Source organism: Mytilus galloprovincialis, chromosome 7, assembly GCF_965363235.1.
Source record: "Mytilus galloprovincialis chromosome 7, xbMytGall1.hap1.1, whole genome shotgun sequence".
Taxonomy (NCBI): Eukaryota; Metazoa; Mollusca; class Bivalvia; order Mytilida; family Mytilidae; genus Mytilus; species Mytilus galloprovincialis.
In genome coordinates, this window is record NC_134844.1 from 61,476,198 (window position 1) to 61,548,286 (window position 72,089).

At 32.7% G+C, this 72,089-nt stretch overlaps 2 protein-coding genes and 1 long non-coding RNA gene across 3 annotated transcripts in view; all 3 read left to right on the forward strand.

The window, feature by feature from the left end:
- The first annotated feature begins 24,569 nt into the window (after positions 1-24,569).
- On the forward strand, positions 24,570-54,545 carry LOC143084237 (uncharacterized). Its single transcript, XM_076260645.1, has 12 exons — positions 24,570-24,722; positions 28,948-29,149; positions 30,543-30,597; positions 34,048-34,272; positions 34,773-34,888; positions 37,602-37,721; positions 40,472-40,540; positions 42,355-42,443; positions 45,979-46,102; positions 48,387-48,492; positions 49,586-49,626; positions 54,372-54,545. Exons 1-12 carry the CDS (start codon positions 24,607-24,609, stop codon positions 54,543-54,545), a joined length of 1,437 nt encoding a protein of 478 aa, XP_076116760.1. The 5' UTR covers positions 24,570-24,606.
- Positions 49,926-51,030, forward strand: LOC143083422 (uncharacterized). The gene is made up of 2 exons (XR_012980700.1): positions 49,926-50,325; positions 50,682-51,030. It is a non-coding gene; the product is annotated as an uncharacterized LOC143083422 (long non-coding RNA).
- Positions 54,546-58,638: 4,093 nt separating the features above from the next.
- LOC143084238 (uncharacterized) overlaps positions 58,639-72,089 on the forward strand; it is a 20,520-nt gene continuing 7,069 nt past the window's right edge. Inside the window, exons 1-9 of the mRNA XM_076260646.1 lie at positions 58,639-58,743; positions 59,519-61,240; positions 62,431-62,487; positions 63,234-63,314; positions 63,707-63,834; positions 64,456-64,528; positions 66,406-66,479; positions 70,799-70,880; positions 71,742-71,831. Of these exons, the coding sequence (XP_076116761.1) occupies positions 58,725-58,743; positions 59,519-61,240; positions 62,431-62,487; positions 63,234-63,314; positions 63,707-63,834; positions 64,456-64,528; positions 66,406-66,479; positions 70,799-70,880; positions 71,742-71,831 (2,326 nt within the window). The 5' untranslated portion in view covers positions 58,639-58,724. The remainder of the gene's footprint in view (positions 58,744-59,518; positions 61,241-62,430; positions 62,488-63,233; positions 63,315-63,706; positions 63,835-64,455; positions 64,529-66,405; positions 66,480-70,798; positions 70,881-71,741; positions 71,832-72,089) is intronic.

Genomic DNA, 72,089 nt, shown 5'->3' on the forward strand with positions numbered 1-72,089 from the left:
GTCACAAGTATAACAAACATGAACAATTCAACATATGTCATAAGTAAAACAAACATGAACAATTCAACATATGTCATAAGTATAACAAACATGAACAATTCAACATATGTCACAAGTATAACAAACATGAACAATTCAACATATGTCATAAGTAAAACAAACATGAACAATTCAACATATGTCATAAGTATAACAAACATGAACAATGAACAATTCAACATATGTCATAAGTAAAACAAACATGAACAATTCAACATATGTCATAAGTATAACAAACATGAACAATTCAACATATGTCATAAGTAAAACAAACATGAACAATTCAACATATGTCATAAGTATAACAAACATCAGGTTGTTGATTTTAAGGGTGTTTATCATATACTATAGTTAATCTATCATATTATCATGATTATTGTTCAAAATTCAGGCCATACTGGTAATTTAGAACTTGTTTTTTACAGTGAAAGCTATTGAGAAAGCCAGAACAAGCAAACAATCTATCAAAGATAAGAAAGAAAATGAAGCGCTATATAGTGATGTAGTCAAAAAGAATTTAACTAGCAGACCAACAACAGGTAAAAAATGATTGAGAAAATTTAAATAAATGGGCTTAAATAGGTTATATTTGAATATGCCTAGTCATATTCACTCTGCTAGTTCAAGATAAAGGACCAGTAATGACCCATCAAATTGTGCAATCAAAAAGGCATCAAAATTTTCATAGGGAAGAGTGAAAAAAGGACATATATTACATGATATAGATATGTTTGAAAATTACAAAGTTATGTAAAATATATAGAAAAAAGACTTGATTAACTCACATTACTTTTGGACAATTTTTTCATTTTTTATAAGCCTTAGAAAACCATTCTCAGTCATATTGGTACCGTTTAGTTATTGTTATTTTCAATAAGTTGCTTCTAAATAAACTGAAGTTATTGATCTTAAATGAAAATATATCTTTTTGATTCCTATTGTCTTAATTTTTTTTAAAGAATCATAGAAATATATACATGTAGAAAGCAAATGTTAATAGGCAAAATGATCAAAAAGTCAAGATCTAAAACAAATAAGTGAACGTTCCCAAAATTGTCAGTTAGCCCTTTATTGAAGTTATTGTCCTAAATGACTTTTTTATTATCAGCTTTTTGCATTTTTGCCTATTATTTTGAAAATAGTTGTATCAGTGAAGACATTTGTGTGTCAACAAACTCTTGTTTTACAGTGAAATCTATTGGGAAAGCCAGCCCTAGCCAACCATCATTCAAGAATAAGAAAGGAGGAAATAAAGTATTATATTGTGATAAATTTAAAAAGAATTTAACAAGTCGACCAATAGCAGGTAACAACTATTTGAGAAAAATGTGTTTTTAAAGGATTAGAAAATTCTGCTTGGGATGAATATAGCTATACAGTCAAACCTGCACTAATGATCACCTTGTTTCAACAGTCAATTGCAACCAATGGTGGCTTTCAAATCTTTCCTTTTTTTTACTCTATATTATTTTACGTATAGAAAGATAGAAAGCAAATTTAAATAGACAAAAGATCAAAGAGTCAAGATCTAAAGCAAATGAGTCAACATGGCAAAAATCGTCAGTTGACCCCTTATTGAATTGATTGCCCTTAAATGACTATTTTATTTTCAGCTGTTTACATATTTCCTATTTTATTTTGAAAACATTATATTTATGATCAGCATCTGCAAAATAAGATCTACAAATAGACCATCATGGATGAATTATTTAGTCTACTAATATTGGAACTTTTTCCCTTTAAAGATTTAGCTCATGACATCTTCCCTTTAAAAGTGCACCAGTGTCCGTCAAATATCTAAATGGGCTGTAATCAAGCTTTTATTATCACTTTGCATCTGTCATATACTTGTAAATAAACTTTTATCAAAATCTTTTCCTCTAAAACTACTGAGACAAAATTAAGCTGACGTGGTTACAATCATCATTAAGGTATCTTGGAAAAAAAATGTGTTAGATGATCCCGCCTGCCAATCAAGATGACAGACATGGCTAAAAAAAGGACAGTGGAATAAAATGCATCTTTTTGTAAACAGTTCTGAAACTAAAGCACTTAGAGCAAATCTGACATGGGATAGAAATGGTCATCAGATTAAGATCAATTAGTCTTGAAAACTAATCAGACAACCGGTTGTTGGATAACTGTCCCAGAATTTGTAATTTTAAGGAAATTTAGCAGTTTTTTGTTTATAATCTAATGTATTATTATAGACAAAGATATTAATGTATATAAGATATAAAAACAAGTTGATATGACAAAGATATTCAATTGACCCCTTAACTTGATATTGCCTTTTAAAGTGATTTTTTTTGTAAATTTCTCCAGTTAATCTACGGGGCCAATTAGAATAAAACTAAGCCACAATGCCATCCAACTAACATGGCAATCATGTCTGAATAAAGTACATAGGGATTTACTATTGAAGTGTAAGGGAAAATTGTTAAAAAACCCAAAACAATTTCAAATAGTCATAACTTGAAAACTAATTTAAATAATGATAAGGGGTCTTCAGTAAGTATTGTCTAAGTCAAGATACTTGTGGGATAACCTTTTTAAATTTAATTATTAGGGTATCTTATCAGGGGTCGAATTTAAGCTTTTTTGTGTACTAGCCAGCCGGACCAGTGGACTGAAAACTCTACTGGTCCGGCTCCAAATCTACTGGTCCTGCAAAAATGACATTAATTTGACAAACACTAATATATATGACAGATGTTTAATTTTATTTTGATGCTTTTGTTTACATAAGTTAGACAGTAACAAAGGAATTTCCACATTTTGTATTGTTGTGAAGGACGCTCACCCGAGATATTAATTAACTTGATCAATTGTAATACCCCCCAGTATCGTGTAATTGATTTCACAGGTAAATTGTTTTGTAAACAAACGGAGATTGCCATGCAATCAGTGATTTTTATCGACAAATTTCTACTGGTCCGCCGGACCACCAGATGACAAAATCTACTGGTCCGACGCAAATTTTACTAGTCCCGGACTACCGGACTAGCGCTAATTTCGACCCCTGTATCTTATACTATTTATTATGATTTAAACCTTATTTTACATGATTTTCAAAACCACAGAAGATTCATTTAAGCGACACAGGCTCATGAGAGCTAGCCTCTAGTTTTAAACAAAAATTGCTATTGTTGAAGATGCAGGTGAGCAAGCCCAGCTTGTTAGAGACTCTAATTCCCCTGCTTCATACTTATGTGTTTGAATTTAAGATAAGAAATCAACTAAATATTTAATCTCCATGTACAACAGAGGTACCACAAGCACCTGCAAATTTGAAGGTGAAGATGAGGACCAATGACAAGTTGACTTTGGAATGGACAAGGCCAAAGGCAATTGGCGATTCAAAGGTTACTGGGTACAATATTTCCCTGAAAATGGTTGATTCTGATGACTGGAAAAAGATTGGACGAGGCAGATCATTTGTCACCTCCTATACCATTAAGAATCTGAAGCTGGACAAACATTATGTATGTAGTGTCAGTGCTGAAAACAAAGTTGGTAAAGGACCAGCAGCCGAGGTAGAGTCTCCTGTTGTTCAACATCAAAAGCCAGGTAAATTGAAGTTATGTCTGAGTTCATTCAAAATTAAAGGCTGGATTAGATTTTTTTAGTTCCTGAGTGGTTAAGTTAAATTTGAATTATCTGTAACTTTTAAAAGACATGATCAGAAAAGTGCAATTAACGTAAACACCAAATTAATCCAGTGTTCTTATCATTTTCTTACACTATGTTGATACCAGTTATTACTCACATGACTTGATCAAAACAAAAAAATCTCCATTGAAAATATGGGAAAACAATATTATATTATGTTCTAACTTTCTCATTCAAAGTTTAGGAATTTTGTTTTTAGCTCACCTGGCTCAAAGGGCCAAGTGAGCTTTTCTCATCACTTGGCGTTCGTCATTGTCGGCGTAACTTTTCACATTTTGAACATCTTCTAGAGAACCACTGAATGAAATGGAACCAAACATAGCATGAATGATCCTTATGAGGTGTTGACCAAGTGTTGTTACTTTGTAGCTGATCCATTATCCAAGATGGCTGCCAGCAGGGGACTAAGTTTAACATAGGACCCTATGGGAAATACATACAAATGTCTTCTTTTAGTGAACCACTGATAGGAATGAAACCGAACAGCATGAATGTTCCTTATGAGATGCTTACTAAAAATTAAGTGTTGTTACTTTGTAGCAGTTCCATCATCTATTAGATGGCTGCCAGCAGAGGACTTAGTTAAACTTAGTACCCTATGGGAAATACTTACAAATGTCTTCTTTTAGAGAACCACTAAATGGAATGAAACCAAACATAGCATGAATGTTCCTTATGAGGTGTTGACCAAGTGTTAACGCTCAGGCCTCTACAATAACTTTTTTTTCAACTTGTCCTGTAGGACAAGCACATACCAAAATTTACTTGTCCGAATGAAATTGTTACTTGTCCAAAAATTTATTAAAAATAACCTTTTTTACATTTTTAGTTGATTAAAGGAACAAAACGAATTTAAACAATATAACAGAATTTGATGTATTTTAAAAAAAATACTTTTCAAAAATATGAGTCAAGTACAACTGCGAAACTAGTCATATCACAGGAATTAGGTTCTAGTTTCCATCAATGCTAGTCTCATCAGATTCTTAATCATGAGGCACCATCTGATAGGCCTGTACACTCATTGGATTTGTATTCTGTTTATTTTTTTTTAAGTTAAAAAAAAAGTTTATTCAAATGCAATCAATAAAAAGAAGATAAGCCATCATAAGGTCTGATTGCCAATGAGACAACTCTCTGCAAAAGACCAAATGACACAGAAATTAACAACTATAGGTCACCATATTGCAAGTAATGTTTTTTTCTACTTATGATCAAATATGATTTTGTGAATTTTATGATAAATAAAAAAAAAAATTTTTGTGAAAAAATTACCGGTATGGTATTTATTATGAGGAACATAATAAGGTAGCAAAATGAGGTACAGATTTGTCTTGGTCCCAAAATGTCTCCTGCCTTGTCAAACTATACAGAAATACTATCTTTCTGTCTTTACATAATTATTTCTGTATATACGTAATTCGATTTCTATGTAAACGAAATTAATTTTGTATATACGTTAATTATTCTATTTTTGTATATACGGAATTATTTCTGTATATACATAATTGGATTAACGTATATACGTAATTTTTTTTGTATATACGTAAATCGAATTATGTATATACACAAAGAAGTATTTTTGACCCTGATTCCGCACCATATCTATAGGACATACGTACAAATGTACTAAATAGAATGAAATCAAACATGGCATGAATTTTCCTTATGAGGTGCTGACCAAGTGTTGTTATTTTGTAGCTTTTCCATTATCCAAGATGGCCACCAGGGGGGGACCTAGTTTAATATAGGACCCTATGGGAAATACATACAAATGTTTTATTTTAAAGAACCACTGAATAGAATGAAACAAAATTTATCATGAATGTTCCTTATGAGGTACTAAACAATGTGTTGTTATTTTGTAGCCGTTCCATTATTCAAGATTGCCGCCATTGGGGGACTTATTTTAACATGGGATCCTATGGGAATTACATACAAATGTCTTCTTTAAGAGAACTACTGATCAAACTTAACAATATTAAATCAAATTTGGCCTAAAACATCATTATAAGTATCTGTTACAATTTTTTATTTACATTTTTAATATTATTTCAAAATTCCAAGTATAGAATCAGGTGAGCCACACAGGATCTTGAGATTCTCTAGTTTATATATGGTTCAAAAAATTTTTGGATTGATTTTGGAAGTTATGGTCCAAACTCTAGTCCACGTTGTTGTTAGCATCGGTGTAAGTATAAATATAATCTTTCTGAAACTGCTTATTTAAATTTTTCAGCTATTTTTTTATGTGAGTTCCTACTACTGTCCCACTATAACATTGTCTTTTAAGTGTACTTTTTTGTGTTGAATACTTTTATTCCCAACCTACGTTCGTCCCTGTCCTGCTTCAGGTTAAAGTTTTTTGTCAAGGTAGTTTTTGATGAAGCTGAAGTCCAATCAACGTAAAACTTAGTACACTTGTTGCTTATGATATGATCTTTCTAATTTTAAAGCCAAATTAGACTTTTGACCCCAATTTCACGGTCCACTGAACATAGAAAATGATAGTGGGAGTGGGGCATCCGTGTACTATGGACACATTCTTGTTTTGTGTGAGTTCCTACTACTGTCCCACTATAACATAGTCTTTTAAGTGTACTTTTTGTGTTGAATACTTTTATTCCCAACCTACGTTTGTCCCTGTCCTGCTTCAGGTTAAAGTTTTTTGTCAAGGTAGTTTTTGATGAAGCTAATGTCCAATCAACTTGAAACTTAGTACACCAAGTAAAACAAACATGAACAATTCAACAAATGTCACAAGTATAACAAACATGAACAATTCAACATATGTCATAAGTAAAACAAACATGAACAATTCAACATATGTCACAAGTAAAACAAACATGAACAATTCAACATATGTCACAAGTATAACAAACATGAACAATTCAACATATGTCATAAGTAAAACAAACATGAACAATTCAACATATGTCATAAGTATAACAAACATGAACAATTCAACATTTGTCACAAGTATAACAAACATGAACAATTCAACATATGTCATAAGTAAAACAAACATGAACAATTCAACATATGTCATAAGTATAACAAACATGAACAATTCAACATATGTCATAAGTATAACAAACATGAACAATTCAACATATGTCATAAGTATAACAAACATCAGGTTGTTGATTTTAAGGGTGTTTATCATATACTATAGTTAATCTATCATATTATCATGATTATTGTTCAAAATTCAGGCCATACTGGTAATTTAGAACTTGTTTTTTACAGTGAAAGCTATTGAGAAAGCCAGAACAAGCAAACAATCTATCAAAGATAAGAAAGAAAATGAAGCGCTATATAGTGATGTAGTCAAAAAGAATTTAACTAGCAGACCAACAACAGGTAAAAAATGATTGAGAAATTTTTAAATAAATGGGCTTAAATAAGTTATATTTTGAATATGCCTAGTCATATTCACTCTGCTAGTTCAAGATAAAGGACCAGTAATGACCCATCAAATTGTGCAATCAAAAAGACATCAAAATTTTCATAGGGAAGAGTGAAAAAAGGACATATGTTACATGATATAGATATGTTTGAAAATTATAAAGTTATGTAAAAAATATAGAAAAAAGACTTGATTAACTCACATTACTGTTGGACAATTTTTCTCATTTTTTATAAGCCTTAGAAAACCATTCTCAGTCAAATTGGTACCGTTTAATTATTGTTATTTTCAATAAGTCGCTTCTAAATAAACTGAAGTTATTGATCTTAAATGAAAATATATCTTTTTTATTTCTTTTGTCTTATGTTTTTGTTTTAAGAATCATAGAAATATATACATGTAGAAAGCAAATGTTAATAGGCAAAATGATCAAAAAGTCAAGATCTGAAACAAATAAGTGAACATTCCCAAAATTGTCAGTTGGCCCTTTATTGAAGTTATTGTCCTAAATGACTTTTTTATTATCAGCTTTTTGCATTTTTGCCTTTTATTTTGAAAATAGTTGTATCAGTGAAGACATTTGTGTGTCAACAAACTCTTGTTTTACAGTGAAATCTATTGGGAAAGCTAGCCCTAACCAACCATCATTCAAGAATAAGAAAGGAGGAAATAAAGTATTATATTGTGATAAATTTAAAAGGAATTTAACAAGTCGACCAATAGCAGGTAACAATTATTTGAGTAAAATGTGTTTTTAAAGGATTAGAAAATTCTGCTTGGGATAAATGTAGCTATACAGTCAAACCTGCACTAATGGTCACCTTGTTTCAACAGTCAATTGCAACCAATGGTGGCTTTCAAATCTTTCCTTTTTTTTACTCTATATTATTTTACGTATAGAAAGATAGAAAGCAAATTTGTGCATTAGGGTCTATTAAGGGGTGTTTTGGGGGGGCCGAAAGAAGGGAGGGGTTTACTATAGAACCCTATGGGATTTTATTTCCGAAAATTTTCAGATGAAAATAACTTGTAAACTTTAAGTGATAAACACACACAGTCTTCAGAAATGATCATAGGACAATAAAACAAATCACATGAAATAAAGGGGGAATCCCTGGGGGTCATTCCCACCCCCTTAATATTTGAGAATATGCTATTATCTTGTAAACAGTCCAAATCCCCACCCCTAAACCATATATATTCTTGAATGGGACGATAAAACAAATTTAATGAAATAAAAGGGAAGTCCCTGGGGGTCACCCCACCAGGGCTTCCAAAACGGTCATATATTCCGGTCATTTGTATAATGTCCGGTAAAAGTCTGGCTGGGCAAAGTATGAAACGGTCATATACTTTTTAGTTTTCAAGGCTTTTTTCGGTCATTTTTACATAATTCACGATCTTTTTGACCCAACCTTTTGCCTTTAACATCAACATGATCAACACATTTCCGGTCATAAATGTGACATGATGATTAATTACTATCAAAACAACACCTACTTCAATACTTTTTAATTTTTATCAAGGCTAATTAGTAGTTGGACAGCTGAAATCTACCTGTTCAGGTGACAGGTGAACTATGTTCAGTACCGGACATCATATAAATTGATCGGTTTATTCACAATTCTTTCTTACTTTTCAGCAGTTTGTTTCTAATTGATTTAGTCCAAAAGATTAAAATTATTAAAAATTAGTTTATCAACATGATTTGATGAAAAATTTAAAAAGGTTTTAAATGAAAAATCGTCGGAACTACGTCGTATGAACTAGAACATGTGTGTGCATGTGCGCAGGTAGGAAATTTAATTGTGCATCCTACATTTCTTCAAAAATGCTAAAATTATCATTGATACCTGTATCTTGCGTTCATTTCAAGTATTTTGTTGAAGAAATAACGTGGAAAGAGCTTCTTCACTCAGTCATGCTTTGTAGACGTACACGGATTTTACGTATCCATTTATGGTCCATGTTTTACCATTGTCAAGTCAACATCCGGTTAGAACAATGTGAAAACGAAATTAAAGTTTTTGACAATGTCATTTTGCACAAATAAAAAGTCTAAGTCAGATATGAGCACGCTGATGTGCACACTTTGAATGATGCCCTGCCAATTTAACAATTACATCCGAACATGAAATTCATATCATATCACTTGTAAACGGTCCATATCCCCAACCCTAAACCATATATATTCTTGTATGGAACAATAAAACACATCAAATGAAATATAAGGAGAGTCCATGGGGGTTACCCCCACCCTGTTCAATTTGAGAATGTGCTATTATCTTGTAAACCGTCCAGATCCCCACCCCTAAACCATATATATTCTTGTAGGGGACAATACAACAAATCAAATGAAATTGAAGGGAAGTCCCTGGGGTCACCCCCACCCCATTCAATTTGAGAATGTTCTATTATCTTGAAAACGGTTCAGATCCCCACCCCTAAACCATATATATTCTTGTAGGGGACAATAAAACAAATGAAATGAAACAAAAGGGAAGTCCCTAGGGGGTCAGCCCACCCTCTCTTGTTTGAAAACTTGTAAACGGTTAAGATCTCCACCCGTAAATTTGTTTGGGAGACTTCATAACAGCATCCTGTTACAATTACTTCTTGTTCCTATTTTATTTTGAAAACCTTATATTTATGATCAGCATCTGCAAAATAAGATCTACAAATAGACCATCATGGAAGAAATATTTAGTCTACTGATATTGGAGCTTTTTCCCTTTAAAGATTTAGCTCATGACATCTTCCCTTTAAAAGTGCACCAGTGTCCGTCACATATCTAAATGGGCTGTAATCAAGCTTTTCTCATCACTTTGCATCTGTCATATACTTATAAATAAACTTTTATCAAAATATTTTCCTCTAAAACTACTGAGACAAAATTAAGCTGACATGGTTACAATCATCATTTAGGTATCTTTGTAAAAAAATGTGTTAGATGATCCAGCCTGCCAACCAAGATGACAGACATGGCTAAAAAATGGACATAGGAGTAAAATGCATTTTTTTGTAAACAATTCTGAAACTAAAGCACTTAGAGCAAATCGGACATGGGATAGAAATGATCATCAGATTAAGATCCATTAACCCTGAAAACTTAAGACTAATCAGACAACCCATTGTTTTGAATTTTGAATTTTTGAAATACTAAGGCTTTTCTACCTCAGGCATAGATTGCCTTAGCTGTATTTGGCAAAACTTTTGGGAATTTTGGTTCTCAATGCTCTTCAACTTCGTACTTTATTTGGCCTTTTTAACTTTTTTGGATTAGAGCGTCACTGATGAGTCTTTTGTAGAGGAAACCTGTGTCTGGCGTATATACAAAATTTAGTCCTGGTATCTATGATGAGTTTATTTTGTTGGATATAACTGCCCCTGAATTTGTAATTTTAAGGAAATTTAGCAGTTTTATAATGTATATAAGATCTAAAAATATATTGATATGACAAAGATATTCAATTGACCCCTTAAATTGTATTGCCTTATAAAGTGATTTTTTAACAATTTTTTCTTAATTTTTTCTTTTACCAAAATATTCTCTAGTTAATCTACAGGGCCAATTAGAATAAAACTAAGCCACAATGCCATCCAACTAACATGGCAATCTATCTGAATAAAGTACATAGGGATTTATTATTGAGGTGTAAGGGAAAATTGTAAAAAAAAATCAAAACAATTTCAAGTAGTCAATACTTGAAAACTAATTTGAATAATGATAAGAGGTCTTCAGTAAGTATTGTCTAAGTCGAGATACTAGTGGGATAACCTTTTTTAATTTAGTTATTAGGGTATCTTATACTATTTATTATGATTTAAACCTTATTTTACATGATTTCCAAAACCACAGAAGATTTTAAGCGACACAGGCCCATGAGAGCTAGCCCCTAATTTTTAAAAAAAATTGCTATTGTTGAAGATGCAGGTGAGCAAGCCCACCTTGTTAGAGACTCTAGTTCCCCTGCTTCATACTTATGTGTTTGAATTTAAGATAAGAAATCAACTAAATATTTAATCTCCATGTACAACAGAGGTACCACAAGCACCTGAAAATTTGAAGGTGAAGACGAGGACCAATGACAAGTTGACTTTGGAATGGACAAGGCCAAAGGCAATTGGCGGTTCAAAGGTTACTGGGTACAATATTTCCCTGAAAATGGTTGATTCTGATGACTGGAAAAAGATTGGACGAGGCAGATCATTTGTCACCTCCTATACCATTAAAAATCTGAAGCTGGACAAACATTATGTATGTAGTGTCAGTGCTGAAAACAAAGTTGGTAAAGGACCAGCAGCTGAGGTAGAGTCTCCTGTTGTTCAACATCAAAAGCCAGGTAAATTGAAGTTCTGTCTGAGTTCATTCAAAATTAAAGGCTGAATTGGATTTTTTTAGTTCCTGAGTGATTAAGTTAAATTTGAATTATCTGTAACTTTTAAAAGACATGATCAGAAAAGTGCAATTAACGTAAACACTAAATTAATCCAGTGTTATCATTTTCTTGCACTATCTTGATACCAGCTTTTTTTACTCGCATGACTTGATCAATAAATACAAAATCTCCGTTGATAATATGGGAAAACAATATTATATTATGTTCTAACTTTCTCATTCAAAGTTTAGGAATTTTGTTTTTTGCTCACCTGGCTCAAAGGGCCAAGTGAGCTTTTCTCATCACTTGGCGTTCGTCATTGTCGGCGTAACTTTTCACATTTTGAACATCTTCTAGAGAACCACTGAATGAAATGGAACCAAACATAGCATGAATGATCCTTATGAGGTGTTGACCAAGTGTTATTACTTTGTAACGGATCCATCATTCAAGATGGCTGCCTGGGGGGAATTAAGTTTAACATAGGACCCTATGGGAAATACATACAATTGTCTTCTTTTAGAGAACCACTGAACGGAAAGAAAACCAAACATGACATGAATGTTCTTTATCAGATGCTGACCCAGTGTTGCTACTTTGTAGCCGATCCATCATCCAAGATGACCACTAGCAGGGGATTTAGTTTAACATAGTTCCCTATGGGAAATCCATACAAATGTCTTCTTTTGAAGAACCACTGAATGGAATGAAACCAAACATAGCATGAATGTTCCTTATGAGATGCTGACTAAGTGTTGTTACTTTGTAGCTGATCCATCATCTAAGATGGCTGACTTAGTTTAACATATTACCTATGGGAAATACATACAAATGTCTTCTTTTAGAGAACCACTAAATGGAATGAAACCAAACATAGCATGAATGTTCCTTATGAGGTGCTGACCAAGTGTTCTTACTTTGTAGCCGATCCATTATATAAGATGGCGGCCAGCAGGGACTTAGTTTAACATAGGACCCTATGGGAAATACATACAAATGTCTTCTTAGAGAAGCAAGGAATGGAATGAAATCAAACATGGCATGAATGTTCCTTATGAGGTGCTGACCAAGTGTTCTTACTTTGTAGCGGATCCATTATCCAAGATGGCCACCAGGGGGCGGGACCTAGTTTAACATAGGACCCTATGAGAAATCCATACAAATGTCTTCTTTTGAAGAACCACTGAATGGAATGAAACCAAATGTATCATGAATGTTCCTTATGAGGTACTAAACAAAGTGTTGTTACTTTGTAGCCGTTCCATTATTCAAGATGGCCACCAACGGGGGACTTAGTTTAATATGGGATCCTATGGGAAATACATACAAATGTCTTCTTTAAGAGAACTACTGATCAAACATAACAATATTAAATAAAATTTGGCCTAAAACATCATTATAAGTATCTGTTACAATTTTTTACATTTTTTAATATTATTTCAAAATCCCAAGTATAGAATCAGGGGAGCGACACAGGCTCTTGAGAGCCTTTAGTTTATATATGGTTCAACTGGATAATAACTTTAGTATTAGTAAATAGAAATATATGAAATTTTAACACGAGGTTTGAAATCATAAAAGGAAGGCTGGGATTTATTTGGGGGGTTTTGGTTCCAACAGTTAATGTATAAAGGGCCAAAAAAGGGCAAAAATAAGCATTTTTATAGTTTCCAGACAATACCTGAATGTAAGTATAAATACGATCTTTCTGAAACTGCTAATTTAAATTTTTCAGCTATTTTTATGTGTGAGTTCCTACTACTGTCCCACTACAACATAGCTCTTTTCTGTGTACTTTTTGTGTTGAATACTTTTATGCCCCACCTACACTCGTCCCTGTCTTGCTTCAGGTAAAAAAAAATTTGTCAAGGTAGTTTTTGTCTATTGTGAAGCTGAAGTCCAATCAACTTGAAACTTAGTACACTTGTTGCTTATGATATGATCTTTCTAATTTTTAAGCCAAATTATACTTTGAACCTCAATTTGACGGTCCACTGAACATATAAAATGAAAGTGCTAGTTTCAGGTGAAATTTTTTGGTCAAGGTAGTTTTTGATGATTCAATCAACTTGAAACTTAGTACACATGTTACCTTATATGGTATGATCTTTCTAATTTTAATGCCAAATTAGATTTTTTACCCAATTTCATGGTCCATTGAATACGGAAAATAATGTGCGAGTGGGGCATCTGTGTACTTTGGACACATTCTTGTTTTCAGGCCGTTGTGCAGTGCCAAACTATATGTATCAACTGGTTGTTTTACAGTGAAAGTACCTATGTGTAGTTACAAGTTGGTCTAATTTGCTGATAACAAAATCAATATTTATACCAAATATAACAATATTTAAAGATCTAATTACAGTGTTAAATAGGTAACCTTGAAAATATGAACATAAGTTATAAGTATAACAACCTGATAATGAACATAAATATAACAAACATGAACAATTCAACAAATGTCATAAGTATAACAAACATGAACAATTCAACAAATGTCACAAGTATAACAAACATGAACAATTCAACATATGTCATAAGTAAAACAAACATGAACAATTCAACATATGTCATAAGTATAACAAACATGAACAATTCAACATATGTCATAAGTATAACAAACATGAACAATTCAACATACAATTCAACATATGTCATAAGTATAACAAACATGAACAATTCAACATATGTCATAAGTATAACAAACATGAACAATTCAACATATGTCATAAGTAAAACAAACATGAACAATTCAACATATGTCATTGAACAATTCAACATATGTCATAAGTATAACAAACATGAACAATTCAACATATGTCATAAGTATAACAAACATGAACAATTCAACATACAATTCAACATATGTCATAAGTATAACAAACATGAACAATTCAACATATGTCATAAGTATAACAAACATGAACAATTCAACATATGTCATAAGTAAAACAAACATGAACAATTCAACATATGTCATAAGTAAAACAAACATGAACAATTCAACATATGTCACAAGTATAACAAACATGAACAATTCAACATATGTCATAAGTAAAACAAACATGAACAATTCAACATATGTCACAAGTATAACAAACATGAACAATTCAACATATGTCATAAGTATAACAAACATGAACAATTCAACATATGTCATAAGTAAAACAAACATGAACAATTCAACATATGTCATAAGTAAAACAAACATGAACAATTCAACATATGTCACAAGTATTACAAACATGAACAATTCAACATATGTCATAAGTAAAACAAACATGAACAATTCAACATATGTCATAAGTATAACAAACATGAACAATTCAACATATGTCATAAGTATAACAAACATGAACAATTCAACATATGTCATAAGTATAACAAACATCAGGTTGTTGATTTTAAGGGTGTTTATCATATACTATAGTTAATCTATCATATTATCATGATTATTGTTCAAAATTCAGGCCATACTGGTAATTTAGAACTTGTTTTTTACAGTGAAAGCTATTGAGAAAGCCAGAACAAGCAAACAATCTATCAAAGATAAGAAAGAAAATGAAGCGCTATATAGTGATGTAGTCAAAAAGAATTTAACTAGCAGACCAACAACAGGTAAAAAATGATTGAGAAAATTTAAATAAATGGGCTTAAATAAGTTATATTTGAATATAAAATTGAGAAAGGAAATGGTGAATATGTCAAAGCGACAACCACCCGACCATAGAGCATATGCCTAGTCATATTCACTCTGCTAGTTCAAGATAAAGGACCAGTAATGACCCATCAAATTGTGCAATCAAAAAGACATCGGAATTTTCATAGGGAAAAGGGAAAGAAGGACATATGTTACATGATATAGATATATTTGAAATACATAAAGTTATGTAAAATATATAGAAAAAGACTTGATTACCTAATATATTTTAAAGATTGGACTTTTAACTAAGGCCAAAAAGTTGAAGAAAAAAAGATATATCATTTCTGACTGTCTAAGGAATCCAGTGAAGTAAAACAATGTTAGGCTTATCTGAAAAAGCATCAAAATTTGCAACAAATTTATATTTCCTTTATATATTTCGTAGCAATGCATTTACAGATGATGAATCTTTTGGATGTTCAATGTTGTTTTAATTTTGCAGTTAAATTATGGAAGATTTCAAAATCTTGATAAATGCAAGTTTGTCACTGAAAATGGTGGATTAATAGAAATAAAAATATTGTTTGTGCTTTTGAAAAAAAAGGGTATAATGCACTGGTGCAGTGAATGTAAACATGGTATCAGTATATAGCTGGGCTGTTAAACATTTTTTACTGACATAACTGATGGACAATTTTCTCATTTTTTATAAGCAGAAGAACATTCTCAGTTAAATTGGTACGGCTTAGTTATTGTGACAACTATAACTAGTAACTTTAGAATTATAGAACTCATAGAATATAATGAGAATATATTAGACTCTATTGAAAAACGTTTTTTATAGTCAAAGGTAAGATTTTTTCAAAATGTTGAGATCTGCCTACTGTGCATTTACATCAAAACAGCATATTTTTATTTTTTGGATTTTTTACCCTGAAATGACAAAGTACGATTTTTTTCTTTTTCATTTTTGCTGATTATCTTGGTAACTATAATCGGTGGATAGAAAATTCAATTTAATAGCAAGAATGATCAGCAGCACTAGATCTATAAATTATTAAAATGGCCAAGATCGTCAGTTGACTCTTGATTTGAGTTATTACTCTTTTCTGATGATTTTTACCAATTATATAAATAGATAGAAACTTCAAAATATTATTAAAAATGAGCAGTAAGACAAGTTCTACAAGTTAGTCAGCATTGCTGAAATTGTCAGGTGTTATTGCATTAAAATAACTAGGCATTCAGAACTTATAATTTTCTCTTGTATATTTAAAAAAAACAATTTTTATATAAAATTTGTACTTATAACTCTTATTACTGTGTACCTTCGTATGTAAGCACGCTGATGCAGCCTACTTTTTTAATGCTTAATCGAGATATCTTTTAACTACTGCAAGTCATTCAAAATAACTTTCTTAAAGGAACAACCACTTTACTTAAAAAAAAAAGGGGGTGGTTCTGAGTCCGATTTTTTTTTCACGTGAGATCTAAACTAATTTTTATATTAAGTTCTTTTTCGATGGTACCTATTCAATATTTAACACTATAATGTATGGGGAAACTTTGGATTCAGAATATTTGTTCATTCCAATTATATATATAATCATCTGCATGACTCCATTTAAAAAAAAACAAATTGTGGAAAAATCCATCCCCCTTTTTAACGTGATTTTTGTGACAAAAATATAGGTTATTAATTTGGGGATGTACGGCGGGCAGGCCGTTTGTCGGTCGGGCGGGCGGACGGGCGGCAATCAAATGTTGTCAGTGCATTAACTCATGAACCGTTCAACCAAAGCTTTTGAAATTTTAATATGTTGTTACTGATGACAAAATGGAGGTCAAGTTCAATAATGGCGATTTTGACTTTTTCCGTTCAGGAGTTATGGTTCTTGAAAGATTGAAAAATGAAGTTTCCAGTCATGTCCGTGCATTTACACATGAACTGTTCTACCTAAGCTTCCCCAATTTTAATATGTTGTTACTGATGACAAAATGGAGGTCAAGTTCAATAATGACGATTTTGACTTTTACTGTTCAGGAATTATGGTTCTTGAATGATTGAAAAATGGTGTTTCCAGTCGTGTCCGTGCATTTACGCATGAACTGTTCTACCAAAGCTTCCCAAATTTTAATATGTTGTTACTGATGACAAAATAGAGGTCAAGTTCAATAATGACGATTTTGACTTTTACCGTTCAGGAGTTATGGTTCTTGAAAGATTGAAAAATGGTGTTTCCAGTTGTGTCCATGCATTTTCTCATGAATCATTCAACCAAAGCTTTTGAAATTTTTATTTGTTGTTACTGATGGCAAATTAGAGGTCAAGTTCAATAATGACGATTTTGACTTTTACCGTTCAGGAGTTATGGTTCTTGAAAGATTGTGAAATGGCGTTTCCATTCACGTTGCATTTACTCATGAACCATTCAATCTAAGATTTTCAAATTTTAAGATGTTGATACTGATGACAAAATGGAGGTCAAATTTGATATTGACGATTTTCACTTTCACCATTCATCAGTAATGGTTCTTTTGATATTGCCAGGACACAAATAAATATTAATAAATCCGGTTTGCTGTCGTTGTGACACCCTTTTGTTTTCAAGTCAAATGGTCTTCTAGAAAAGTTGTTTTAAAATTTTGACATTTAAATGACATATAGTTTACAAGTGTGAACAAATTCTATGTACAGGTAGCTAAACAAGGTGTATAGATGTGAACAAATTTAATGTGAAACTAGTGTACATTACATTAAACCAAATGTAAACATGTTTACTGTACACTGCGTATGGTGTGAACATGGCCTTATATTCTAGTTTAAATTGTTTACTGGTGTCCACAGTTGAAGATGCAAGTATATATAGACGAATGACACATGCCTTTCAAAGCCTCTAGTTCATCTTTTATTGCAGCTGTTATTTAAAAGCAGGAATCTCATAAACATTTGCATTTCTGATAAAAGAAACTATTTTTGAAGACTTATTGTCTTCTAAAGACTACTATAAATTCTTGAAAAAAACCTACATTTAAATTTGCCTTAATATTCTTTCTGCATTAATATTGTTGGTTTCTCTGAAACTAAATTTTTTATTATCCCTTTCTTATCATTCCAATCAATATCATTATCATTATGGACAAATAATACACTGTTTGAATGAAATAGATGTATGGCTTACTTATGTTAAAAAATTTTGAAGAGTGAACTTGAAAAAATATTCTTTATTTTTAGCAGTAAAGCTTCCTTCTCTGGAGATTGACAAATTCAATAAGAAAAGCATTTGGAAAAGACCTTACAAGAAAACAAATGGAAAATGTGAGGGACAGAAAAGACGGCCATATTCAGTAATTCCCATAACAACCTTACAGTAAGTTTACAGATTCATTAAACTTAAAAATAACTATCCTGTTTTCAATATGTATTAAACCTGTCAACAGGATGTTGATATAAATCATTTATTTTCCATGAATCAGTTTGTTCTTTGTGGAGTTGAATCAATGGGAACTTAATTTTTTTTATAAAAACCATCTATCATTGAATAGTTTTTCTGTACAATTTTTTTTTTTTTACAAAAACATCTTATCCTGCTTTATACAGTAGACTCCACCTAAACAGCTATCAGCTAAAAGAATATATCTGCTATTGTAATTTTATTTCAAAACACCAAACCCTTCCCTATATGTTTATTTAATTGTGTAATTGAATATCGGATATAAGAATAAATCCGCAAATCCGGATAAGAATATTCAGGCAATTTCCTGATACAAACAGTAAGATAGTACATAGTTCAAAGCTCTGCAGTGAATCCTTTTTCAATTTTTATACCCCCGTCGTCTTTTAGACGGGACGTATTATGGTATACCGTTGTCCATCCGTCTGTCCGTCCGTCCGTCTGTCGTCCACACTTGGGACAATAACTCAAAAACACTTTCACCAATTTCCATGAAACTTAAGTGAATTGTTTATATCTATTGACGTAAGCTCCATTTCGTTTTTTTTTAATTTCAGATTTTAAGTTTTGGATTTATGGGGCTTTATTCATAAAAAAGGGGGGATTTTCAACACTTCGGACAATAACTCAAAAAGGCTTTCACCAATGTCCATGAAACTTTGGTGAATTGTTTATATCTATTGATGTAAGCTCCCTTTCAATTTTTATAAATTTCAGATTTTAAGTTTTGGATTTATGGGGCTTTATTCATAAAAAAAGGGGGATTTTCAACACTTCGGACAATAACTCAAAAAGGCTTTCACCAATGTTCATGAAACTTTAGTGAATTGTTTATATCTATTGATGTAAGCTCCCTTTTAATTTTTATAAATTTCAGATTTTAAGTTTTGGATTTATGGGGCTTTATTCATAAAAAAAGGGGGATTTTCAACACTTCGGACAATAACTCAAAAAGGCTTTCACCAATGTTCATGAAACTTTGGTGAATTGTTTATATCTATTGATGTAAGCTCCCTTTTAATTTTTATAAATTTCAGATTTTAAGTTTTGGATTTATGGGGCTTTATTCATAAAAAAAGGGGGATTTTCAACACTTTGGACAATAACTCAAAAAGGCTTTCACCAATGTCCATGAAACTTTGGTGAATTGTTTATATCTATTGACGTAAGCTCCCTTTCGTTTTTTTTTAATTTCAGATTTTAAGTTTGGGATTTATGGGGCTTTATTTATAAAAAAAGGGGGATTTTTAACACTTCGGACAATAACTCAAAAAGGCTTTCACCAATGTCCATGAAACTTTGGTGAATTGTTTATATCTATTGATGTAAGCTCCCTTTCAATTTTTATAAATTTCAGATTTTAAGTTTTGGATTTATGGGGCTTTATTTATAAAAAAAAGGGGGATTTTTAACACTTCGGACAATAACTCAAAAAGGCTTTCACCAATGTCCATGAAACTTTAGTGAATTGTTTATATCTATTGTTGTAAGCTCCCTTTCAATTTTTATAATTTCAGATTTTACATTTCTGTGTTATTAATTTTTATGCTTAAAAAAGGGGGGATTTTCCAATATTGGGACAATAACTAACACTTTCACAAAATTTTATGCAACTTTGAAAAATTGTTTATATCTATTGACATAAGCTCCCTTTCCATTTTTATAAATTTTAGATTTTACGTTTTCTTAAGTAATGAATTTTTATACTTAAAAAAGGGGGATTTTATGAAACTTTGGTGAATATATTAATGTAACATCCCTTTTTTGATTTGTATATATATATTTCTAGTTGATCATATAAATTCATTTAAAGCATAAAAGACAAGTTAAAAGAGCAACGGGCGTATCATGCGCTAAAGCGCAGCCCTTTATTTTTTATCTGTTAGTATGAGTTGAAAAATGAATTTAAAAAAAGAAATACAATATATGTAGTATTACCTAGGGGTCCAGCAATGATTGTATCTGCCAGACATGAGCTAATCTGAAAGGGTGATTGCCATAATGTAGATCAGTATTTCTGTTAGACCATATAATTCAGCTAGGTCATTTCATTGATATCAGATTTTGTATTTCCAATTTGCAATAGACAGTTGTTGATCAGTGACTTTTATATAACCTAATTTTTTTTTAGAAAAAAGACAAGAAGTGGTCAGAAAAAACAAGTAAGTGCAATCAACAGTTAAGCAATCAGTGCATACACTTTTTTCCTTTTTCTTCAGAGAATAAAGTTTTGTTTTCAGATTTGAGGTTAAGAGTAAGTATAATTTATTACCTATTTTTTTTCACATGTGTTCTTAACTATGACAGAAGTGATTAAGCTCAAAACTAATATATTGCTTATATTATAAAGAATTTTTTTTGTTCTATAAAAATTCTGATCACTTAGTAATTAACTTTTAAGGAAAGACCATCACTAATTCTGATTTTATAATAAAGATTTTATTAATAAATTAAACAAGACTATAACAAATTACATTCAAACACATTTACGGGTAACTATAAATATAAAAATAGAAATACATTGATTTCTTGTCATTTAACAAAACAGATTAAATCCCATAAATGAATCCTCATTCCCACATTAGTTAATATTAACTTGAAACTTTCATTTTTGTCTTGCCTTGAGTAAAAAAGTGAAATATAGGTAAGCTGTTTCCTGCAACAGTGACTGCAATGACTGCTTCAACGATATATTAGTTTGTGATTACTTCTAGTTTATATCCTTAAAGAATATAAGTAACAACCATAATCATGAAAACTGAGCCTTGACAAACCCACCATGAAATTAAGGTCAAGGTCAGATGAACACTGGGAGACAGATATGTACACCTCACATTCATTTAATACACTGATTATAACTAACCTATTTCATATAGAATCTGATTATTGGACAAAACCATGAAAACTTTAAAACATTCATCCATTAACCATGACAATCAGGCATATGCAATCAGGTCCAGTTCATATGAAACCCTGCAAAACAGACATGTTAACTCTACAATCATTCAATACGCTACAGTGCCCTATTGCTTTAGTTATGAGATATTGACTTGGCACATACCAAAACCTAATGAGGTCAGGTGAATCCTGTTTGACTGACATAAAGACCTTGAAAAAAAATCCATATACCAAATGAAGTTATATACTTATTTATTCTCATAAATAATCAAATAATTCACATTGCAAAAATATTTTTTTTTATGCCCCACCTACAATAGTAGAGGGGCATTATGTTTTCTGGTCTGTGCATCCATCTGTTCGTCTGTCTGTCTGTTCTTCCATTCGTCTGTCTGTCTGTCTGTCTTGCTTCAGGTTAAAGATTTTGGTCAAGGTAGTTTTTGATGAAGCCGAGGTCCAATCAACTTGGAACTTAGTACACATGTTGTTTATGATATGGTCTTTCTAATTTGAAAGCCAAATTAGACTTTTGACCCCAATTTCACTGTCCATTGAACATAGAAATTGAAAGTATGAGTTTTAGGTTAAAAATTTTGGTCAAGGTAGTTTTTGATGAAGTTGAAGTCCAATAAACTTGAAACTTAGTACACATGTTCCCTATGGTATGATCTTTCTTATTTTAATGCCAAATTAGATTTTTTACCCAATTTAATGGTCCATTGAGCATGGAAAATGATAGTGCGAGTGGGGCATCCATGTACTTTGGACGCATTCTTATTTTCAAAGCAGTGGCTTGCAAAATGTTTCTCATTTACATATATGAAGGCATACTAATTATATTATAAATACAAAATTGTACATTATTTGTTCATTTCCTACATTCAAGTGCACTCCAGATGAAGAAGCTCGCCAAGATATTCAACTGGCTCAAGATAAGGATGGATTTGTTGTGAGACAAATTGATAATGTTAAAGGTATTTAAATAAATTTAATTTAATTTAGAAATTGTCTTTTCCACATGACATCAATATATATTTGAAAATGATAAGAGATGAAAGCTAGAAATTTCCATGCCACAGTTTGCTGGGAGAGGGAGTTTAACGAAACAAAAATTTATATACTGCATGTATTGCAAAGATCGTCGTCTTGCGTCGTCGTCGTCCGAATACTTTTAGTTTTCGCACTCTAACTTTAGTAAAAGTGAATAGAAATCTATGAAATTTTAACACAAGGTTTATGACCACAAAAGGAAGGTTGGGATTGATTTTGGGAGTTTTGGTTCCAACAGTTTAGGAGTTGGGGGCCAAAAAAGGGCCCAAATAAGCATTATTCTTGGTTTTCCCACCATAACTTTAGTATAAGTTAATAGAAATCTATGAAATTTAAACACAAGGTTTATGACCATAAAAGGAAGGTTGGGTTTGATTTTGGGAGGTTTGGTCCCAACAGTTTAGGAATAAGGGGCCCAAAGGGTCCAAAATTGAACTCTGTTTGATTTCATCAAAATTTGAATAATTGGGGTTCTTTGATATGCCGAATCTAACTGTATGTAGATTCTTAAGTTTTGGTCCTGTTTTCAAATTGGTCTACATTAAGGTCCAAAGGGTCCAAAATTAAACTTAGTTTGATTTTAACAGAAATTGAATCCTTGGGGTTCTTTGATATGCTGAATCTAAAAATGTACTTAGATTTTTTATTATTGGCCCAGTTTTCAAGTTGGTCCAAATCCGGGTCCAAAATTAAACTTTGTTTGATTTCATCAAAAATTGAATATTTGGGGTTCTTTGATATGCCAAATCTAACTGTGTATGTAGATTCTTAATTTTTGGTCCCGTTTTCAAATTGGTCTACATTAAAGTCGAAAGGGTCCAAAATTAAACTAAGTTTGATTTTAACAAAAATTGAATTCTTAGGCTTTTTTGATATGCTGAATTTAAACATATACTTAGATTTTTGATTATGGGCCCAGTTTTCAAGTTGGTTCTAATCAGGATCCAAAATTATTATATTAAGTATTCAGCAATAGCAAGAAATCTTCAATTGCACAGTATTGTGCAATAGCAAGCAATTTTCAATTGCACAGTATTGCGCAGTAGCAAGAAATATCTAATTGCACAATATTGCGCAATAGCAAGAAATTTTCAATTGTAGTTATCTTTCTTTGTCCAGAATAGTAGTTGAATCAACTTAAATCATTGTTTTATACAATATACAATGTATATTCACTTTTACTACCAACTGATAAATTAAAACAATCTTTACCATTCAGTGATAACAAGCACTTTATTTTACATTTTGATATTTTATGATGTATTTAAATGAGTAGTTATTGTTGCAAACTCCATTAGGAATTTGAATTGAGATCAGTTTTGGAAAAAGGGAAAGGTGGATGTGACAAAAAAAGGGGGGTTAAATTTTTCTCATTTCAGATTTCATAAATAAAAAGAAAATTTCTTCAAACATTTTTTTGAGAGGATTAATATTCAACAGCATAGTGAATTGCTCAAAGGCAAAAAAAATATTTTAAGTTCATTAGACCACATTCATTCTGTGTCAGAAACCTATGCTGTGTCAACTATTTAATCACACTCCAAATTTAGAGCTGAATCCAGCTTAAAAGTTGTGTCCATACTTGCCCCAACTGTTCAGGGTTCAACCTCTGCGGCCGTATAAAGCTGCGCCCTGCGGAGCATCTGGTTACCCATTGAACCTCTTTATAAACATCAACAAGACAGCAGCCTATTAACATTAAAACACAATACATTTTAAATGTCTCACTTATTGGTCAGCATGCAGTCTTCAACAATAAATCATTTATTCACTAAAAAAAAAAGGGCAGATCATGCAGTTCCAACTTTCAACTTGCTTTAGTAGTTAGCGGTTTAAGTTCACTCTTTTCTCACCTGATAATATGACATGAACATGTGGTATGATTGCCAATGAGACAACTCCACAAGAGACTAAATGACACAGATATTAACAGTTATATTTTTATTCCAGGATTTTGTGTGTTTTTTTAAAACTAAATTTAGAGAGAAAAAAAACATTGTCTTATCTGATTTAGGTAAAGGAGTGTTTGCTTCAAAGTTTTTCAAGAAAGGTGACTTTCTAATGGAATATCATGGGGAATTGATAAGTGGCAATGATGGTAAAAGACGGCTCACACAATATCCAAATTCCGTTGGAAGTTACATCATGTTCTTCAGATTTGCAGAAAAAGAAATGTGGTAAGTATATCATTTTATTCTGGTATCACCTAAGTTGGACAAAGGTATACAGAAAAACACATTAGTTTACATTACATTGCATATATGTACGTTTGTTGAGGAAGCATTAAATATGAGTTTTTTTACAACAGTATGATCAGTATAGCCGACAGGTTAACATCAGAGAGAATCCAGTTTGTCATTTATTAAGTCTCCCAAACAAAGTTTGGAGACTTATTGTTTTTGCTCAGTTCTTATTATTTTTATTATTCTTCTTCTGCTTCTTTTTCTTTTTCTTTTTCTTTTTCATGTTTTTCCTTTAATTTTTTCTTTTTCTTTTTCTTCCACCACTTTAAAAAAATGAACTTGTCCGCAGCGTTTCTCCAAAACCACTTGTCAGATTTACTTAGGGTTTCATAAAATGTTAGATTAATATGTCTAGGTGAGCCATCAATCGTATGTTTGTGCATTGAGGTCTATTAAGGGGTATTTTGGGGGGCCGAAAGTAGGAAGGGGTTTACTATAGAACCCTATAATATTTTATTTTTGAAAATTTTCAAATGAATATAACTTGAAAACTTTAAGTGATAAACACACACAGTCTTCAGAAATGATCATAGGACAATGAAACAAATCACATGAAATAAAGGGGAATCAATTTGAGAATGTGCTATTATCTTGTAAACAGTACATATCACCCACCCCTAAACCATATAAATTCTTGAAGGGGACTATTAAACAAATCAAATGAAATTTAAGGGAAGTCCCTAGGGGTCACCCCCCCTCAATCAATTTGAGAATGTGCTATTATCTTGTAAATGGTCCAGATCCCCACCCCTAAACCATATATATTCTTGTAGGGGACAATAAAACAAATGAAAAGAAATAAAAGGGAAATCCATAGGGGGTTACCCCACCCCCTCTTATTGAAAACTTGTAAATTGTCCATATCCCCACCCCTTAACCATGTATATCCTTGTATGCAACAATAAAACACATCAAATGAAATATAGAGAGAATCCATGGGGGTTATCCCCACCCCGTTCAAATGAGAATGTTTTATAATCTTGTAAACGATCCAGATCCCCATCCCTAAACCATATATATTCTTGTAGGGAACAATGAAATAAATCAAATGAAATTGAAGGAGAGTCCCTTGGGGTCACCCCCACCCCATTCAATTTGAGAATGTGCTATTATCTTGTAAACGGTCCAGATCCCCACCCCTAAATCATATATATTCTTGTAGGGGACAATAAAACAAATGAAATAATTAAAGGGAAGTCCATATGGGGTCACCACACCCTCTCTTGTTTGAAAACTTGTAAACGGTCTAGTTTCCCAACCCGTAAACCATATATATTCTTGTATGGGACAATTAAACAAATCAAATGAATATGGGAGCTTTGTTTGGGAGACTTCATAACAGCATCCTGATACAATTAATTCTTGTAATTCAAATGAATTGGCACAATTTTCGAAGTTTAGATTTCTGTTTTTGGTTCATAATAGCATTGAATTTTAAAAGATTACAGTTCGTTATGTATTTCTTGTCAATAAGTAGTGTTCTATCTGTCAAGAGACTGCTACATTCCATTACATAGCTGGTATTCGTCACTTATAGCACTCTTAAGTCAATTCAAATTTTTGCAATTAAAGGCATGTTTAATTGATAAAACTTTCACAGATTTCCCAATAAACTCTTCAACCTACAAGCCAAGGGTGTTTAATTGTTTAAACATGGCTATTGTTTATTGATGGAAAAAAGCAAACACCCTCTACCACAATACCCTAAAATTAGTCATCAAACAGCTTCTTTTTATGCCCTATTTATTCTGCCCCATTTAGGGGCATTATGTTGTTTGGTCTGCATCCGTTTTTTATTTCGTCTGCCTGTCTGTCATGTTGAAGGTTAAAGTTTTTGGTGGAGGTAATTAATAGTCATTACTAAACTCATACACTTGTTTATAAATAACATCTTGGATGTAAAGAATATTATTTATAAAAAATAAAAATAATACCAAAAAAAAAAAAAAGATTTGATGAAATAAAAATCTATTTACATATTTTTTCCAACGGTAAATTTGGGAAAATGTAATATATACTCGTTGTCAATATCTGTAGTAAAAGACAGATTGGAACATACCAGAAATATATCAATTTCGGGATTTATTTCCTTTCTTGATATTCAATGACAGCAATTTAAAGAATAAACTGCTCAAGTTGTCCGCTTAAGGGGTATTCTTGACAGTTAAAACAGACTTATAATTGCAATCAAAAATAGGAAAAGATGACATAAAATTCTTTTTGTCTTTTTTTTTTTAAACAACTTTGGTCAAATAGCTAAAGTATTATACGCTGTGAGACGAAGACTGCCTCATGTTACAAAGTTTCCATCAGTTACATGACCAATATCCTTGACCTCAGTTTCATGGTTCAGTGACTACTTGATTAAAAAGGTTTTGTGATGTTGAATTCCCACCTATTATAAGTAATAGAATAATTACCGGTATATTTGATTTTTGCGTACCTTGCAAGGTCATCTTTGGACTTTGATAAATTGTTGAAAAACACTGTTATACAGACTTTTTTCGTATATGCCTTCAGATATTGGGCTGATTTATAGCTCACCAGGGCTCGGAAGTGTCCCATGTGAGGTTATGCCATCACTTGGCGTCCGTCGGCGTCTGTCGTCGTAAACTATTAAAAAAGTTTCTCATCTGAAACTACGGGGACAAATTCCTTCAAGCTTTAAGGTAATGTTCCTTAAGGTATCTAGTTTTTAAATTGTATCTGAAGTTTTTATTCATCAACAAACATGGCCGCCATAGCTAAAAATAGAACATAGGGGGTCAAATGCAGTTTTTGGCCTATATCTCAAAAACTAAAGCTTTTAGAACAAATCTGACACGGGTTAAAAGTGTTCAATTGGTCAAGATCTATCAGCCCTGAAATTTTCAGAAGAATCAAACAACCCGTAATTGGGTTGCTGCCACTGAATTGGTAGTTATAAGGAAATTTTGCAGTTTTTTTGTTATTATCTTTAATATTATTATAGATAGATATAAACTATAAACAGCAATAATGTTCAGCAAAGTAAGACCTACAAACAAGTTAAAATGACCATAGTTGTCAATTGACCCCTTAAGGAGTTATTGCCCCTTAAAGACAATTTTACACGAAGTTTTGATCCATTGACAAACACTGCAACCATGGCTAAAAATAGAATATAGGGGTCAAATGTAGTTTTCGGCTTATATCTTAAAAAAATAAAGCTTTTAGTGCAAATCTGACATGGGGTTAGATTTTTGAATTGGTCAAGATCTATCAGCCCTGAAATTATCAGACGAATAAAACAACCCACGGAATTGGTAGTTTTAACAAAATTTTTGCAGTTTTTAGCTCACCAGGCCCAAAGGGCCAAGTGAGCTTTTTCTTGTCACTTGGCGTCTGGCGTCATTGTCGTCTCCATCGTCGTCTGTCATCGTTAACTTTTACAAAAATATTCTCTGAAACTACTGGGCCAAATTAAACCAAACTTGGCTACAATCATCATAAGGGCATCTAGTTTTAAAAATGTGTCCAGTGACCTGGCAAACAGATCAAGATGGCCACCATGGCTAAAAGTAGAAAATGTAGATATTGGGTTATAACTCTGAAACCAAAGCATTTAGAGCAAATCTGACATGGGAGTAAAATTGTTTATCAAGTCAAGATCTATCTGCCCTGAAAATTTCAGATGAATTGAACAGCTGGTTGTTTGGTTGCTGCCTCTGAATTGGTAATTTTTAAGGAAATTTTGCCGTTTTTGGTTATTATCTTGAATACTATTATAGATAGTGATTAACTGTAAACTGCAATAATGTTCAGCAAAGTAAGATCTACAAATAAGTCAACATGACTAAAATGGTCAGTTGACCTCTTAAGGAGTTATTGCCCTTTATAGTCAATTATTAACAATTTTCATTAGTTTTTGCAAAATATTTTGCTCTGGAACTATTAAGGGCCAAGTTCATTATAGATGGACAAAATTGTAAGTAGCAAGAATGTTCAGTAAAGCAAGATCTCCAAACACATCACCATCACCTAAACACAATTTTTTTTCATGAATCCATATGACGATCTGTTTTCTTTGTTTGATATGCATATAGACCAAGGTAAGTGACACAGGCTCTTAAGAGCCTCTAGTTTATTTTATGATATTTCACCAGTTTTGCTTGATTTTATATGCACTTATTTTTTGTAGTGTTGATGCAACATTCTCTAAAAGAATCGGAAAGTACGTAAACGATGGCATAAAAAGTTGCCAAAATGCCAGAGTTAGAAGGATCATTGTAGACACCATACCAAGGGTTGCTATATATGCTGTACAGGATATTTCCCCTGGAACTGAAATTTTGTACGATTATGGTGTAAATGACCTTCCATGGAGGCAAAGTACTTCAAAAGTAAGTACTTAGAAGGAATATGTTTTGCCATGTATTTTCAAGGCAATTACTTTTTGCCCTTCTGCTATCCTAAGACTCATTATTTGTGAGCTACATGTAATGCCAAACTGATCATTGTTTCAAAAATTTAGAATGATCTGCATACAGAGGTCTTCTTTTAGAGATTCGAACCACTGAATGGAATGAAACTAACCATTGCATAAATGTTCCTTATGAGGGGCTGATGAAGTGTTTGTACTTTGTTGGGATTAACTGTTCAAGATAGCATCCTGGTGTTTTTATTAAAATATTGGTCCTGTGTTTAACCAAATTTGACCTCTATCATTATTTGGGTATATGTATTATTTTCATCTATGTGTTTAACCAAATTTGACCTCTATCATTATTTGGGTATATGTATTTTTTCATGATTTTCAAAACCACAGTAGAGTCAGATGACACATTTAGATTCCGGACAATAACTTTAGTTTTAGTGAATGAATATCTATAAATTTTTACATGAAGGTTCAATACCACTAAAGAAAGGTTGTGATTGATTTTGGGAGTTATGGTTTCAATAGTTTAGGAATTAGAAGCCGAAATAAGCATTTTTGTAGTTTTCAAACAATAACATGTGTTTAATGTTTAAGTGTATGCATCCCTCTGAAATTATACTATAAGCTTCCATACCATGAAGGGATGGTTAGTATTGACTTGGGCAGGGGGGGGGGGGTGTTATGGCTCAAAATGTTTTGGAATTAGGGGCAAAAAAGGGGGGAAACTAGGATTGTCTGGTCAATGGACAATTATGACAATTTAAAAGCAGTGTAAGGGAGCAAAAACATTTAACATACAATGTTGGGTATGTTTGGCATTTACCTCATTTACACTACTTGTAAAATATGTATAAAGTAATGTCAGGTTTTGGACTAATTGGCAAAAAAAGGGGGATGGTAGTAGTTTTCATTTTTCCCCCCAAATTTCTCAAATTCCACATTTTTGAAGAAGAAATCTTTAATTGCACAATACTGTGCAATAGATTTGTAAGATCTTGACATTTGTTTTGTGTCAGAAACTCATATTGTGTCAAAGATTTGATCACAATCCAAATTCAGAGATGTATCAAGCTTGAATGTTGTGTCCATACTTGCCCCAACTGTTCAATGTTTGACCTGTGCGGTCGTAAAAATCTGCGACCTGCGGAGCTCCTGGTTTAAATGATTTATGTCCTTTAGAAATTTTAAATAAGTGTTATGTGGAGGAAATTAGAACTCTGTTATTTTATCCCCTTTATATCTTTATATGCAAGCAAAACATTTGTTTTAAATGCCAAGCTTATTTTCACCAAATGTAGGTATTCAAGAAACTATTCATGCATACATAATTGAAAAAGTTTTCAATAATTTGTTTTCAGACAACCCAAAGGTGCTCTGTAGTATTGGAGAAGATGTGTTTAGCTGATCTTAAAGGTTTATTTTACCTTAGTAGTATTTAATTTAAATGTTTTTTTCACATCCAAAAAGGTTAAAACTTTATATGTCACTTCTGAAATTAAGAAAAAAAAATAACTAAAAGACTTCATGAAATGCAAGTGTAGACAAATATAGAAAAAAAATTGAAATTGTCCTGCAGTGGTAATACCAAATATTCATTTATTTGAGCTGTTCACTTAGGCTGCTAAATATAGCATTGCAATATTAACTCTTTTTTTTTCCCTTTTATTTTAGATTTTTAAACTTTGAGTGTAATTTTGTAAATTACATATGATTTTGACCTTCTGGGTTTTGAGTTTCTTGTTTATCCCTAATCAAATCACAAAATCAAAAGCTCAATTATATCAGACAAATTGATGCAATTGTCATATTCCTGCCTTGGTATAGATCATAGGCATGACATCAATAAAAAAAATATCTGAAAATTTCTGACACACAAATAAAAAGAAATGAGGAGTGTCAATTTTGAAGATTTTTAAAAGTTAAGTTTATTTATTGCTGTTTGAAAATTTGAAAATAATGCAATGTTATTTAATAATATTTTTTTTTCTCAAAAAACAGAGAATGATGTTCTGTCAACAGAACTTGCTGCTAACCAGTCTGTCACAGAAGATGATATTATGTCAACACAACTTGCTGCTGACCAGTCTGTCACAGAGGATGATATTTTGTCAACACAACTTGCTGCTGACCAGTCTGACACAGAGGATGATATTTTGTCAACACAACTTGCTGCTGACCAGTCTGTCACAGAGGATGATGTTTTGTCAACACAACTTGCTGCTGACCAGTCTGTCACAGAGGATGATGTTTTGTCAACACAACTTGCTGCTGACCAGTCTGTCAAAGAGGATGATGTTTTGTCAACACAACTTGCTGCTGACCAGTCTGACACAGAGGATGATGTTTTGCCAATACAACTTGCTGCTGACCAGTCTGTCACAGAGGATGATGTTTTGCCAATACAACTTGCTGCTGACCAGTCTGACACAGAGGATGATGTTTTGTCAACACAACTTACTGCTGACCAGTCTATCACAGAGGATGATGTTTTGTCAACACAACTTGCTGCTGACCAGTCTGTTACAGAGGATGATGTTTTGTCAACACAACTTGCTACTGTCCAGTCTGTCCTAGAGGATGATGTTTTGCCAATACAACTTGCTGCTGACCAGTCTGTCACAGAGGATGATGTTTTGCCAACACAACTTGCTGCTGACCAGTCTGTCACAGAGGATGATGTTTTGTCAACACAACTTGCTGCTGACCAGTCTGACACAGAGGATGATGTTTTGCCAATACAACTTGCTGCTGACCAGTCTGTCACAGAGGATGATGTTTTGCAAATACAACTTGCTGCTGACCAGTCTGACACAGAGGATGATATTTTGTCAACACAACTTGCTGCTGACCAGTCTGTCACAGAGGATGATGTTTTGTCAACACAACTTGCTGCTGACCAGTCTGTCACAGAGGATGATGTTTTGTCAACACAACTTGCTGCTGACCAGTCTGTCCCAGAGGATGATGTTTTGCCAATACAACTTGCTGCTGACCAGTCTGTCATAAAGGATGATGTTTTGTCAAAACAACTTGCTGCTGACCAGTCTGACACAGAGGATGATGTTTTGTCAACGCAACTTGCTGCTGACCAGTCTGACACTGAGGATGATGTTTTGTCAACACAACTTGCTGCTGACCAGTCTGTCACAGAGGATGATGTTTTGTCAACACAACTTGCTGCTGACCAGTCTGACACAGAGGATGATGTTTTGTCAACACAACTTGCTGCTGACCAGTCTGTCACAGAGGATGGTGATTTGTCAACACAACTTGCTGCTGACCAGTCTGTCACAGAGGATGATATTTTGCAAACACAACTTGCTGCTGACCAGTCTGACACAGAGGATGATGTTTTGTCAACACAACTTGCTGCTAACCAGTCTGTCCCAGAGGATGATGTTTTGCCAAAACAACTTGCTGCTGACCAGTCTGTCACAAAGGATGATGTTTTGTCAAAACAACTTGCTGCTGACCAGTCTGACACAGAGGATGATGTTTTGTCAACACAACTTGCTGCTGACCAGTCTGTCACAGAGGATGATGTTTTGTCAACACAACTTGCTGCTGACCAGTCTGACACAGAGGATGATGTTTTGTCAACACAACTTGCTGCTGACCAGTCTGTCACAGAGGATGATGTTTTGTCAACACAACTTGCTGCTCACCAGTCTGACACAGAGGATGATGTTTTGTCAACACAACTTGCTGCTGACCAGTCTGTCACAGAGGATGGTGATTTGTCAACACAACTTGCTGCTGACCAGTCTGTCACAGAGGATGGTGATTTGTCAACACAACTTGCTGCTGACCAGTCTGTCACAGAGGATGATATTTTGCCAACACAACTTGCTGCTGACCAGTCTGACACAGAGGATGATGTTTTGTCAACACAACTTGCTGCTAACCATTCAAACACAAAGGATGATGTTTTGTCAAAACAACTTGCTGCTCACCAGTCTGACACAGAGGATGATGTTTTGTCAACACAACTTGCTGCTGACCAGTCTGTCACAGAGGATGATGTTTTGTCAACACAACTTGCTGCTGACCAGTCTGTCACAGAGGATGATGTTTTGTCAACACAACTTGCTGCTAACCAGTCAAACACAGAGGATGATGTTTTGCAAACACAACTTGCTGCTGACCAGTCTGACACAGAGGATGATATTTTGTCAACACAACTTGCTGCTGACCAGTCTGTCACAGAGGATGATATTTTGTCAACACAACTTGCTGACCAGTCTATCACAGATGATGATGTTTTGTCAACACAACTTGCTGCTGACCAGTCTGTCACAGAGGATGATGTTTTGTCAACACAACTTGCTGCTGACCAGTCTGTCACAGAGGATGATATTTTGTCAACACAACTTGCTGACCAGTCTATCACAGATGATGATGTTTTGTCAACACAACTTGCTGCTGACCAGTCTGACACAGAGGATGATGTTTTGTCAACACAACTTGCTGCTGACCAGTCTGACACAGAGGATGATGTTATGTCAACACAACTTGCTACTGACCAGTCTGTCATAGAGGATGATATTTTGTCAACACAACTTGCTGCTGACCAGTCTGTCACAAAGGATGATGTTTTGTCAACACAACTTGCTTCTGTCACAGAGGATGATGTTTTGTCAACACAACTTGCTGCTGACCAGTCTGTCCCAGAGGATGATGTTTTGTCAACACAACTTGCTGCTGACCAGTCTGTCCCAGAGGATGATGTTTTGTCAACACAACTTGCTGCTGACCAGTCTGACACAGAGGATGATGTTTTGTCAACACAACTTGCTGCTGACCAGTCTGTCACAGAGGATGGTGATTTGTCAACACAACTTGCTGCTGACCAGTCTGTCACAGAGGATGAGTTTTTGCCAACACAACTTGCTGCTGACCAGTCTGTCACAGAGGATGATGTTTTGTCAACACAACTTGCTGCTGACCAGTCTGACACAGAGGATGATGTTTTGTCAACACAACATACCAGGGTATCACCCTTGAAAGATTCTTCTGCAACAACTTTAAAGATGTCATCAATGGAGGATGTCAAAAAACGAAGTCTGTCACAGGTTGATTGTGAAGAAGGTTGGTGAATTAAAATCAAAATTGTAGATGGATATTTTTTGTGCTTGTTATAGCTTTGCTCTACCTTTTGTCTATCTTCAACTTGCTTGCTACATCAATATTTTAAAATCTCAATGTCTTGGATCATTAATTATTTGTTACTCAACTTAATTGTGAAATTGTGAAAAAAAGAAGTTTCAATAATCATAGCAGCCATTACATAATAACAAAGGCATGGGGGTAAAACAAATAAGAGATACATTTAAATGTGGATTTCTTTAAAAATAATATTGAAATATTTAAAAAAGTATTATTTCATGTTGTGTAACAAATTATGCACTATTAATTGTTTTATTATCCAAATAACAAGCTTTTGATCTGATGAAGGTTTTTAATACATTTCTAGAAAAAGTTTTAGTTGCATTAAATATGTATACTAATTTCAATTTTTGACATTATTGTGAAGGATTAATTTTATCTTTTTAACTATATGCTATATGGTATATCTTTTAATTATTCAGTTCTGTCAGAGATTTGGAGATCTAAATCAAGAGATGCAAACACTATATCTAAAGTAGGACCATATTCTATCTCAATAGATGCTCTGAATACCATCCAACATTGGCTTTCAGATGAGGTAAGCAAATCTGAGGCAAAATAGTTTTAAAAATTAGATAATACTCTGTACTTGCATTTTTTTTAAAAGAAATATGCTTTTTGAAGAAGTACAGTGTTATTTTTCTCATGAACTACAAGTCACATATGGAGCCCCGCTAGGGACATGCAAAGAAAAAAAATATATTGTGCGCACTGCGCACAAAATAATATAGTGTGAACACAAAATAATATATTGTGCGCACAATTTAAATATATTGTGCGCACAACTTAAACATATTGTGCGCACAACATAATATAGTGTGCGTTAAATTCTTTGACTTTACACAATGTGTCCTTTTTAAAGTGACAGAATGGAAAAATGCATAAGGTTTTCTTTTGAAATGGGGCTAGCTAGATACATGAAAATACTCTTGCAAAAAATCATCAGTGCATTCGTATCGACTCCTGACATGAATACTGAATAAATTACGTTTATTTCAGATTAATATTACACCATACAAGCATTCCGTACACCAAATATATCCAGCTAAATGCTTATAGTATCCGAGAAATACACCAAAAACAAAAAATTACTTTGCTGGACCACTTTACCCTGAAAATGAGGTCAAGGTCAAATGATACCTGTCAAGTTGACATTTAGACATTAAAATCGTTTCATACAACCAAATATAGAAGAACTATTGCATTTGGTATCTGAGATTATGTCTAAACCACGAACATTTAACTTTGTTGAATGATCAGTAAAATGAGTCAAGTGAAAACTGTTTTCCTAATTTTGGACGCACACCACATCATATTGTGCGCACAATATGTTTAAGTTGTGCGCACAATATATATTTAAATTGTGCGCACAATATATTTAAATTGTGCGCACAATATATTTAAATTGTGCGCACAATATATTTAAATTGTGCGCACAATATATTATTTTGTCCCTAGCGGGGCTCCGTACATTTCTTGATAAATGTAAATCTCAACTTAAACTTTATAAAAGAAAAGTTAAGAACTTAAGAAAATGTTCTAAGTTTTGTTATTAGAGTTATAATTATAATCAAAACAGAGTGATATAACATGTTAAATAATGCATTTTAAAAAAAATACAGTTCAACACAGATAACATTCTTAATTTATGCAGTCAATAAACCAAGTTAAAATTCAGTTTTTAGGTAAGAAAATTATTAGCTCACCTGGCCCATAGGGCCAAGTGAGCTTTTCTCATCACTTGGCATCCATGGTTGGGCGTCCTGCATCCATCATCTGCTAACTTTTACAAAAAATCTTCAATTCTAAAACTACTGGGCTAAATTTGACAAAACAAAGCCACAATCATTATTAGGGTATCTATTTGAAAAATGTGTCTGGAGATCCGGCCAACCAACCAAGATGGCAGCCATAGATAAAATAGAAAATGAAGATTTTGGCTTATAACTCTAAAACCAAAGCATTTACAGCAAATCTGACACGGGGTAAAATTGTTTATCAGGTCAAGACTTGTCTGCCCTGAAATTTTCAGATGAATTGGAGAACCTGTTGTTGGGTTGCAGCCCATAAATTAGTAATTTTAAGGAAATTTTGCCTATTTTAGCTCACCTGGCTCATAGGGCCAAGCAAATTTTCTCATTATTTGGCGTCTGTCATCCGTCTTCTTCCATCGTCCTCAACTTTTACAAAAATCTTCTCCTCTAAAACTACTGGCATCATAGCTAAAAATAGAACAATGCCCAGGGTAAAATGTAGATTTTGGCTTATATCTGAAACCAAACCAGAGCAAATCTGACATGAGATAAATGTGTTTATCAGATGAAGATCCATCTTCCCTGAAATTTACAGATGAATCAGACAACCTGTTGTTAGGTTGCTGCCCCTGAATTGGAAATTTTAGGGATATTTTGCGGTTTTTGGTTATTATCTTGAATATTATTATAGATAGAGATAAACTGTAAACAGCAATAATGCTCAGCAAAGTAAGATCTACAAATAAGTCAACACGACCAAATCTCCCTTAAGGAGATATTGCCCTTTATAGTCAATTTTTAACAATTTTTCATTAATATTTGTAATCTTTTACAAAAATATTCTCCCCTGAAACTACTGAGACAAATTTAACCAAACTTGTCCACAATTATCTAAAAGGGTATCTTGTTTTAAAATTGTGTCCGATAACCCCGCCTGTGAAACCAAGATGGCCAACATGGCTAAAATAAGGACATGGTAAAATGCAGTTTTTGGCTTATATCTTGCAGTAAGAGCAAATCTTACAAGATAAGATTGTTTTTATGTCCAAATCTATCTACCATGAAATATTCAGCTCATTCAGGCAACCTGTTGTTGCGTTCCTGCCCCTGAATTGGTCATTGTAAGAAAATTTTGCAGCTGTTAGTTATTATCTTGAGTATTATTATAGATAAAGATAAACTGTTAATAGCACTAATGTACAGCAAAGTAATTCCTAATAATAAGTCGGCATTACCAATACGGTTAATTGGCCCTTTAAGCCCTGGTCACAACGAACCCAAAATACATTTATGCAGGGCCACAACATAAAATTTTGTCTAATCGCAGGTCATCTGCAATCATGGTACAACAGTTGCTCGATATTTTGAGCATCGTGCCACTGTTGTGTGTTGTGAGACGAAAATTGAACATCACCTTTTTTGCATAATTCCTGCAAGTAATTAGATTTCTACACCATGCTTGTTTATCTATTTATAACTTTTTATTTTTTGTTTTAGGTGATGAATGCCTACTTGTATATGTTGTCTGAAAATTTCCCCCAGGTCTGCCATATCAACAGTGTGCTTATGACAGCTGTATTTAATGATCAGCCACAAATTCATTCATTATTACATCAGGTATTTTTTTTTAAGGCATGATCATATGGTTTATTTAATTACTATATATACTTTTGAAAATTTCCAAAAGTAGTATGTTTTCAAAGGCCTGATACACCCCTAGTTGCTGAAAAATCTAAAATCTTGTATCAGATGACATAATTTTTGTAAAATTGTTGCATAAAAGGTTAATAATGATAATTATGATAAATTTATCATTGTAAATATACTAAACCGCAAAAGAAACTTTGTATTTGTCGAAAGCCTAAATTTTCAAATGAATATTTAAAAATAAAAAAAAAAAAAAACAATTTCATATGTATTAAAAAAAAATATCTATCTATTTTTTTGTTTAGGTAAATTCTCTTCAATTGATCATGTTGATGCTAAGATTATGTTGAAATTTCCTTTATGGCTGGCTGTGTTCATTAATTTGGTTGTTCTAATAGTTGTCTCTTTAGGTCCTTGTACACGTTTCACAGTCACATTTCATGATTATGAGATGCAAGTTGTCCATGCCTCTATAAGGGTATTTTAGAGGTGCTAAGTTTTCGTGTCATCATTATCTGTTTGATGCAGTACTGATGCCATGACTTAACCCACCATAAAGAGAACAGCTAATAGGACATTTGAATGCTGGACAGCGACCTCAAGTCGTTGCATATGCATTTAACTGCAATGTAGGCACCATCCAACGTCTACATGAACACCACAATTCAACAAACAGTACAAATGACCGTCCACGTATTCAACACTAATGGCAGACCTGAATTAAATAAATCTTGGATATGATAGTGGAAAACTATTAATGAACTAAAATAATGCGGATTTGTTAAATAACAAGGGTATTTATACGCCCATTCAATTAAAAATGCATTAATTTTTCCATTATGTTTGCCTCAAATTACTGTGACATTTCTTTTGCAGTTTAGTATATAATGGAATTTGAAGAGACTTTTGTACAAGTGATATAGGTTTAGCACTATAAAACCAGGTTCAATCCCCCATTTTCTACATTTTAAAATGCCTGTTTCAAGTCAGGAATATGTCTCAGAATATTTTTTTTATATATACCTTAATATAACACAAGGTACTTTACTAAATTTTTTGAAAAATGACACCCAGTCCCGAATTCCCGTTATTTTTCGATTTCTCGGTTGTCAAACCTACTTAAACTTAATATGCCGTAAATCTAAATTGATTTATCTACACAATGGTATATGACACGAGTATCATTGTTGTCGGGATCATTAGTAGCAGGTCTCAGAAGTCGGTCAACGGGATTTTTTTTGCATTCGTCTCAAACTTTGGCAACACCCAGCCCACAGTGATTGAATTATTATAAAAATTATTAAAATAAAAACTGTCAGCTTCCCTCTGACTATAAATTATTATCTTTATTGTAAATTCTTTACAGAGTATGTCAAACAAACCCAAATAAGTGTTTTTTGAGGTCTGTCGAATGTGTCAGGAGTTTCTAATTTTAGAACTCAGATTTTTCCCATTTTATTGACATCATTCAGACTCTCTCTGGACTTTACATAAGATATTGAGATAACTCCAAAAGGTTTGAAAAGCGAGAAATTTTGAAGTATCATGAAAAGATGTATTTAGCTAATGATGCTATTTGTTCATGGTATGTATATTTCTAATATAAACATTTTATTTTTATTTTGAGTAGGGAAAACAAAACAAAAACATATGTCAATCCTTATTTGAATGGTAAATTGACATTTTTAAAATCCTAAACTTGCAGAACCCCTTGTATTTTCGAAAATATTCATCAATAGTCAATTTTTGTAATAGTTCGTCATTTGAAAAATGACCATCTGCTATACCGGAACAGGAATGGACAGTAATCCCACCTATATTCAAGGAAGCCACTCCCGTTGTTCCTGTGACTGCCGACCATTCCCCCCCCCTTTTTTTAGTTCTTGTTCTATAGTACAGACCAAATGGCTCTTCCCCGTTCCACTTTGCCCCAAAAGCAAAATTTTATGACCATTTTTTACCTCATTCAATGCTATAAGCTGTTTGACATTCATTTTGTTATGAAACACACGTGTACACAACGCCACTAATGTAGAGTTATAAATTGACCAAAATTTCCCACATTTATTTTTAGCCAGACGATTGACCAATGAGAAACCAGTATAAAATTACATGTGGACTGAGTGTTGCCAAAGTTTGAGACGAATGCAAAAAAAATCCCGTTGACCAACTTCTGAGACCTGCTACTAATGATCCCGACAACAATGATACTCGTGTCATATACCATTGTGTAGATAAATCAATTTAGATTTACGGCATATTAAGTTTAAGTAGGTTTGACAACCGAGAAATCGAAAAATAACGGGAATTCGGGACTGGGTGTCATTTTTCAAAAAATTTAGTTAAGTACCTTGTGTTATATTAAGGTATATAGGAAATTTTTTTCTGAGACAAGTGCCTGTGAATATGACAGTTGTCCATTTGTTTTTGATGTGTTTTGTCATTCGATTTTGTTATGTGATAATGGACTTTCCGATTTTATTTTCCTCAGAGTTTAGTATTTTATTGATATTTCTTTTTAATGAGGTAAACACAGTTAATTTTTCAACAAACTATTTTTCCTTAAGGCCTTCACATACATATAACCATACAAGCATTTACTTTTAACAAAAATAGTAGACACACCTTTTCAAGTTACAGTCTCTATGCCTTTTGATGAGTAAATAATGGACAGTTATTGTTCTGGTTTTCTGTAAATTCTTGTTTTTTGCATCTTACAGTATGACTTCAAGGAGTTTGATACAATAATTGGTGCTGTTCATGAGAATGATAACCACTGGACACTTATGGTATGTACATAATATATAAAAGGAGATCTGGTATGAATGCATGGAGACAACTATCCACCAGAGTTCAAATAACAAATTGGTCTCCTTACATTGTGAAAAAAATACATACCATATAGCCAGCTATAAAAGATTTCCCCTGTGAGCGCTAAAAACACAGATATTGGGACCGGTGACAGATAAGATGTTAAACTGTAAATGCTGCCAAGATTTTGCGATTTTTTCTTAATAAGATATATTCAGTTTTCCACACTTTTTTTTCATGCTTGATGATATTGATTTGATATTTGGTTTATTGTTTAATCATGACAAGTAACAGATAAAGTTGGTATTTTGTTCCAATCTGAAAATTCAGTTTTTGATTGTTAATGGTTTTAAGAAATGGAAGAATTTGATTTATGGTCCTTCCCTATGCCTACATTACCCTACTCATTTGCTCTGTAATTATTGTACAAAGTGAGGAGAAGTTATCAGCTTGCTCAAGTCTAAGGGAGGGGAAATAGACCAGTAGTAGACAATAAACAGATATTTGGGTTTTTCTTCATATAGATATCATAAAATTTCAGCTGCTGGACACAATGTAAATCTCTTAAGCTTGATCTGTGCTCACTTACCAAAAAGTTTAAACTGTGGCTCACAGCTGATATGTTGTGATATATAAATGTGTAGAAAACCCAATAATTTATATCTATCGGACATTTAAAGACCTCTCTCATCTTCAGTGTAAACAATGAATTATACTTATATATACACAACTATTGATTGATTAATATTTTAATTGAGGTCTGAAGCAAGGTCAAATCTGAATCAAGTAATCTATTAACAAAAGGTTAAATTTAATCACAACATAGGCAACAGAATATAACCTAGGGTTAGATATTAACAAAGGGTTATGGCATTTAATCCTTGCCTTGAATTTAACCAAGAGACAAACAACCTGGTATAGTTGTTTAATAATGGCTCTTACCATACCTCCTCTATAAATCCCTTTAAAGGCTTTCTTAAGGAAATGCTCCTTTTGGCACCACAAGCCAAAATTATCCTTTTCGCTCTACAGTGCACATGCTGATGGCGAAATTATCCTCGAGGATACATAAATTTCTATATTTAGACTGTCACATTGTAAATATATCAAACGAGCCTCTTGTACACTTGATTCATAAATAATATAATTAAATACATTTGGTATATTTATATTCTGGCCCGAGAACACAATCATTTCGTAGTGCATTTCTTTTAGACAATAAATTCAAATTAAAAAAATTGCACCTGCTCTTTCTCAAAAAGATTTTTACAGTGTAGTGTACTTCCAGTGAAACAAGTAATTTCAAAATTATAGAAACTTCTACCAGCTCTAAACTCAAAATATTGACAATTCTGTGTTAAGGGGGTGTAAAATTCAGTTTGACAGCTTCAGACGTGATAAAATTTGACCTTTTTGAACTGAACCAAATCACTACTTAACATAAAGATTCAGCACCCAAATTTTTTTAACATGTAAATACATCCCCCTACTTAATATTTCATGCATTTAATATCAAGAAATAAATTGGGAAAGTGTATCAAATAAAACATGCAAGTTATACACTGTTTACACTAGGGACTATATTCGTAGACAACGAAAACCAAAGGACTATAACTGTGTCCTTGGACCTTCTGCTTAAATATGGCGTCAAATACAATGTTTTTTCAAAGAATGTTGTGAGAAAAATACTTGTTACAAACAAAATGGAGGATTTGAAAACAATTGGTTGTATAAGGATGATAATTTTTTTTTATGATTATTTGTGTCTTAACTCTGTCTGATTTAATTTTAGGTTATTCTACTACAACAACAAATTATCTTGTATTTCAATCCAATGGGTGAGCTGTTTCTCTCAGAACAAAAACTTCTTCAGAATTGGTTGTAAGTTAAAATTTTAGAATAGTACATGTGAAGAATGAGGAAAAAAATTACATCTTTTGTAAAACTATGAGGCAGTAATGATTTAAAATTTTAGGGGATTAATATTTTTCAGTTAACAAGCATGGTGACATTTGTAATTTAAATTGATCTCTGATATATTATATTTGATTCTGGTAGCCCAATAATGAAAATTTTTCACCTTTTGAACAACATAGTTTAAAAGTTAACTGAACTGCTAATTTTAAGACCATCTCAAAAGATTCTATCATATTAATTATTGAAATCTTATATTCATTTTCTTTGAACTTTTGAAATTCCTTTTTTTGGTTCTACTTTATACATAGTTGTGGAAGCATTTTGTTAAATCACTATAGTTGATACAGTTTTCATTTTTTCCCCCTTGAAACTAACAAATATTATGAAACATTGCTGCATTAACAACTTTGAAGACTGCCGGTAATCAATTATCGTATCAAATGTTCTTTTTATTGAGTCATACTTTTAGATAACATTTATTTACATTAGATGTATGTATTATTATTATACATTATTTTGATTGGCTAACAGCAAGCTCGCGTCATTCTTCATTTCAAAATGAATTGCATGAATTTAAACATACATATAACGATACATGTTTTCACAATTAAGTTCACAGGTATGTAAAAGAAAAACTTGATAGTAGTTGCCCCAATTTTTTAATAATCCAATCTTTCATTTGCGCCACAAGGTTAAATTTCAAGTGCGCCAAAATATAAAAACTTCATTTGCGCCATTTCACAGGCAATACAGGTAACATAACGAAAAAGTTAAATATTCATTGTTGTATTGTGAATAAAAATTGTTTCTTCAGTATTTCTCCTGTACTCATTTCTAATACAAAACTGAGGTTAAAAATTATAAAGTCAATTAGTGTTCACATGTATGAGGTGTATAGATGGACATTATCAGTTCAAAGACAGAGGAAAGAAGTCTGTATGTTTTGTGGTCACACATACGGTTAATAGCTTATATATATGCATCATATAAAAAATCGTTGAGATAACTTCTAAATTTCTAAAGCCAGAATAACAACTGAGATGGACAGAATTATAACTTTACTATACTGTATAATTCTTAGAACTGTGTCACAAATTAACATTCTTTTCAATATGTTCAAAGTAACTGTGTTTTAATGAAGTTTCAACAAACATGTACCTTGTATGGTTTCATAATATTAGTTCCAAAAGGAACATATATTCTGGAATATTATTTCCACAGGAATGAATATTACAGTATATACTGCAGCTGTGCTGTTTGAGCAGTCAAATTGTATTGACTGTATATTTATATGTGATATACAGTCACTGACCGTATATCACCTTGTTTATGACGTTGACAATGCTTTTCCGTACAGTTTTATTTATGACGTCAATAAAACATACAGGTTCACGCAATTTTACATTGTCCTCTCACAATTAAAGAATGACGGTTTTTACCTAAATACTTCATTTTGACCACAAGCAAAGTTAAAGAGGATATATGAACCACATTTTAAGTCTATCCGTCCGTCAGTCCCCACTTGTTTGCGGCCCATGTCAAATTAAATCGGGTAACTCATACATGTATACAGTTCATCCAAAAACCAATGATTTCAAATATAAAATGCATTGCCTTGAACTATAGAACTGATGTTAAACACACTAAGTTCAGAGATGTATTATGGGATGGCATGTGGTTCTTCATAAACTAAATCAGTTCATTTTGACATTGGCATTGACATTTGAGCCGTCAAGTTTTCAAACATTGTTTGATTCGTCTTTGTCTGGTTTGTGTCCGGTCCATATCTTTTGAACCGTTGGATATTTCAGTTATTTTTTTTTTTTATATGGATCCAACCATAATGGAATCCTTTCCGCGACATATATATATATATATAGCTGCAACACTAAGGTTTACCAAACTTCAGATACAGAAGTCGGTTTCACAAAAAAACTTAAGACAAGATTAATCGTAAGTAAACTGAACTATTCATGACTTACGACCAGCTTTAGTCGAAAGATTTGTTGTGAAACTGACCCCAGATGCAAAATTAGAATGCGGTGAATTAACTAAAGTTAGGTCCCAAGATGACCTTTATTTTGACAATTGGGATTGTATACTTTAATTTCTTAACTTGTTTTTTTATTAGGACTGCATTTATTTTCACTCACGTTTGTGCAGTCAAAAGGTTTGCAGTTAAAAATGCAAGTATTAATGTCTTACAGTGACTTGACTGTAAGTGTTGCTATCCACCAATTGCAACTTATTCAAAATTCTGACCAAATTGCAATTTGTTTTATAAAATCAAATTGTTCAACTGGTCAGAAATTTGAACTAACTGCAGTAGAAAACCACAGTCAAGTAGTGAAAGTGCAAAGTGATAAAATAAAACATACTTACAATCCTATAAGACTTTAACTCCACTTTAATGATGTTATGACAAAATCTGTTTATCAGTTTGTATAAGTATATTATAGTGATTTCCATGCTGAAGGAACTGTTATTATTTTGAATTGCTATAAAAATGTCCAAACTAAGCTTTCATATAGTTTTTCTTTCTAAACATGTTCTATATTCATAAGAATGAGGTGCATTAAAGTCACTAAGCGTCTTTTCTGAAAATGTCACTCGCCTAACAGTTATAAGAGTTGCAGTATATAAAGAATAATCAAACATTGTCTCGAAATATCAATCTGTTATTTGTACTCGGCTCGAAACAGGTAGAAAGCTCGGCACAGCCTCGCTTTCTACCTGTTTCTAAGCCTTGTACAAATAACATTGATATTTCGAGACAATGTATGGTTATTCTATATATATGTTCCTAACGTAATTATAGATTATCGTTGATTATCTCAACGAGCTTGATTTTTTCGCTTGAGCTGGTACAGCGAAAGTGAGAAAAGCAATCGAGTTGAGATGACCAATGATAATCTGTTTATCGCTATTTTACCTTTGGCGACGTTGTCAATTTCATGTCAATTTCGTTAGCAACGCCACGTGGTCTCCTTAGTTTCTAGCGATAATTTTTCCATCTCAAGCGAGAAGCATGATATGAAAATTATCACAAAAAAAGATCAAAAGGAAAATGCACAAAATAGCGATAATAAATGGTATAGAATATTTATTGGTAATTTCACTTTTTTCTTATTGGAGCAAATGAAATATGGTTTGTGGTGCAAATGAAATGCCAATTGGCGCAAAAGCTAAGCACTGGTTTTCATGAACATTGCGAAAAAATGTAGTTATAAGTATTGAAAACTTCTTTTTGTAATTTCATCATTATTCATAGGGTTTTAAAAGTGTTGACCGTGTACACATTTTAAGAATGAAGTGCTTCCATATGCTTCATACCAAATGAACTTCAGTCAACACTTTTACACCCTAATGAATTTACAAAAAAAAGAATTTAAGAAAGATAATTTATACAATTTATTTTAGTACATACTGTAATTAAAATTATAAAGAAAGTTGAAGTTGAAAAGAAGTAATTTGAATGTTAATTTTTTATATTTTCCAGTTTTTTTTTAAAAGAGAGGTCTAAACTAGGTTTAGTGGACATTGCTACCACACAATGGAATATAGGCAGTCTCCTCCATTCTAAACAAGAGGATGACATATCGTGTGGCTTGTACGTTCTGAAAGTAAGTTTTATGTTTAAATTTGGATGAATTTTTTTTTTTTGATTAAACAACATGTCTACCTAATTCTCTCTAAAATTATTAGATCATATAATTTGAGATTCAATGGTCACAGCTATGTCCAATTGAGAATCAAATGAAACTTAACCACAGTGTCATCTGCTATTGGTCAATTTATTGTCAGTATGAACAGATTGAGAAAATATTATTGATATTGAAAATATTAAACATCACATGCAGTTTATTTTAATTTAAAACATGTATTTAGAAGATGATTTTTTAATGGGGTTAAATGATATCAGAGTGATAGATTTTTCTAAGCAGAATTAATGGTCCTGTGAATTAAAACTACACAGAGAACAATAGCTTTTGTATCTATTGAATGGGACAAAAGTTTAAATAGAGTGAAAATTAGAAGATTAATCCGTGGAAAAGTTTTATTTGGTTTGCAATAAAATTCTACAAAGTAGGACCCATTTTCATGATTGAAAATAGTGCATGCTTATATAAAATGAAAAACCAAGTTCAACAGCTTTGTCCTAAACCTGTGTTTATTCTGTTTATACTTCTAAGCAAGAATCGTTTAACATGTCTTTACTGATCTCTGATTAGTGTAAAACAGATGATTTCATTTGCACAGCATTTTTTCAGCGTTTGGTTCGAGCCCCAAAAGAGAAAGCATCCAAGTATTTGCAACATAGTCCCTTAATAGAATAAGGAGCAATATATAGGAAAGATTCGGGTGTCAATTAATAGCTCATTGCAAAAACAATTTCTATTAGGGGACAACTTATTATTTATTTGAATCTGTAAACACTTGAATTCCTGCTTTACTAAAATCAAAATGATTTTAATTTCCCATTCTAGTGCAAAAACTTGAATATGTAAAATTTAATGTTCAAACTATAATAGTTTTAAAATAGATATCTTGATCACAAAATGTGAAGCATATAGGATAAAGATCGGGTAACCATCACAGGAACTTTATGGTATCGTTTATCTTGTACCATTGTAAAAAATTCCAGGTGGTATATCTCCCTACTTATCTATAATACCAGATTTCTACATTTTACAGGTTTTTGTCATAACTGAACTGTTCTATCTCCAAAATCAAATTGAATTATAATTGACACAGGAAGTTTAGAGAAAAATAGTCTTACATGGTGGTCAGTTAACCTCTTAAATCGGGGAAAAGCTGGAAAGAAAGCAAAAAAGTGAGGTGTTCAATCAACTACTCTTACAGCTTTCAACTCAGATAACTGAAATTTCATAGAAAGATTTTACACATATTGGGATAAATTTAACAAGCCATTGTCAACCATATATTTTATTAAGCAATAGAATTTATATATAAGGAACAATGAATTATTGTGCTTTTCTAGAAATTGGAAAATACAGAATAAAAATCATTGTTAAAACTACATTATTACTGTCAAAAGTCTGAGATTTATTATAGTTTTTACCAGGATTTTGAAAAAATAATTCTTACTTAAATCGAATGAAAGTGTAAATGACCCTGTCAATTTTTTAAAGAAAGCACATCAAGTTATCCAGCTTAAATAAATATTAGGTATAAGTGCCAATGAGAAATAAAGGCAACAGTAGTATACCGCTGTTCAAAACTCATAAATCCATGGACAAAAAACAAAATCGGGTAACAAACTAAAACTGAGGGAAAGGCATTTAATATAAGAGGAGAACAAAGACACAACATTTAAATGTAAAACACACACACAGAAACGGACTAAGCCTTAGACAAAATCCTATGAGAATAACAAATATAACATCAAAACCAAATACATGAATTTGGGATAGAAAAGTACCGTGACACGTCTTATAGTAATGTGAATTCACACTAAAAAAAAAAGAGAAAACAAACGTCACAACGGAAACACAACATTAAAATGTAACACAACGAACTATATTATAACAATGGCCATCTTAGTTGCAATTTGTAATGATAAAAAGGTGGTAAGTGAAATTGTAAAATAATGGCTCTAGGTTTTTAACATCTTTTTCCAAGTGCCTTCCCTTAGTACCATAAAAAAAAATGTGGTATGATTGTCAATGGGACAACTCTCCACAAGAGGCTCAAATGACACAGATATTAAAAACTATTGGTCACGGTAAGGCCCTTCGACAATTATCAAAGCCAATACCACATAATCAGCTATAAAAGGCCCTAAAATGACAATGTAAAGCAATTCAAACAAGACAACTAACATCCTTATTTATATAAAGTATGTATGTTTTAAAGGAACAGCTCTAAACATGACTTTTATTTCAGATGGCTGAAAATGTTTTGTCTGGAACAACGCTAGAATTTGATATGTCTCAAAAAGATTTGAATGACTTCAGAATGTATGTGGGAAAATGTCTCCTGACTGGAAAAGGTATATTGTATTACAAATAATCAGAAATGTTGCTATCAAATGGGATAGAAATTCATAAAAGTACAGTTGTTATTGTCATTATCAATCTCATTTTATAGATTAGTGATTTAGGTAAAATTAAGTTTTTTATTGTCCAGTTTCTATCTTAAAGGACAAAGTAAGATAAGTCCTGTTTTTGGCCCCTCTATTTTCTCATTTTTCAAATTTTGTTTGAAAACAGGCCTTATTGTACCTTGTTCTTTCTTAGGCAGTTGGTCTATCAACTATATTTGGTTCAAAAGTCAGTGCTGTGTCAAATATTCAATTACAATCCAAATTCAGAACTTCTTTAAGCTTAAGTATGGTGTCCATACATGTTTCTCGTTTCTCTGTTGTTTTTTTTTATAGATTAGACCATTGGTTTTTCCGTTTGAATGGTTAGTAATTTTTGGGCCCTTTATAGCTTCTTGTTCGGTTTGAGCTAAGGCTCCGTTTTGAAGGCCGTACATTGACCTCTAATGGTTTACTTTTTTTTAAATTGTTATTTGGATGGAGAGTTGTCTCATTGGCACTCACACCACATCTTCCTATATCTATTAGGCACTGTTGATCTTTTTTTTTTAAATAACTTGACTAATAGGAGATGGCTCTGTGGAAATGTTTCAAGTGGTGTGCAATAATAATTTTCATTAAATACATACATTTTTTATGCCCAATATTAATGGCTATTTATGAGCATAATGTTTTCTTGTCTGTATGTCCGTTTGTTTGTCTGTTCATTCGTATGCCCGCTTTAGTTTAAAGTTTTTGGACAATGTAGTTCTTGATGAGTTGAAGTTCAATCAACTTGAAACTTAGTACACATGTTCCTTGTGATATGATCTTTCTAATTTCACTGCCAAATTAGAGTTGTGACCCCAATTTTAGGTCTACTTAACATAGAAAATGATAGGTTGATTTGGGCATCTGTGTTCAAATGGACACATTCTTGTTCTCTTAGATTTAATGAGAATTAATTTTTTTATGATCATAAAGTAGGCAAGACATTTCATTTCAGCCTGGGCACTCTCGATTTTAATGTTTTGAAAATAAAACAAAAATATTTGTTTTGTAGTTTCATCATTTCAAGAAGATATAACATCTATAGATTCGTCTGTGAGTATTAAAGAATTTAGAATATGAAACAAGTGTAGTTAAAGCATAATAAGTAGACAAATCTTGAAATATGTATATTCAAAGTTGTAAACAATTTATTTGCTAGTGGTTAGATTCTATTTTATCTTTTGCTTGGTTAGTTATGACATTTTTATATCACAGGATACTTGCCCAAATTTTTATATGCCCGTCAAAATTTTGATGGGACGTATTATGGTATACAAATGTTTGGCATCCGTCCGTCTATCAGTCTGTCCGGCGTAAACATGTTGCACTGCAACTTGCGAACGATTTATCCAAATTTTATGAAACTTGATGTACTTGTTTCTTATGATGATCAAATGATCTGTATACTTTTTGGTGAAAATAAGATGAACACTTTTTGAGTTACAGGACTTTGTAACTAAAACAGGGATGTGTTTTTTTCACATGTTGCACCATACATGTCAAGTGACATGATATTCGAGTGTAATACACGCTTTTTCAACGGTTTACATGCAAGGATTTTGTCACATGGCGTGTACACGCTTTTCACCACTTTACACGCAATTACACGCTTTTTCGTTCTTTTCATTTTATGGTCGTTAGTGATATTGCTATTCTCGGGTTTTTTCCTTATTCGGCGATAAATACCGAAAAATTCGAAGTAATTGTTTGGCTGCCACATTGTTTATTTTTCTATATGACAAACAGTAAAAGGTAAGTAGTTTGTGATTAGTTTTAACAATTTTGTGACTTTCTTTCAAATTCACTTTATAGTGGAAATGTGCACAGAAAGAGGTCACTTTCAGGGCCTCCTGTACCATCGTCTAAAGTGCCGATTGTTAAGCCAAAACGATGTGTACGGCAAGGTACAAGATTTATAAATTATATTTTTGAGTTCGAGTTTAAATGATCAAGTGACAAGTAACGCATAATTTGTGCATTCTATGTTGCAATGATAAAAAAACAATACATGTGAGAGGAGATATACAATGTAGCTATTTGAATAAGCATTTAACATGTTTATCTAATGGAAATCAAATTTATAAAACATTTTTCTCTTTCAATTTCAGTTTCAAATCTAGCCAAAACGGCAACAGATTTCTACAGGCCATGGGGATAAAAATATCACAGAACTGTTGGATCAGCTCTCATAGTACCCGCTTTCTTCTGATGAACTACTCAGTTTTAACTAGGCAATAGCAGTGGGAGCAATGGCAGAGATAATAGATGACATTTTCATTGCCAAAAAAAACCCCAACATTATGACATTCTTTCAAATCTTGATGAAGCTAATATCAATTCCTACTGTGGGAGAGCCTTTTCAATTATAAAGAAATTGACACTGGATTCTGATCAGAACTTGACTATGTTACATTTGTATTGTGTGCTGTTATCGAATAAATGCAACTAAACTTGAAACTGGCAGTTGTTTTGAATATGTGCCTAGTGGTGGTGCTTTAAAAGCAACATAACAGACCAGTGTTTAATACAATAAAAGTTCACAGTAGAATATATATTGTTTTTTATATTCACAACATTACCACATTCATATTAACAAGTCCGCATCTACGTCATGCGTTTTCACACGCTTTTTGACATATGTCATGTCATGACATGATTTCCCATTGTCAGAGGTTGACATGTATGTGTTGCACCTTATCTCAGACACGATTTATGATTATGGCTTAAAACTTTACACACTTTCTTAGTTATAATAATCTTAAAATCTGAATTTTTTGGTGATGATTAAATTTTCATTTTTGAGTTATTGAGTATTTTGTAAAAGAGGGGGAGGGGGTTTACACATGATGTGCTGTATCTCAAAAATGATTTATGATTATTGCTTTAAACTTTACACACTTCTTTGTTATATTAATCTAAAGATCTGTATACTTTTGGTTTTAATTCAAAATGTTATTTTAATTATATATTGTTTTTTTGTAAAAAAAAAAAAAAAAGGGGGGGGGGGGGGGGTCCACATGTCCTGGTGTAACTACAAAACAATATATTATTATTGCTTAAACCTTTCTCATAAAAGTATGGGTCACCGGACTTTTTTTCACTCTACAGGTTGTGCAAAATTGTCAGATAGTGTATAGATTATGCATGGAAAATCAAATTGTGTGTAATAAAAAGAAAACGTACTATTAGAACTGATAAAATGTGAGAAGATTGCTCTTATAACATGCTTTCAGATAAGAAAAAGAAAAAATGAGGTCATCAATTTTGTTTTCTTGCTACATATCAATATAGGTAAATTTATTACACTTTCTATTATAAAAATTACTTTATCTGAGTGATCTCCCCTTATTTGGCAAAGTTGAAAAAAATCGAATCAAACACAAACAAAGTGTTTTTGAGAAATTACAACTGTAGTTATGATAAAACACACAATTTTCTATATTTATATCAAAAGTCTTTTAAATTATATACAACTTTCAAAAGGAGTAGGTTCAGTAAGACCCCTTTTTGTCCCCAAAATATAGCAGTTTTACAAAATTGTGAAAATGTAATCTTTAAGCTATATTTTGGAAAGTAAAATGCTTCTGCTACATAAATATGAGCTGTTTTTGACAATACAATGCACAAATATCATTTTTGACAAAAACCATCTGAAAAGTGACGGTTTTTGGCATATTTGATAGATTTTTCATATTTAAGCTTAAATCAGAGCGTTTTTAATTACTAAATCAGTCAAAATCTTTCACATACACGAATTAAATCAATTGAAATAGACACTTAAGTGTTTAAAAGGTGTTCAAAATCTTTCTTTAGATGAACCTAAAATTTGAGGCCAAAATCGGCCCTTACCGGACCTACTCCTTTGTACATTTCATCAAATATCTAGACCAATTTTAGTTATCTGCTTCTTCAAAATCCAAGATGAAGGAAGACACTCGAGCAACCTTAATGTGATTTCAAACAAATTAATGAGGATCATATTTAAGTTTGTTTCATAACAGGGGGATTAGCTGGAGAAAAATTAGACTTCATTTAGATGGACGTGTCTTAAAAATTAATACAGTAGATAAAAAAGAAATTTGTGGGGTTAGGGGAGTAAAAGATTGGAAATAGAAACGTATTTTCTGTTTATGTAACATTTTAAATTCAGATGATATAACATCTTTCTCGGTTCATCTTTCTCTAAGCATATCAATGAGCCGGGGAAATAATTTCAAAAGCAATTAATCTTTCAATTATGATTTTTTTTTCATACACTGATTTCAAATTACACAATTTGTTAAAGTCTTAATCGTCATGGCTAATTACGTAAAAATTGGGAATTAATTTTAATAACAAAAATGAAAAAAAAAAATCTACTTTTTAATCGCAATTTTAGAATAAGTCTAAATATAAAAAAAGTTATTAATTTAAAAATTTCCAAAGTCGTATTTCTCCCTTTCTTTACCCTTCAAGAGACTTTCATAGGATACATGGATTGTGGAATATCGTCCACATTTCCAAAAGGTTCACGTAAATTGATTGCATCATGTGTTTAAACAGTTATTGGCCAATCAAATCGGTATATTGGATTTAATTTGCATGGCTCGTGTGACCCTTTAACCCAAACTACATCGTTCAGGTTAAATAGGGTCACACAGCCGTGCAGATTAAATCCCATATACCGACTTGCTTGGTCAATAACTATAACAAATTTTATTTCAGTATCTGCCTAAATAATCATATTTTCATCAATTTAAAAATCATAAGAAACTCTCAGCTGGAGAACCCAAACATATATTTATATTTATTTCCACAACCTCAACATTTCAACATTTCTCTACGTATATAGTCTCCTTTCAAAGCAACATATTAATTACATCTTTTTAACCAGTCATCAAAAATGTTCTCAAACGGTTCTGTTTTCATTTTAAAGATTATGTTCATTACTTCCTGTCTTAGTACAGGTAAATCGTCGAACCTTTGTCCACGGAGAAAAGATATGCGTGGAATACCTTAAAATCCATTGACGCTAAGTCAGGGCTATATACAGAGGATTTTCCAGACATTCAAATCCAAGTAAATTAATTGCTTGATGACTTTTTAGAGAAGAGTCGGACAGTGCATTGTCTTGGTGACTGTTGTTTAAATTCTGGATTGTAGTTATAAAACCAGCTTTCGTCGGTTGTTGATATGCTGTCTAGAAATCGTATGTATTCAAGAGATAAAAAATTAATAAATTGATTTGACAATTCCATTCTTTTTTAATCTAATGTTCTGCTGTAAGAAGTCACATACTCAATACATAAATTATTTAAATCATTTGCTAAAATGTGGTGTGTTGGAGTCCAAAGAAATGTCACATTTGTCTGCATCTTTGCGAACTGTTAGTCGCTGGTCAATGTTGATAACTTTCAAAACTTCATCTTGTATGGCATTTAATTGCCTGAAAGATGGCATACCTTCCGGCTCATTGTCTTTCAAATGTCTCTTCCGTCCCCAAACATGTGTCACTTGAATACCAATGAACGACTAACTTTGCTATGTTTTTCAGACTTTAAACAATTTTGTGTGTTTCTGTTTGCGTTTTTCCAATGTCTATACAAAACTTTATAGCCTGCTGCTCCACCTTTTCTGTAAATTTCCTATTTTTCAGTGATGCCGATTCTTTATTCCCTCTTTTAATCTTCTGGATCATAAAGAACACTATTATTAATTCATATTAACAGAATTTGTAACATGAGATTTGCTACCAGGGTTTTGAGAATCAGAACACAAGGTTAGTACATAATGAATGAGGAACAATATTTATTTTCAAGATGGAACAGTTTGGTGAGATGTCCACTGACACTGGGAGCTCTGAAGATGTGCATATACAGACCGTAATTTCAGTGGACAAAAGTATTTGTGATGATGATGAACAGAGTACCTTAGAAGACACTACTTCTGCATTAGGTACTTCTATTGTTTTATACATCAGGCCTCGACAATAACGCTTGTCTGATTGTCCAGTACCAGAGGGAAAAAAGGTCGGACAAGTAAAAGCTGTATCAAGCTTGACCGTTGGGACAAGTGCAATTATTCTGCAGAAAATATATTTAATCCAATTTTGATGAACAAAGTAATTATAAACAAAAAACAAGAAAACAAATATTAATTTGACATGTTTCTGGATTCTGTTCATTCAAATGCAAAACCTTTTCTTCAACATGTTTACTTGCAGTAGATAATTTTTAACTGGTTCTTAGTCAAGTACTTTTTAACAGGTAAAAAGTATACTATTCTAGGAAACCAGTCTTATTAATCCGAATCAATGATGCGCTTTGTAGATAAGGTAACTTTACAGGACAGTAAGTTCGTCACCTCGAAAGATTCAGCTACAAGTTTAATAGACAATTTGGCAACGTATGAGACAAATTTAGTAGACATGATTGATAGACAGTTTGACAAGGCAGGAGACATTTCGGGACCAAGACAAATCAGTACCTCATTTTGCTACCTCATTCTGTTGCTTATAATAAATACCGTCATTCAAAAGAAATACATAAAATTCTGGGTTATTTTTAATAGAAATTTTTTGGACAAGTAACAATTTCATTTGGACAAGTAAATTGTGGTATGTACTTGTCCTACAGGACAAGTTGAAAACAAGTTATTGTAGAGGCCTGTACATATAGCTTAGGTAGCATGAAAAAAATTGACGATGTAATATAAACTTGATACAACCTGGATAAATTTAGCTTTTCTCATCACTTTGCGTCCAGCATCGTCGTCATTTGTGAACTTTTACAAAAATCTTCTCCTCTGAAACTACTGGGCCAAATTACATCAAACTTCGCTACAATCATCATTAGAGTATCTAGTTTAAAAAATGTGTCCAGTGACCCGGCCAACCAACAAAGATGGCCACCATGGCTAAAAATAGAACATAGGGGTAAAATGCAGTTTTTGGCTTATATCTCAAAAACCAAAGCATTTAGAGCAATTCTGACATGGTGTAAAATTATTTATAAGGTCAAGATCTATCTGCCTTGAAATTTACAGATGAATCAGACAACCCGTTGTTAGGTTGCTGCCCCTGAGTTGGTAATTTTAAGGAAATTTGGCCTGTTTTGGTTATTATCTTGAATATTATTATAGATAGAGATAAACTGTAAACAGTAATAATGTACAGCAAAAAAAGACCTAAAAATAATTCAAAAGACCAAAATGGTCAATTGACCCCCTAAGAAGTTATTGCCATTTATAGTCAATTTTTAACAATTTTCACTGTAACTACTTGGCCAAGTTTATATAGATAGAGATAATTGTAAGCAGCAAGAATGTTCAGTAAAGTAATATCTACAAACACATCACCATCACCAAAACACAATTTTGTCATGAATCCATCTGTGTCCTTTGTTTAATGTGCACACAGACCAAGGTGAGCAACACAGGCTCTTAAGAGCCTTTAGTTTTTTATGCAGTTAAGCTGCATAATATGTGAGGACCCTAGATTTATGTTCTACCCAATAAATGCTGAAATACTTGCCATTGTTATTATCTAGCTGGCTTCTATGTTATATATAACTAATTGAACACTTTTTTAATACTTTTTATTCTGGATTACAAAAAATATGACCAGAAAAACCTTAAATGATTGTCAAATCATCCAAAAGTTTTGAAGTTACACATAGGAAGTAGTGCTCATTAGAAATTCTTGTGTAGTTTATTATGCTTTTGGCTAAGAAGTCAAAAGAACAATTGTATGAAATATTTAATCGACGAAAATCACTTAAGACAAGTAGTTTAGATTTCCCAAATGACAAAAGTCGTAGGAATATTGTTTGTCATCAATACGTAGTATAACTAGGTCAGTAGTCTATTATATGATAAGTTCTACTGTTTATGCTGTTGGCGGCAATTTCAAATTAGAAGACGAAATTTTCGAATCTTTTCAATTTGGAGGCAGGGGTGCAAATAAGTGGTGGTCCGAGGTCAGTGATCTTTCGTTTTTGCAAGCGTAATTTTAACTTGCACAGTTGGTTTCTAGCTACCCCCGACGTAGTCACCTTTCACTTGTAAGAAAATAAGAAATAACTTTGCAAACTTTTTCACCAAAGTCTCCAAATAAACGATATAAAAACTTATTTTTATCATTATTATTTATGACAGAGATGTTCATTTTGTTCAACCGCTAGCATTATACAGAAAATTGCAGACAAATAATGTGTAAATTCGAGTAAAATCGTATCTGATTGACAAAAACAACATTGTAAACACAATAACAATGGCTGCCGTGAAGACAAAATTTTGCAATATTGGATCCGATTCCGGAAGCCGATAAGGTAAATCAGGGTTTTGGCGATCAGCTACAAAAAAATCCAAGCAGGGAAAAAATACATCTAATTTACACCTATGCATGGAAAATGAATATAAACACTAGAATTGTAAACCAAAAGATATATGTAAAAGAAAGAAAAAGCAGAAAATATTTTATATACAGAAACTCAAAACTACTTTTTGACAAATTTTAATTTCAAAATCCAGTACAATGTGACAGCTGGGAACAGTATATCTAACAATATATATGTTCATGGTCACAGTATAAACTTTCTTTATCAGTAATAAATGATGATAATGCATGTGAGATGCTTTTAAAGTGTTAACATATTACTGCAAGGCCAAAAATAAAATATTGTTTGTTTCCCCTCACCCGACCGACCCCGTAAAATCACTGCAACCCGAAAAATTTTATTGGCCATTCTTGTCCACAATTTTTTTTTGATATGTTGGTTATTGGTAATATCTTTCTGATGCTGTAGTCAAGGTATGTTTGCATTGAAGCGTCTACATGATTCGGAATCAAGGAAAACAAACAAAATGCTTTGCCACACGATTTGTTTGTGTACAACGGTGATCTTTTTTGAAAATAAAAAAAAAACTGAAGCATCTTTCAACCTGCTGAGTGCATCTTGATTTGCTTTGTGTCTAACATCTGTTCCTATTTAAAGGATAAAATCTTAAAGACTTTGATTAAAAATGGTCGGACTCGTGCTTTAAAATCTATCTACTTTGTCTTTGAACAGGTTGGGCACAAGTCAGGAAGTGTGGGATACATGTATTCCCTGCTTACAGGGAACGTCCCTGTTTTCTGGTGTAAAACCAACCCAGTTTAAATGGGGTTTCCTTTTTTAATTTATGGCATGAAAATTACAAAAGGGCACGTTATAACTGCATCGGTAGAAATCGTAAATACTTATTAAAAGTATTTTAGGAAATACAAAACATGAATATAAAGTGAAGCCTTGTCTTCTAGAACTCGAAAAAAACATACAAATCTTTGTTTTGGAATCAATTGACCAAGCTGCATGATTTATGTGTAACTGAACATAACTGAATTATTTTCAAAGTTCTCAAACAGGGGGGGTAGGGTGACCCCAGGGACTCCCCCTATACTTTTATATAATTAGTTATATTGGCCTGAAGTAGTAAACATTTGTCTGATTCGTGTCTCATAACTTTTGTACTATAGAACACAAACTCAGTTTTCTTTCCAGGGAAACCAGTCCATTCATACTATTACATGTTTGTACCAGGTCAATTTGTACTACTAGCAGTCAACTAAAACCAATGTTAACTACCAAGTAGAACAACTGAAGTCATTGCAAACATGTACCACTGCAGACTCACCATAAAAAAATATACATTGATATATGAATTGTACTATATATGAATGTTTAATGTTGAAGCAACATTGCCACAACTTTTCATAATTACGTTTGCATTGGTTTTTGGTTAATTGCCTTCAGCACTTACAGCGCTTTGATTATTGTCAATCATTGGGTTGACCAACTGATTACCATATTTGCCTTTGTGTTACTTAGTCTTAAGAGAATTGAATACGGATCAGATATAAAATGTACAGCTTGCTTGAATTTTTGTTGGAAACCCTGGTATAGTGCAAATAAGTTGGGTAGACTGTAAGATAAATCCAGCCTGATCAAAATGTACAAACTTGAGTAGTACATATTTAAAAATTACACAGTTGTAAATATCCAGCTATGTAGAATATATATGTTTATTGATCATAACAAATAAATATAATTACAGGTGACAATGTGGGAAATGTAAGATATCCATGTGCTATTTGTGGTAATGAATTTACAGATCTTCAAGATTTTCTTGATCATATGCAGAAACATCTGAAAGGTTAGTAAATGAAAGTGTTGTATGTTTGCATCTGCTCAATATGTTCTTACCAACAATCCAGAGTTTCAACATCATCATAAACTTTTTACATTTTGAAAAGTATTAAGTGGAATGAAACCTTTTACATTTTGAAAAGTATTAAGTGGAATGAAACTTTTTACATTTTGAAAAGTATTAAGTGGAATGAAACTTTTTACATTTTGAACTTCTCCTAGAGAACCACTGAATGGAATGGAACCAAACATAGCATGAATGTTCCTTAAAAGGTGCTGACCAAGTGTTTGTCCTTTGCAGCTGGTCCCTTATCCAAGATGGGAACCAGTGAGGACTTAATTCACTTGGCACAGGACCCTATAGACAATACATACACATCTTTACTTTTAGAGAACAATTGAATGAAATGAAACCAATCTGGTATTAGTCAATAAATTATGTTAATTGTCTTCTGTGTAGGGTGTTGTGGGGAACATGAAAATACCTGGCGTCTGTCAGGTCTAATTAGCACTCTCATAGTACAATTGTTGCCAGATTTTTATAAAACTTATACTATAGGTTAATATCAGCAATACTTTGACAAGTTTTATAATGGTTCAGGATTGACTCTTTTCAAAAGAGTTATACCCCTTTGATATATGACATAAATGCAAAGCTGGGAATTGAAACTCTGTTCTTTTATTTAAATTACAATCATCATTAATTTTTGTGTTGCCTTGACGCAATCAAAAAGCAATACAGGACAGGAACGATTATTTATGTATCTTGTCTCCAATTTCAGAAATAAAGAAAGGAAAAAAGGCAGCTGCATCAACAACTTTATGTAATAAGAAAAACAGCAAGGCAACATCAACTGTAAGCAACCAATCTAATACTAAACCAGCACGGTATTGCATATTTTGCGACAAATATTGCCTTCAGCTTAGTAGGCACATACAGCTGGTACATAAAGAAGAAGACAGAGTAAAGGCAGCCCTAAAGTTTTCCCCAAGAACAAAAAATAAAATGTTTTCACAATTTAAGAAAGAGGGAATTCATTTAAACAACATTGAAAAACTTGGCAAAGATAGTCATGCAGTCCTTGAAAGGGAAAGAATTTCTCAAAAGGATTCTGTGCAGGTTATGTGTGATAACTGCAATGCCATATTAACCAAAAAAGCTATGTCAAGACACAGAGCCACATGCCAGGGAGGATCATCAAAACAGATAAATGCCATTCCAGCGCAATTTTTGAACAAAGATAATGATGTATCTGAAAGTTTTGTCAAAAACATCTTGACAAAATTCACCAAAGATGACATTGGTAAAATCTGTCAATCTGATAATTTGGTAAAAAAAGTTGGAAGTATACTGTGGTTAAAAAATAGGACAAAAGTAGACCAATTATCCCAAGTCAGAAAGAGTGTGATGAATGACATGAGGAGGTTAGCTCACGCATACAACTTTTTTAAAGAAGAAGTCAAGAAGGATCATCCTTTACTTTTAAACACTGCTGCTGATATGTTTAATAGAATATTTTTCAAAGATCTGCAAGAGGCAGTATGTAAATATACGGAAGTAGGTGATCAATATGGGGAGACATCTTTCAAGTTAAAACATGGACTAAAATATGCATTATACTATGTTTTAAAAAAGTCAGCAGAGATTTTGAGGGCCGAACATCTCAGTAAATTTGCAGATGATAAAGCAGAGGAGGTCACAAAATTTTTGCATATTTTTGAAACCACCAAAAATTTATATTTTTCTGATGCTTTATTCAATATAAGAAAAAATCGTCAGGTTAATTTAAGGAAACCACATCGAATTCCAGATGAGGATTTATTGTTTACCATCAGACAATACACCATTGAAAGCATTAAAAAAATAGTAGAAATGTACAATGAATATAAAATCTGGACACGGTCAGACTTCGTTAAGTTGAGGAATCTTGTGGTATGTCGCTTGACAATGTTTAATGGACGGCGTGGTGGAGAAGCATGCAGACTTCTAAGATCAGAATTCAAAGATGCTGTTGAAGACAATTGGGTAAATAAAAAATGGAGGAATGATCCATATGTGCTACAACAAGAATTGAAGATTGCCTACGAGGCTGGCAAAGGGATGAATAAACTGGTACCAGTTTTGTTCACTCCAGAAACAATGGCGGCAACTGTTTTATTAGATGATGATGACCTTAGACAGCAAGGTGAAGTTTTGTCCAATAACATGTATGTGTTTGCTAACACTCAAAATTCTTTGGAATATGTAAACGGCTACACAGCTATGCAACGTGTTGCAAGTGATGCTGGTATAAGAGAAGATGAGGCAAAGAAGATCAATGCCACCTTAATTAGACATTATACCAGCACTGAAATGGCTGCAAAGGACATACCAGAGAATGAGCGCCATTATTTCTACACACATATGGGTCATTCCGAGGAAATGAACAAACAAACCTACCAAGCTCCTTTAGCTGTTATGGAGATTGTGAAAGTTGGCAAACACCTAAAAGACATAGATAATGGTAAAATATTTTGTCTTAAGTTATAATATCTCATTTCTTTTTTTTAAATTAAACAGTTATACCTGTTAATTAATACTGAGCATTAATCAAAGGTATAAAATCTTATTATTCCAAAGTTCTACAACAGATTGGAAAAAAAAGGATAAAGAAATAAAAATTTCATCCCTACGATGAAGCTAGTCAAATATGTTCCAGAACTTGACAAAGAATTTAGATTTAAAGAGTATGTTCGGTAAGGCCTAATATGTAGTGTTGGATAATCAGTTGAAATTATTAACCTATTATCTATTACTATCGGTTGACAGCAACCAACCAACAATCGGTTATAATTTTGAACTTCTTTTAGAGAACCACCTAGTGAAATGGAACCAAATATGGCATGAATGTTCCAAATGAGGTGCTGACCAAGTGTTGTTACTTTGTAGCTGATCCATCATCCAAGATGGCCGCCAGTGGAGGACTTAGTTTAACATAGGACCCTATGGGAAATGCATACACATGTCTTCTTTTAGAGAACCACTAAATAGAATGAAACCAAACATAGCATGAATGTTTCTTATGAGGTGCTGACTAAGTGTTGTTACTATGTAGCCGATCCATCATCCAAGAGGGCCGCCAGTTGGTGACAGTTTAACATAGGACCCTATGGGAAATAGTAATACATACAAATGTCTTCTTTTAGAGAACCACTAAATGAAATAAACCAAACATAGCATGAATGTTTCTTATGAGGTGCTGACTAAGTGTTGTTTCCATGTAGCGGATCCATCAACCAAGATGGCCGCCAGTTGGGGACAGTTTGACATAGGACCCTATGGGAAATAAATACAAATGTCTCCTTTAAGAGAACCACTGAATGGAATCGAAGCATACATAGCAATATTAAAACAAATAAGGCCTCAAATATATTATAAGTATCTGTTATGATTTTCATCTTGTTTTATATGATTTCATATTTTTGCATGCCATGCAACAGGCCTTTTATAGTTAACTATACATGGATTTGTTTATTGTTGAAGGCCATATGGTGACATTTGAATTTTACATCATTGTCCCTTGGACTTTGGTTTAAATTTGGTATCTTTTTGTTTTCAATTACAGAACAGAATTATGATCATGATGATGTCTCTTTTTATTATCATAACTAAATTCCACAGATGAATTTAAGACATGGTATTGAATATTTTCAGCACTTGCCCTGAGACAGCATCAAGACACCAGTTCAAGTCCCTGTAAAATTTATACAGGTAAGATTTTTCTGTAATTCTCCCTTGATTTTTGTATTCAAACTCTGATGGACGGGAGTATACTAAAAAATTGAAAACAACATGTTTATTAATTTTTATGCATCCAAAGTGTGCTTTTCTGGATTTACCTTCATCAGGAAGGCTCAAAGCCAAACATTTGAAATACGAAATAAAAGCCAAATCTATCTAAGTTCAACTTTGCCTGAGGAAGTTGAAACCTTAGTTTAATAACCTTGGCTCACAGGTCATAGAATCTGTCATGTCATTGGTACATTTCTGTCTACAAGTCTTTATCTATGTGTATTTATATATGATACAGGTTCCTAATGGAGCCTCTAGTTGAAACCTTGTAAACAGTCAAGATCCCCACCCTTAGCCATATAAATTCCTGTTCATCATTTGAAGAAGAAGTGAATGCCATACGAGCAATCACTATTCGTCACTTAATCATATCAATTTACTAGACCACTATAAAAAAGAAGATGTGGTATGATTGCCAATGAGACAACTATCCACAAAACACCAAAATGACACAGACATTAACAACTATAGGTCACCTTACGGCCTTCAACAATGAGCAAAGCCTATACCGCATAGTCAGCTATAATAACCAACTTTTAATGGACTTTTCCCAATAACAGGCAACCATGGGATAATGACAAATTATTGGAGCATTGTTTGGGAGATTTGGAAACAGCAACCTGTTACAATTATTTTAAAATTGTTGTAATATTTTAATTTTTCAGCTGAAGCTGTGGACAGTATAAACAGTAGCAATACCTCCTTAGATATTCCTCAAAGTTTGGTTGATCATGTTTCAGAGTCAGGTAGGTACTACAAAAAAGATATAGAGTTGAATATATAGTGAATAATGATAAAATAAAGGAAGAACTGTAGTCTAACATTTGAATAAAGACTTTCAATGAAACAAGGAGAGTGCATGGGTATGACTTAAGGCTTGAAATGATACAGTTTATTAAACACATTGTTATGTTAATAGCTTCTTCAATAAAGTAATATTGTTTTTAGAAAAAGAATGAATACTTTGAAGGTGCTTCAGTTTGTCGATGTTAACTTTGCAACATCAAAGTCAAAATAACATTTAACGGCTTTTGGCCCATTTTGTCAGACGTTACATATGTGAAACATATCTTTGTGTCAACAGTTTATTTAGTGTACTTGATAATATCAATTCACCTTATGCTTTATTTTTTTAAAGATAATACTGACTTAGAATATCACATTGAACCACATCCAGACGAAGAGCTTAATTCAGATTCAGTTTTGAACAAGAACAAAGGATGTAAAAGAAAGTTGGAGCTTGATGATTATGACCTAGTTGATATTGTAAGTATAATTGCTGTGTATATGGTCTTGCAAAGCATAAGACACCAACATTGTAATATTTAGTGAGCTATTTCAATACTTTGCCTCCACTTCTGTTACTCAGGTACTAACTGCCTAATTGATTGCATCATATTAATAATTGAATCATTCTAAAGCCTTAAATGTCTTATTTTTTTTGAATAATTGAATTTAAGCCAGACAATTAATTTCCAACATGATTTTGATATAGGAATCATGTGATATTAATGTTCTCCACACCATGTGAGTAGTATGAGAAAGGAGTAGAAACATAGTATTCAGTTATGAGCACAATGTGATATAAACTTTCATCACATGGTATTAATGTTGTATATAAAGCCACATGATATCATGTGATATTCATGTTAAATATAAATGCTTCTTCTTCAACCTCAGAACAATATGCTCTTTGAATATATGTATCATAATCAATGTGGCAATACCATGTGTTAAAATATGATGTGATCCATCAGTCAGTTGTTACATGAATGTTTTTTTTTTGTCGCTTCTTTCTCAGGAGCTACATTACAAGGATTTCAGTGGTTATGGGGTACTGCTCACAATTTCACTCTTTCATCCTTATTGCTACTGTACATATTTCAGAAGCAACCAGTTAAAAACAAAAAACTTACAGAACCAGAAGTTGATGGATCAAAAGACAATTCAGAGAATGAGAGTAAGTTTAGTTTTACCTTATGATAATTAAGTAGTAAAAGGTTTTTGGAATACAAGTGCTGTCAGGCAATCTGTAGACTTTTACCATTGACTCCCTTCCAAGACTTAACCGTTTTGTTTTTACATTAAAAAGAACAACAAGATTTTTAAATTGTCCTGTTTTAAAAAGTAAAAACAAAGTAAGAAAATGAATTTAAACAACATTCTGTATTTATGTTTAGAGTTTTGTCTATTTAGAATCACGTCAGAGGGGGCATTCAAAATAATTCAGTAAACATGTGCTGGGACTATTATGCTTATAATAACCCAGACATGTGCAATAGAGCACAAAACTTGTTTTCAATGTTCACACATGTTTGAACAGAAGAATTTAGCCAAAGTTTGCAGACGAAATATTCAGAAGATTTACTGAGAAATTGATATAACTAGTGGAAATTTTGAAGTCATTTTAAGGTGGTGTTAAATTGCATGATGGTTTGATCAAAAGAGCAAAATTCTGAAGGCCAAAGGTAGAGCAAATTTAAAACTCATTAATTACATTGTTAATGTAAAAATATACACTTGTATCGGAGATTTGCTATTTTTATGTCCCATTTATGGGCATTATGTTTTCTGGTCTGCTTTCGTTCACCTATCGAATCATTACATTTCAGGTTAAAGTTTTTGGTCAAGGTAGTTGAAGTCCAATCAACTTAAAACTTATTTAACATGTTTCCTATGATATGATCATTCTTATTTTAATGCCAAATTAGAGATTTTATCCCATTTTCAAGGTCCACTGAACATAGAAAATGATAGTGCAGATGGGGTATTTGTGTTCTTTGGACACATTCTTGTTTTAAATTTTAGTATGAGGTGTTTCTTTTGCTTTGTGAACAAACATATGCGCTAGATTTTTTTTTAAAATTGTTGCACATGGGTATATTGACTACTGTAGAATTGTGAATTTTATCAAATTGTCATGCACTTAATATATTTCATTAACTTAAAACACTTCCAAACTCTTAAATGGTGCACATGATGTTACTAATTCCATTCATTATGACTAATGGGTTGCATTCTGAAATTGACATATTTGACCTAGATACAACAACCTTTCATGCTGGCTGTTCTCCCTCTGAAAAACCACAGTGCCAGCCGTTTGCCAAAAAAGGGAGGTGGGTCATACAAGAGCCTACACAAACGCTTTGCACTTATACTTGTTGACATACAAATTACCTTTATTGTCCTAATCAGAATCGAAATAATTAAAAATGGATATGAAGATTAAATCAAATAGGGAATACATTATAATCCAAGTCCAAATAATTAAGACGCCTTGCAAGGCTATTTGATTTTTTTTCTGAGATTCTTCCCTCCTCCAGGGAGGCGCAGCCCTCAAAGTAGCTTCTGAAATGAAGTTGCCAATTGACCACCAGACATGCTGGAAATAAAGTATTCATTTAAAATCATATTTTAAAACCTGGTATTGATCATGACAAAATTTATCAAAATTTACAGTCACCACAGATGACACTGCCCCTGTCCATTGTGCATAGTCCACCGAAGAGTTTGTACCTTGGAACAGAATTAACAGAATGAGCTGGCCTGCACAGTGATTTGACTTGATTGAATGTTATAGAAATGTTTGTTTATTATTATTTTAACAAAAAAAGAAAACTTCAAACACACACTGGGATGATTAAATCTAAAAATGAATTGTCCCAAGAAATCCACAATATTATGCCCGATTATGTTCAGTGCATATACAATTCTAAAAAGGATATTAAATGTGTCAAGCTCAAAGAACACTTTAACAAAGTAAAAAAGCTACTTTACATGTTAGGTTTACATACCATTTATTGTCATGTTTATCTCATTTTTACTATTTAAAAAAAGTTGAAAAGATTCCTCTGATAGAACTGAATGAAGACATCCTTTTAAAAGATGGAGAAGCAAGAAGAACAAAACTAGTGAGTATTTTAATTAGTTGTGGGTCAATTATATTTATTTAATATTTAGCTAGTGACAAATAAATCAAAAATAAATCACAAATGAAAGTCCAATACTCTTTCATATCAATATCTATTCTATTTATGATCTCAATGAGACCATATTAGTTATAAGCTTACAAGAAATCATTATGTTGGATAGTTTATGCCCTTTTTAGCTCTCCTGGCCCAAAGGGCCAAGTGAGCTTTTCCCATCAGTTTGCGTCCGGCGTCTGTCGTCATCTGTCGTCGTTAACTTTTACAAAAATCTTCTCCTCTGAAACAACTGGGACAAATTAAACCAAACTTAGCCACAACCATCATAAGAGTATCTAGTTAAAAAAATGTGTCCGCTGACCCAGCCAACCAACCAAGATGGCCACCATGGCTAAAAATAGAACATAGGGCAACCTGTTGTTGGGTTGCTGCCCCTGAATTGGTAATTTTAAGGAAATTCTGCTGTTTTTATGCCCCACCTACGATAGTAGAGGGGCATTATGTTTTCTGGTCTGTGGCTCCGTCCGTCTGTGCGTCCGTTCGTTCATTCAGGTTTAAGTTTTTGGTTTTCGATGAAGCTGAAGTCCAATCAACTTGAAACTTAGTACACTTGTTGCTTATGATATGATCTTTTAATTTTAAAGCCAAATTAGACTTTTGACCCCAATTTCACGGTCCACTGAACATAGAAAATGAAAGTGGGAGTTTCAGGTTAAAGATTTTGGTCAAGGTAGTTTTTGATGAAGCTGAAGTCCAATCAACTTGAAACTTAGTACACTTGTTGCTTATGATATGATCTTTCTAATTTTAAAGCCAAATAAGACTTTTGACTCCAATTTCACGGTCCACTGAACATAGAAAATGAAAGTGGGAGTTTCAGGTTAAAGTTTTTGATGAAGCTGAAGTCCAATCAACTTGAAACTTAGTACACTTGTTGCTTATGATATGATCTTTCTAATTTTAAGCCAAATTAGACTTTTGACCCCAATTTCATGGTCCACTGAACATAGAAAATGAAAGTGGGAGTTTTAGGTTTAAGGTTTTTGGTCAAGGTAATTTTTGATGAAGCTGAAGTCCAATCAACTTGACACTTAGTTAACTTGTTGCTTATGATATGATCATTTTAATTTTAAAGCCAAATTAGACTTTTGACCCCAATTTCACGGTCCACTAAACATAAAAAATGAAAGTGGGAGTTTCAGGTTAAAGTTTTTGGTGAAGGTAGTTTTTGATAAAATTGAAGTCCAATCAACTTGAAACTTAGTACATATGTTCCCTATAGTATAATCTTTTTAATTTTAATGCCAAATTAGATTATTACCCAATTTCATGGAACATGGTAAAGGATAGTGCGAGTGGGGCATCCGTGTACTTTGGACACATTCTTGTTGGTTATTATCTTGAATATTATTATAGATAGAGATAAACTGTAAACAGCAATAATGTTCAGCAAAGTAAGATTTACAAATAAGTCAACGTGACCGAAATGGTCAGTTGACCCCTTTAGGAGTTATTGCCCTTTATAGTCAATTTTTAACCATTTTTGGTACTTCTTAGTAATTTTTACAAAAATCTTCTCCTCTGAAACTACAGGGCCAAATTAATCCAGACTTGACAACAATCATCTTTGGGGTTTCTAGTTTAAAAAATGTGTCACGTGACCCGGCCATCTAACCAAGATTATAAGCCAAAAACTGCATTTTACCCCTACGTTCTATTTTTACCTGTGGCGGCCATCTAACCAAGATGGCCGCCACAGGTAAAAATAGAACGTAGGGGTAAAATGCAGTTTTTGGCTTATAATTCAAAAACCAAAGCATTAAGAGCAAATCTGACATGGGGGGTAAAATTGTTTATCAGGTCAAGATCTATCTGCCTGGAATTTTCAGATGAATCGGACAACCCGTTGCTGGGTTGCTGCCCCTGAATTGGTAATTTTAAGGAAATTTTGCTGTTTTTGGTTATTATCTTGAATATTATTATAGATAGAGATAAACTGTAAACAGCAATAATGTTCAGCAAAGTAAGATTTGCAAATAGGTGAACATGACCGAAATGGTCAATTAACCCCCTAAGGAGTTATTGTCCTTTATAGTCAATTTTTAACAATTTTCATAAAATTTGTAAATTTTTTACTAACATTTTCCACTGAAACTACTGGGCCAAGTTCATTATAGATAGAGATCATTGTAAATTGCAAGAATGTTCAGTAAAGTAAGATGTACAAACACATCACCATCACCAAAACACAATTTTGTCATGAATCCATCTGCTTCCTTTCTTAAATTTTCACATATACTTAGGTGAGCGACACAGGCTCTTTAGAGCCTCTAGTTCGTAAATCTTAGTAATCTTTTACAAAAATCTTCTCCTCTGAAACTACGGGGCCAAATTAATCCAAACTTGTCCACAATCATCATTGGGGTATCTAGTTTAAAAAATGTGTCCGATGACTTGGCCAACCAACCAAGCTGGCCGCCATGGCTAAAAATAGAACATAGGGGTAAAATGCAGTTTTTGGTTTATAACTCAAAAACCAAAGCATTTAGATCAAATCTAACAGGAGTAAATAGTTCATCAGGTCCAGATCTATCTGCCCTGAAATTTTCAGATGAATCAGACAACCCGTTGTTGGGTTGCTGCCCCTGAATTGGTAATTTTATGGAAATTTTACTGTTTTTAGCTCACCTGGCCCAAAGGGCCACGTGAGCTTTTCCCTTCACTTGGCGTCCAGCGTCTATCCGTTGTCCGGCGTCATTAACTTTTACAAAAATCTTCTCCTCTAAAACAACTGGGCCAAATTTAACTCAACTTGACCACAATCATTATTAGGGTATCTAGTTTAAAAAATGTGTTCGGTGACCCGGCCAACCAACCAAGATGGCCGCCATGGCTAAAAAATAGAACATGGGGTAAAATGCAGTTTTTGGCTTATAACTCAAAAACTAAAGCATTTAGAACAAATCTGACATGGGGGGTAAAATTGTTTTATCAGGTCAAGATCTATCTGTCCTGAAATTTTCAGATGAATCGGACAACCCGTTGTTGGGTTGCTGCCCCTAAATTGGTAATTTAAAGGAAATTTTACTGTTTTTGGTTATTATCTTGAATATTATTATAGATAGAGATATACTGTAAACAGCAATAATGTTCGGCAAAGTAAGATTTACAAATAAGTCAACACGATCGAAATGGTCAGTTGACCCCTTTAGGAGTTATTGCCCTTTATAGTCAATTTTTAACCATTTTTCACATTAAAGTAAGAGCTACAAATAAGTCAACATGACGAAAGTGGTCAATTGACCCCCTAAGGAGTTATTCCCCTTTATAGTAAATTTTTAACAATTTTCATAAATTTTGTAAATGTTTGTTAATTTTTGTGCCCCATCTAGGATAGAAGAGGGGCATTATGTTTTCTGGTCTGTGCGTTCGTTCGTTCATCCTTCCGTCCGTTCGTCCTTCCGTCTGTTCAGGTTTAAGTTTTTGTTCAAGTTAGTTTTTGATGAAGTTGATGAAGTCCAATCAACTTGAAACTAAGTACACATGTGCCCTATGATATGATCTTTCTTATTTTAATGCAAAATTAGTGTTTTTACCCCAATTTCATGGTTCACTGAACATAGAAAATGAAAGTGCAAACTTCAGGTTAAAGTTTTTGGTCAAGGTAGTTTTTGATGAAGTTGAAGTCTGATCAACTTGAAACTTAGTATACATGTTTCCTGTGATATGATCTTTTTAATTTAAATGCCAAATTAGAGTTTTTATCCCAATTTCACGGTCCACTAAACACAGAAAATGATAGTGCAAGTGGGGCATCCGTGTACTATGGACACATTCTTGTTACAAAATATTTTCCAGTCACTTTTGGGCCAAGTGCATTATAGATAGAGATAATTTTAAGTAGCAAGATTGTTCAGTAAAGTAAGATCTACAAACACATCATCAACACCAAAACACAATTTTGTCATGAATCCATCTTTGTTGTTTGTTGAATTATGCACATAGCCCAAGGTGAGCGACACAGGCTCTTTAGAGCCTCTAGTTTTACTAAAGATCAAAAATGCTATCAGCAGGTTATGATGAAACTATGGTGAGTTTTTTTTTATATATTTATGAACTAAGTACCCTTTTGTTTTTTACATAATTTCTGATTATATTTCGGAAATAATATGTAAATTTATTGTTGAAAAAAAATCATTAAAAACAAAAAGACAAGCTAAAAGGACTGTATTATGCCCTAATAGCACAGATCTTTATTATTATTTTACATTAATAACTTTGTCAAAATATGTTGCCTATTTCAGCTGCAGATAATGAAAAAAGAAAATGATAAAAAAAATGGGAGAGATTTGGAAGGCCTTACCAGAAACAAGCTGATGGAAGATAGTAAGTAAACAATGTATTAATCAGTCTTTTAATTTTGTGATTTATTTTCATACTCCTGAGTGATGTAAACTGTTTTTAGCTCACCTTTCCAAAGGCAAGACACCACTGCGAAATAAGAACAGATTTAGAAGGGCTAGACTCAAACAACAACTGATAAAAAGACAAAAGATACAAAGGGCCAACGTAAAAGCACTAGATATAGCAGTGACCAAAATTAGCTAAAGGAGTTAATTATAACAAATAAAATTCTAACAAAAGTGAAAGGTTCCCCGTGAGCAGCATGACTGATATATTAAGCATTATTTTAAATGAAAGTGATGATAAATCTTTCCTAAAAGATTTACACATGCAAAACTCATTCAAACAAATTTATTTAAGGTTCAATCATATGATAAGGTCTATATAGACATTTGAAAAAAACGTGTCTGTTGTTAAGTGGAAACTTATAGCTATAATAAGATGTGGTATGTGTGCCAATGAGACAACTCTTTACCCAAGTCATAATTTGTAAAAATCCATTATAGATCAAGATACAGTCCTGGCTCACGCTGAACAGGAATCTATAAAAGGTGCCAAAAATGACTAGTGTAAAACCTTTCTAAATGAAAAAAACAACTGTCTTATCTATATATAAAAAATATTTGTAACTTTATTATGCATGACAAGTCGATAACATTTTATGTGTAAAATTATCATTCAGCACCTCTCCTTTTCACATAACCTCCTTGTTATAATTAACATGGTATCTTTTACTGAAAAAAAAAAGATAATCTCAAAGCCGTTCACATAACTGTTTTTAGTTTCAAGAAGCAACTGTGACATTGTTAACTACTTAATTATTTGCTTCTGCTTTCTTTAAAGAGAGAAACATATGGAAGCAAATGGATACTGAAAAAGTTAGACAATATTTTCAAGATTATATAACAGATTCTGCACAGATGCCAAGTCCAGGTAAGGTGTATAGACAATATAAACTGCTTCCTGCAGTTTCCATTCCTACATTACAAAAAGTTAAGATAATATCTAGAATATATTTCAAAGGATAACTAAATTTGGGTTAGAAAAGCCCTAAATTTAAAGTCATTTGTACATGATCTTGAAACTTTAATCGAACAGTTTTCACATAAAGAAATCCCATCATTGGGACTATAATTATTGTAGACAACGATATATCTGAAAAAAGTAAAGCATTTAGAGCAAATCTAACAG

Excerpts from the sequence above, each read along its gene's own strand:
- LOC143084237 (XM_076260645.1), top strand. The coding sequence starts at position 24,607 with ATGGAATATCATGGGGAATTGATAAGTGGCAATGATGGTAAAAGACGG. Across the intron at positions 24,723-28,947 it reads TTTGCAGAAAAAGAAATGTG|TGTTGATGCAACATTCTCTA; the intron begins GTAAGTATATCA and ends TATTTTTTGTAG. Across the intron at positions 34,273-34,772 it reads ACAGGTTGATTGTGAAGAAG|TTCTGTCAGAGATTTGGAGA; the intron begins GTTGGTGAATTA and ends TTAATTATTCAG.